This window comes from Gastrolobium bilobum, unplaced genomic scaffold, assembly GCF_033153095.1.
Source record: "Gastrolobium bilobum isolate Gb01-03AN ecotype WA unplaced genomic scaffold, APGP_CSIRO_Gbil_v1 utg12919, whole genome shotgun sequence".
NCBI lineage: Eukaryota > Viridiplantae > Streptophyta > Magnoliopsida > Fabales > Fabaceae > Gastrolobium > Gastrolobium bilobum.
The window spans coordinates 106,510-176,878 of record NW_026896054.1 but is presented as its reverse complement, the minus strand read 5'-3'; the positions used below and the strand labels follow the sequence as shown (position 1 = coordinate 176,878).

At 33.2% G+C, this 70,369-nt stretch overlaps 8 protein-coding genes, 1 long non-coding RNA gene and 1 pseudogene across 14 annotated transcripts in view; 3 read left to right on the top strand and 7 right to left on the bottom strand.

The window, feature by feature from the left end:
* The window catches only part of LOC133297496 (vacuolar protein sorting-associated protein 32 homolog 2-like), a 2,702-nt gene extending 788 nt beyond the window's left edge, over window positions 1-1,914 (bottom strand). The window contains exons 1-6 of one of the 2 annotated variants that reach the window (XM_061496659.1): window positions 1,756-1,914; window positions 1,497-1,645; window positions 721-820; window positions 521-606; window positions 338-429; window positions 91-205 (exon numbers count right to left, since the gene is read on the bottom strand). In XM_061496659.1, the coding sequence (XP_061352643.1) occupies window positions 91-205; window positions 338-429; window positions 521-606; window positions 721-820; window positions 1,497-1,568 (465 nt within the window). In that variant the 5' untranslated portion in view covers window positions 1,569-1,645; window positions 1,756-1,914. Of the gene's footprint in view, window positions 1-90; window positions 206-337; window positions 430-520; window positions 607-720; window positions 821-1,496; window positions 1,646-1,755 lie in introns of those variants that run through there. The other variant, XM_061496660.1, reaches the window with a different exon arrangement.
* A 16,287-nt stretch (window positions 1,915-18,201) lies between these two features.
* On the top strand, window positions 18,202-21,168 carry LOC133297493 (asparagine--tRNA ligase, cytoplasmic 1-like). The gene is made up of 6 exons (XM_061496656.1): window positions 18,202-18,721; window positions 19,051-19,641; window positions 19,845-20,101; window positions 20,184-20,313; window positions 20,420-20,478; window positions 20,562-21,168. Exons 1-6 carry the CDS (start codon window positions 18,254-18,256, stop codon window positions 20,743-20,745), a joined length of 1,689 nt encoding a protein of 562 aa, XP_061352640.1. The 5' UTR covers window positions 18,202-18,253; the 3' UTR covers window positions 20,746-21,168.
* Window positions 21,169-22,091: 923 nt separating this feature from the next.
* On the top strand, window positions 22,092-24,113 carry LOC133297509 (pentatricopeptide repeat-containing protein At3g14330). The gene has a single exon (XM_061496676.1). It carries the CDS (start codon window positions 22,165-22,167, stop codon window positions 24,097-24,099), a length of 1,935 nt encoding a protein of 644 aa, XP_061352660.1. The 5' UTR covers window positions 22,092-22,164; the 3' UTR covers window positions 24,100-24,113.
* A 5,429-nt stretch (window positions 24,114-29,542) lies between these two features.
* On the top strand, window positions 29,543-33,460 carry LOC133297500 (uncharacterized). Its single transcript, XR_009749648.1, has 3 exons — window positions 29,543-29,810; window positions 33,014-33,263; window positions 33,346-33,460. It is a non-coding gene; the product is annotated as an uncharacterized LOC133297500 (long non-coding RNA).
* LOC133297499 (probable caffeoyl-CoA O-methyltransferase At4g26220) lies at window positions 32,611-34,828 on the bottom strand. The gene is made up of 6 exons (XM_061496664.1): window positions 34,513-34,828; window positions 34,073-34,145; window positions 33,851-33,930; window positions 33,332-33,476; window positions 33,109-33,240; window positions 32,611-33,014 (listed from the first exon to the last, which is right to left on the bottom strand). The coding sequence occupies exons 2-6, from the start codon at window positions 34,139-34,141 to the stop codon at window positions 32,724-32,726; spliced, it is 717 nt and encodes a 238-aa protein (XP_061352648.1). The 5' UTR covers window positions 34,142-34,145; window positions 34,513-34,828; the 3' UTR covers window positions 32,611-32,723.
* A 3,244-nt stretch (window positions 34,829-38,072) lies between these two features.
* LOC133297503 (probable caffeoyl-CoA O-methyltransferase At4g26220) lies at window positions 38,073-39,749 on the bottom strand. Of its 3 annotated transcripts, none has more exons than XM_061496669.1 (5): window positions 39,637-39,749; window positions 39,231-39,303; window positions 38,855-39,091; window positions 38,631-38,762; window positions 38,073-38,549 (listed from the first exon to the last, which is right to left on the bottom strand). In XM_061496669.1, the coding sequence occupies exons 2-5, from the start codon at window positions 39,297-39,299 to the stop codon at window positions 38,259-38,261; spliced, it is 729 nt and encodes a 242-aa protein (XP_061352653.1). In that variant the 5' UTR covers window positions 39,300-39,303; window positions 39,637-39,749; the 3' UTR covers window positions 38,073-38,258. The 3 variants fall into 3 exon arrangements, with proteins under 3 accessions (XP_061352653.1, XP_061352652.1, XP_061352654.1); XM_061496668.1 differs by having other exon boundaries at window positions 39,231-39,319; window positions 39,637-39,730; XM_061496670.1 differs by having other exon boundaries at window positions 39,231-39,310; window positions 39,637-39,672.
* A 5,534-nt stretch (window positions 39,750-45,283) lies between these two features.
* On the bottom strand, window positions 45,284-50,971 carry LOC133297492 (probable caffeoyl-CoA O-methyltransferase At4g26220; annotated as a pseudogene).
* Window positions 50,972-57,352: 6,381 nt separating this feature from the next.
* On the bottom strand, window positions 57,353-62,965 carry LOC133297491 (uncharacterized). 2 transcript variants are annotated; one of them, XM_061496655.1, is made up of 7 exons: window positions 62,756-62,965; window positions 62,509-62,641; window positions 62,229-62,332; window positions 60,732-60,903; window positions 60,507-60,647; window positions 60,180-60,411; window positions 57,353-60,086 (listed from the first exon to the last, which is right to left on the bottom strand). In XM_061496655.1, the coding sequence occupies exons 1-7, from the start codon at window positions 62,785-62,787 to the stop codon at window positions 57,667-57,669; spliced, it is 3,234 nt and encodes a 1,077-aa protein (XP_061352639.1). In that variant the 5' UTR covers window positions 62,788-62,965; the 3' UTR covers window positions 57,353-57,666. The 2 variants fall into 2 exon arrangements, with proteins under 2 accessions (XP_061352639.1, XP_061352638.1); XM_061496654.1 differs by having other exon boundaries at window positions 60,507-60,903.
* Window positions 62,966-66,465: 3,500 nt separating this feature from the next.
* On the bottom strand, window positions 66,466-68,381 carry LOC133297508 (probable phospholipase A2 homolog 1). The gene is made up of 4 exons (XM_061496675.1): window positions 67,949-68,381; window positions 67,784-67,823; window positions 67,564-67,683; window positions 66,466-66,732 (listed from the first exon to the last, which is right to left on the bottom strand). Exons 1-4 carry the CDS (start codon window positions 68,027-68,029, stop codon window positions 66,551-66,553), a joined length of 423 nt encoding a protein of 140 aa, XP_061352659.1. The 5' UTR covers window positions 68,030-68,381; the 3' UTR covers window positions 66,466-66,550.
* A 1,116-nt stretch (window positions 68,382-69,497) lies between these two features.
* LOC133297494 (uncharacterized) overlaps window positions 69,498-70,369 on the bottom strand; it is a 2,847-nt gene continuing 1,975 nt past the window's right edge. For both annotated transcript variants that reach the window (XM_061496658.1, XM_061496657.1), the window contains exon 3: window positions 69,498-69,833. In XM_061496658.1, the coding sequence (XP_061352642.1) occupies window positions 69,647-69,833 (187 nt within the window). In that variant the 3' untranslated portion in view covers window positions 69,498-69,646. The remainder of the gene's footprint in view (window positions 69,834-70,369) is intronic.

Here is a 70,369-nt window from a genome sequence, read left to right as displayed (position 1 = left end):
AATTCAGAATGCTCCACGGAAATCAAAAGATACAAATATCCTGTTCGCAACCATTATAGCACAAATAAAATAAACGTTTCAAAAAGTGACCTCATCAAAATCAGCAGCTGCACCAATTGGAGCTGACAATGCTTCCTGAATCTGTTTCATGTTCTCAGTCTGTTCATTGATCTCATCCATGGTCTTGTCAACATCATCAATATTCCTGAAAAAATTGTCATAATCAACAGTTGATTATATAATATAAGCCGGAGCATGAAGTTGAGAAGTAAGAAATATAAGAAAATATGAACAGGGAAATCACTAAATCTATTATAAAAGAAATAGTGCTACATACGTTGCTTTTTGCATAGCCTTCATAGCAGATGCTCCGGTTCTTAACGCATCTACTGTTTCTGTGGTGGCTTTAGCACCTTCCAACATTATCATCTGACACAAATGACCAGCATAAGATGCAAAAGAAGCTCAATAAACTGAATCATCATCTGAATTGTTGATGTATAAAAAATTGCATTCGCACCTGGTCATGAATACGCAACTGGAAATTTCCGAGCTGCTCTATTTGCTGTTCATATAACCTCTTCCTCTTCAAACATTGTATTGCCGCTGCATTAAACAAAAACTCAAAAATGCATGTCACCATAAAAATGAAAGTGGGAGAAAAAAAGTGCACTCTGAAGATATTCTCTAGAACAAGTACCCATGGGTTATGCAACCTACCCCTTTTGTTCTTTGCCCTAGTGAATTCTTTAGCCTTCTCAACTTCCGCGGCAGCCTTTTTTTGGAGTACTTTATCCTTCTTCTCTAGCATTTCAAGCGTCTACTTGATTCAAAGAACAAAATATTCAATTAAGAAATTCTCTCTCAATGTGTAGATTTAAAAAAATTCTAACAATAAATTTTGCACAAGTCTATAGTTGCATGATGCAGCAATATTTAAATAAAAAGCATTGAAATACAAACCAAACAAAATTTAATGAGAAAAACTCAGATAATCAGTCCAGCACTAGCTACCATATCAAAGCTGTGACTCAGAAGAAATGCAAGCATATTCTGGTATTGATGTGATAAATTTGAAAATACAGAGATGTATGTTTAGCTATGAACAAGCAATTTCCATATATGCAATGGAATAAAACCTTCATAAAACATGTCTTCTGTTCTCACGTAATCTTGTTAAACCAATTAACTAAAGGTTTAATTGGGATAAGGAGCAATTGATATTCAATACTCACAGCATGCAGAAAACCCATTTTGGTTCATAGTTCATAGCTCAAGAGTACAAGGAATCCGAGTTTCCATGAGGAAAACACAGCTTATTCAGTGTCAATCATGTCAAGATAACGATTAAGAGAAAACTAGAACAACATAACTTATTCAAGTCAAACAGTTATGTTCATCACATAGCTTAGCATGAAAAAATAAAAAATAAAAAAAAATCATCGAGTGGGAAAATGAAGAATGACTATATTTATGGAAAATCAAAGGCGAATTACCTCGCTTAACTTGTCCAAAGTTGCTACAGCATTGGTTTCCTGTTTAGGTTTACCAAACATGCGGTTAAACATGATTACGATTGATTGAAACCCTTCTGTGTCACAAAGTGATAAGATCTCTCAATTCGTCAACCGATCTTCCAGAAACACTGAAAATCCAATCAAAACCGAATCATTTTAATCGCAAAACCAATGATATTGCAAAAACAAACAAACGAATAATAATAATAAAAAAATAAAAAAGCAGAGATGAACGAACCCAGTTGAAAAATTAGATTTTGGAGTGAGAGTTAGATAGAAAGATTAAGGCTTGAGATCTGGGAAGATAGAAAAAGCAAAAAATCTCAGAGACCGGTTGGTTTTGGTCTATTTAGCTTAGGCGTGTTGTTTTGGTGTTTGAGGTTCGATTGGAAATGAAGAGAGAAATAACCTCGAAGATCCTCGTTGGTCTCTTGTTCACCTCCACGTGGCGCGCACTACTTTTCTCTGTCAATTTATTTATCCAACTAGTATATTACCCGTATCCACGGAAAAAAGATGAAAATATTTGTCGTCCGCCGTAATTGGTTAATCGCACTGCAAATTTTATACTTATAAAATCTGTATTGCTATCTTATTTTTTTGCAAGAATTTGTGTCTTAGTATTTAGAATTTTATAAATTTGTATTTACAAAACTTGAAATCTGAATTAGGAATTTAATTATAAAAGAAGAATAGTGAAATTTTAATTTAATTATTAAAACGTGTTGGCATGCGGGGCGGGAAGGCCTTCTGGGCAAGCCCAGATTGCAATCTTTAAGTATCAGTATTTTATGTAAATAATTATTTTTTTAGATGGATCTGTGTCATTAGTATTTTGAATTTTATAAATTTGTATTTACAAAAATTAAAATCAGATTTAGAAATTTGATTATAAAAGAAGAAGGATGAAATTTTAATTTAATTATAAAAATATGTTGGTGGGCCTGTCACCTCTAACTATGAGCATACAATACATTTTTGTATTTATCCACACAAAAATGTTCTTATAGTCACATTTAGGTTTTTACATTTTATCTCATAGATGGGCTTTCATTTATTACAATCAGATTTAAAAAATAATAATAAATAATTATTTTTTGCAAGGATTTGTGTCTTTTGTATTTGAAATTTTACAAATTTGTATATACAAAAATTGAAAGCAGATTTAGGAATTTAATTATAAAAGAAGAATAATAAATTTTAATTCAATTATAAAAACATATTGGCGGGCCGGCCCTCCGGGCCGAGCCCAGTTTGTCACCTCTAACTGTCAGCATTTTATATCAGCATGTAATAGGTTTTTATATTTATCCACACAAAAAAAGATTTTTATAGTTATCTATCTATATTTTCTATAGTTGTCTCTAAATCGACTCTATGATATGTGTGTATTTGTGAAATATATATTAAACGAAGAGTTAATAAATATTTGAGTTGAAGATGAATATGGTAATATCAAAATACCATTCATTAGCTTAATTGAATAAGTATAAATAATTATTCCTGTTATCAAAAAAAAAAAAAAATTATTCCCAAAATTAACATATATATATAAGCATATATTGAATGCATGGTATTTAATCTCAATAATACTTCAACTCCACCAATAATAATTTGGTGAAGAATATGAAGAGTCAAGTACTCATTGGGTTGGAAACAACTATAGCATTAAAATAATGATATACATCAAAACATTGAATGATCATTCCTTTTAATTGAGTAATTAATAAGAATAAATAATTATTTTTTTGCAAGAATTTGTGTCTTTAGTATTTGAAATTTTATAAATTTATATTTGCAAAAATTGAAATTATATTTAGGTTTTTAATTATAAAAGAAGAAAGGTAAAATAGCCCTCCGAACCGAGCCTAATTTTTCACCTCTAACTGCTAGCATTTTATATATATAATTATTTTTTTTGCAAGGATTAGTGTCGTTAGTCTTTGGAATTTCACAAATTTGTATTTATAAAAATTGAAATCAGATTTAGTAATTTAATTATAAAAGAAGAAGGATAAAATTTCAATTGAATTATAAAAATATATTGGTGGGCCGGCCCTCCGGGCCGAGCCCAGTTTTCAATCTCTAACTGTCAGCATCTTTTATAAATAATTTTTTTTGCAAGAATTAGTGTCGTCAGTCTTTGGAAGAATATTGAAGACACAATATTGATTAGATCATATATGTAAATACGTCAATCTGAATAATAACTTTTAGTAAGCCGCGAAAACCTGTTAGAAAAAAAATGCATAATGTCAAACAAAAAGATATGACTTTAAAGAATAATAACTTAGGGACGTAAAATTGATTTTTCACACCTTTTAGTAAGAATATCTGGGTAGCCTCTTCCTTGTAAAAAGATAGAATTCAAAATCATCTCGTCGACTTTGCTCTACAACTGACCTGCAAAAAAAAAAACAAAAAATATTACACGTTCATCTAATAGAAGAACAACTTGAGAAAGAGAAGAGAAAAATATGTGCACAGAAGCTGATTACCAAATAAAAAGACCCAGCAACACATTTTATTTATACAGGAAATAATTTTGTTACTTTACAATATTTTTTTAATGTTTTTTTTTGTTTTATGCAGCATTAATAGGACTAACAATTACCTAAGCAAAAAGTAGTGGGTTATACAACAAAAGAAAAGTAAAGGTCTTTTTTACTTATAATCTATATATATATATATATATATATATATAAAGGAAAGTTCAATGTTGGAAACTTTGCTGATGTGTCACTTCCTACTTAATTCTGAAAATTGTGTTCACACTACATGTCATATAAAAACTTTCCTTCTTTAGTAAATTGGAAAAAGAATTTCTTTAAAAAATCGATTTTTTTTTAAATCAAAAAATAAATGACCATTTGTAGTGGCAGAAAAGGCATTGAATGTCCCACTACCCATCACATTGGAATTGGTCAGCTGATTTAATTGCTTTTTACATTGTAATTATTACTCAGCTGATTTAAAATTCGAATTTTGAAATGATTTGAAATTTTGAATTTAAAATATGGATGGTGGGAAGCGATTTGGAAAGTTTTGAATTTAAATTATTACATTGGGAAAAAACTCTTGCTACAGTGAATAGTTTTTGCCCGTGTTTTCTTTCTTCGTTCGTTTTTGTAGCTGGTGTTGTATTTTTTTTGGTTCCTTTATAAACAAATGATCTTAATTCGTTTTCATTTTTTGTATACTAATTTTCTTTTGATCGTTTTGTGTTCTGTATAATGATTCTCTTTTTTTGTTTTTTCAGGGCAGAAGGTTTCTTGCTACTGTGAATAGTTTTTGCCTGTGTTTTGTTTCTTCGTTCGTTTTTGTAGCTGATGTTGTATTTTTTTTTTTGTTCCTTTATAAACAAATGATCTTAATTCATTTTCATTTTTTCTATACTAATTTTCTTTTGATCGTTTTGTGTTCTGTATATTGATTCTTTTTTTTTTATTTTTCAGGGCGGAAGGTTTCTTGCTACTGTGAATAATTTTTGCCTATGTTTTGTTTCTTCGTTCGTTTTTGTAGCTGATGTTGTATTTTTTTTTGGTTCCTTTATAAACAAATGATTTTAATTCGTTTTCATTTTTTGTATACTAATTCTCTTTTGTATTATGTATACTTATTCTCTCTTTTTCGTTTTTTAGGGTGGAATGTTTCTTGCTACTGTGAATATGTTTTGTCCTGTATTCAACGTTTTCGATGCTGTGTAGTGCTTTCTTGTGTTTTTTTGTCTTCAACGTCTTCGATGCCTGTGAATAGTTTTTTGTCTTGCTGCTGAAAAAGAATTTGTAACCGATGGATAAATTTCTAATAGCATAACATATTAATTTCATTTTTTTTACAGAGTGTTTCTTCATTGTGTTGTGTTTGGGGCTCTTATTTTCTGTACCCAGAAAATAATTATTATTTCAACTTCTCATATTGTAGTTGTCTTGATTCATAATATCAAATTCAAATTTCTAAAGTATTTTCAGCTTTGTGTTCACACCCACAAGAGTTTGAAATGTTTCCTATTATAATACATTTTCAAATTTTTATTTTAACTTTAAATTTAAAAACTCAATTAAGATCTCACTAACTCCTGCATTGTATTTGTCAGGCCTATTAAAATCCCACTAACTTTTAAAATTCGAAATTTAAACTTAATATAGGAGTAAAAAAAGTTCAGCATTAATTAGTGGCAAACATCTATATTAATACCCCCACTACTTCTTACCAAAAAAAAAAAAAATACCCACACTACTTTTTCAAAATTCGAATTTTAAACATAATATAGGTAGAAAAAGATTTCAACATTAATTAGTGGCAGACAATTGTATTAATATCTCATTATTTTCTACATAGAAATCAGAATAATAATATTTATTGAAAAGTGTATATTAATTTAATACAAAAAATATGTTCAAAAAACCTCCTTTAGTTTGTTGAAAAGTTCATTAATGTATGTTGATTGAATAAAATTAAAACGAATACCAATTCCCTAAATTTTCAACATTTGAATTTATTGATGATTTTAATGGTCAGATAACGTATGCTACAATTAAAGTTTACAATCAAATACAAGTGAATGCATTAGTATTTCTTATCAATGGAGTTATATAATTGTGACACTCGGTACACAAATAATACAAAACGATAAGAAATTTTCATACAAGTATTTTTTTAAGAAAAATATTTAACGTAAACGTTTTAAATTTATATGTATAACCAATTCAAAAAAGTATAAAATTATAAATTAAACAAAAAAATTAATTTTTTAAAGAATATTTATAATTAATTCAAAAGAATTTAAATTTTAAATTTTAATAAAATACAAATGACATCTATCATTTTGTAAAAAATAAATTATAAAAATTTAATCACTACAAAAATATAATTTAATATATAAGAAATGAATTAAGCTTTTATTTTTTTGATGTAAGAGTGTAATTAACACAATTTTCTATGTCGTGAGTGAATAACTATAAGTTATTGCTTGGAGAATATGCACGGTTTTTTATACATATTTTCCATTACTTTTTGTGAAGGAATTTAAGTTTATTAATAATATTATTATTATGTCTATTGAGTGAGAAAAAATTTTAATATTTAAAATTCAAACTTTTAAATTTAAATTTTGAATTTGATAGGTGAAAAAATAGTTCATCATTTAATGTTTCTACAGTGTAAAAAGAGATATATATAATAAATTTAAATAATATAAAATTATAGATTAAACAATAAAATATTTAAAATTATAAAAATACATTTATAGTCGATAAAAATTATTTAAAATTTCAAATTTAAAAGAAAAAAATGAAATGGCATAATTTATACTTTACAAAAAATAAATTTAAATTTTAACATAAAAATATACATGTATAACCAATTAAAAAAATATATAAAAATCATAAATTAAGAGAGAAAAAATTATATAAAAAAATATGTATAATAAATTTAAGAAGTTTTAAATTTTAAATTTAAATAAAAAATGACGTCTTGCATTTTGTAAATTTTTTTTTTTAAAATTTAAGAACTATAAAAATGAAAATTTTTATTTAGTACATAAGAAAGAAATTAAAATTTCATTTTTTTATTACAAGAGTGTAATTAACACAAATACTTGCAAAAAATAATTATTTATATAAAATATTGACAGCTAGAGGTGGAAAATTGGGCTCGGCCCGAAGGGCCGACTCGCCAATATATTTTTATAATTCAATTAAAATTTTATCTTTCTTCTTTTATAATTAAATTACTAAATCTGATCTCAATTTTTATAAATACAAATTTGTGAAATTCCAAAGACTAACGACACTAATCTTTGCAAAAAAAATTATTTATATAAAATGCTGACAGTTAGAGGTGGAAAGTTGGGCTCGGCCCGGAGGACCTTCCCGCTAATATATTTTTATAATTCAACTGAAATATTATCCTTCTTCTTTTATAATTAAATTACTAAATCTGATTTCAATTTTTGTAAATATAAATTTGTGAAATTCCAAAGACTAACGACACAAATCTTTGCAAAAGAAATAATTATTTATTGTTATTTTATAAATCTGATTGTAGTAAATGAAAGTTTATTTCTGAGATAAAATATAAAAACCTAGACGCAACTATAAAAATCTTTTTTTGTGGATAAATATAAAAATCATTTACATGCTGATAGTTAGAGGTGGCAAAACTGGACTCGGCCCGGAGGGCCGACCCACAAAGACATGTTTATAATGAAATGAAAATTTCATCCTTCTTCTTTTATAATTAAATTCCTAAATCCGATTTTAATTTTGGTAAATACAAATTTGTAAAATTTCAAATACTAACGACACAAATCCTTGCAAATAATAATTATAGTTAGCAATGATTTGTACGCATTTTTCTTTTTATATCCCTTTCTCATGTTAACATTGTGTATTATAACGTATTATGGTGTATTATGATGTAGTTGTATGCAAAATTAATTATCCATCTGAATAGCAGATTTCTGTTTGTGGTTGATATTTGCAAAATATATAACAAAATAACAACACAGTTTTTTGTAAGTATAAAATTTGCAGTGCGATTAACCAATCACAGAGGACGACAAAATTTTTGATCTTTTTTCCCGGTGCATCGCACGGGTAATATACTAGTATACAACAAAAGAAAAGTAGTGGGACATTAAATGAGCTGTCTATCACAATTTTTTTTTCAAAAGATATCCCACCATTACAAAATAAAAAATTCAAATTCAAAACTTAAATTTAAACATAAATTCAAAATTTAAAGAAGTTAAGTTATTATTAATTTGGAAATTTCAATGCAGAAGGAAGTGAGATATTAAATGAGTTGTCTGCCACAAAAAATTGTCCACATAATTTTCCATTTAATTTATTTCCAAAATTCGAATATATTTTACAATATAAATAATTTATTTTTAAATTTTTTTTAATGTTTTTGTTTTTTAATGCAGCATTAACAGAGCTAATATTATTCATGAAAAAATAGTGCGATATACAACAAAAGAAAAGTAGAGGTATTTTTTACTCATAATATACAACAAAAGAAAAGTAGTGGGACATTAAATGAGCTGTCTGCCACAAAAAAATTTCCAAAGATTTTTCCCACCATTACAAAGTTAAAAATTCAAATTGAAAATTTAAATTCAAACATAAATTCGAAAGTTAAAAAAATTGAGTTATTATTAATTTGAAAATTCCAATGTAGAAAGGAGTGAGATATTAAATGAGTTGTGTGCCACAAAAAATTATGGACATAATTTTCCATTTAATTTATTTCCAAAATTCGAATTTATTTTACAAAATAATAATTTTTCATTTTACAAATTTTACAAAAAAATTTAATGTTTTTGTTTTTTTTAATGTAGCATTAACAGAGCTAACAATTATCCATGAAAAAAATAGTGGAATATAAAATAAAAGAAAAGTAGAGGTCTTTTTTACTTGTAATATACAACAAAAGAAAAGTAGGGGGACATTAAATGAGTTGTTTGCCACAAAAAGTTTTCCAAAAGTTTTTCCACAATTACAAAGCTAAAAATTCAAATTCAAAATTTAAATTTAAACATAAATTCAAAATTTAAAAGAGTTGAGTTATTATTAATTTAGAAATTCCAATGTAGAAAACAGTGGGATATTAAATGAGTTGTCTGCCACCAAAATTTGTTCACATATTTTTCCATTTAATTTATTTTCAAATTTCGAATTTATTTTATAATATAAATAATTTTGTTATTTTACAATATTTTTTTAATGTTTTTGTTTTTTTATGCAGCATTAATAGGGCTAACAATTACCCATGTAAAAAATAGTGGGATATAAAATAAAAGAAAAGTACATGTATTTTTTAATCATAATATACAACAAAAGAAAAGTAGTGGGACATTAAATAAGCTGTCTACCACCAAAAATTTTCCAAATTTTTTTTCATCATTACAAAGTTAAAAATTCAAATTCAAAATTTAAATTTAAATTTAAATTTGAAATTTAAAAGAGTTGAGTTGTTATTATTTGAAAATTCCAATGTAAAAAGAAGTGGTGCATTGAATGAGTTGTCTGCTACCACAAATTGTTCACTTAATGTCCATTTATTTTATTTCAATTTGTAGATTACATTTTATATTTTTTAATTTCAACTATTTACTAAAGAAGGAAAGTTTTCAAATGACATATTTTCCAATAAATATTGTAAATATACTTAACAATTCTCATGTAGAAAGTAATGAGTTATTAATACAACTGTCTACCACTAAAAAATGTTGAACTATTTTCCCACTTATATCAATTTAAAATTCGAATTTCAAAATAGTAGAAGGATATAAATAAAAATATTTGTTACTAATTAATGCTGAACTCTTTTTCCACATATATCAAGTTTAAATGTCGAAATTTAAAAAATAATGAGATTTTAAACATAAAAAAATGATATTAATCATAAAAAAATGATTAAATATTTTAAAAAAAATTACTTGTACGAAAACATTTTAATCAAAGAATGCAGCCTTTTAATTATATTGGACGATTTCCTAAACCATTATTCTTCAAATTACGCAACGTTCATTAAACCTAAGATGTAATTAATTCTGACGTTGAGTAAACAGTAGCTTCAATGCAGCGTTTTGATGACAGATGGTCCCTAATACACCGTCGTTCCAAATTCAAATTTAAATTCCCAAAATTACAATGTAGAAAGAAACAGAAAGAAATAACATGTTAAGATTTGTTGACATATAAATTTGCTTAGAAGTAGGATTTTATAATCGATATTTCCAAAACAATATGCTATCAATTGTTAGGATGTGTTTTTTGAAATATTCAATGAGTCAGATTATAATTTTTCTTTAGTAAGTCATTGTTTGAGTAAAATTAAACTTTTAAAATACGAACCAAAATATAATCAAAGATTGGATTAATAAATTGATTATTAACATTTATTGTACAACATATAACACCGCAATTATCGCTTTTAATATTTATTAACGTCGTTATTGATACTGGAAGATATAATTGATTTTTCAGCTGCAGGAGTAATAGTGTTTTTTTTTTCGTATACTTTTAGTTACAGCACGACTTAGACGGTCGTATTTATTTTCGCTAGAAGTTCTGAATCAAGGTTAAAAAAATAGTTTTCCATGCCACACATCAACATAGCAGAAATCCATTGCAAAAAACAGCTTTCATGAATATACCAAATTAGTAGGAAATGTACATCACTAATAAAATAAATTGGATGATCTCAATAGATCAAAACATCATGACACGATTTGAAGTGGGGTAGTCCATTGCAAAAAACACCGTTTATGAATATAACAAATTAGTCGTCACTTCAACAAAACACATTATGTGATGAGCATAGTTATAATAACAATAACAATCCTTTAAACATCTCGTCTCCAAGAAACGAAAAATCCTCCTCAAGACATAGTAGCCAATTCTACGAGGTAGTCTCATATGCTTCTGCATCAAATTTATTAAAAAAAAAACAGTGATGAACATTTCAACTTTGCGCAAGCAAATGAAATGGTATAAACATTATGGTAACATTGAAAAAAAAATTGATGGCAAGAAAATAGAAACACAAATATAAATCAGAAAATACGTAACTCTTTTTCAAGCTTTATTTTTTTTTACAGTTCGAACAGCTGTAAAATTAAATTCTCCAGCAATGGAATTATAAGAATTAATCACCGGTGTCAACATAGTCAGGGAAATATCACCAACGTCAACACTATCACAGGTCTGACTCTCAATATCCTATAGTATTGTAAAAAAACAAAACAAAATGGTACGCCAAGTGAATATCAATTTTTTTGTTCATAACATAAATTTTAATTCAAATAATGGGTTACCGCAGCTTTTTCTGGTTCCGAAGATACAATTTTGTTTTCGCGAGCATTATCGAAATTTGCTTCCTCCTGTGATATACAATAACAAACAACAGTCAAGTAAAAATGAATAAGAAAATTGGACATCCAACAGAAATAAATACGCAGCCTACATTTGGATCAATAAGAGACTTAATGAACATTGAGATAATTTCTTCACTAATACAAATTTTAGAAACTTGATATTTTGGCTCACTGTATGAATTCAGATCCTTTTGCTTCAAAATACATCATAAACAACGTTGACTTCTCATTCAGAACATTTAGTTTGGAAATTGATCCAAATCTGCACCCTATGAAAAAATAAAAAAGTAAAAAAGAAGAAATAAACAGGATACAAAATGTTATCACAATCCAGCGCTAACAGTGTTCAATAAACGACAAAAAAAAATGTTAAGAATTTCACAGGAATGATGATACAGAGCTTGACAAAATTAATTTTTTTAAATCTACAATTTTAAATACCTCAGGTTTTCAAGCTCCAACACAACCATTTTCGTCTTCCTACCAGACACCACACGTTCACAAACTTCACCAATTCCTGAGATTAAACCAATGACGTCTACAAAAAAAAAGAGGGCAGCAAAGAGTTCGTAAAAAAATGCAAAAATTAAAAAATGAAAAACAGTCAGGAAAAACCTTTGACAGTAGCGTGGATCCTACCACCCTACAAAAGAACACAGCCAACTCACAAAAGATGGAAGATTTAAAAAATGCAAAGATGGAAGATTTAAAAAACGCAGACAACTACCTGTTCATCCAATAAAACCATTTCAACATTGTCGTCAAAATCTCTACGTTGAAAGTTAGGAACTTTCCAAGCCCGAACCACCTTCACCTTAATCCTCCAGTCTTCATTGGCAGGATTGACATCCTTCAGAAAATCATATTTTGAAAACATGTTGGTAAGACGATCGAAGAGAGAACGAAGAAGCTGATTCCTTGAGGCTGTATATTTTAGCAACTGATATGCGTCAGAGGCAAAAAAAGGAAAAATGAACAGGAGCAACAAAATCGCCCCCAAGCAATCGCATAGAATAATGAAAAGCAGATGTATTTTTTAAAATGTTTAGCAATTCCAATGGAGAAAGTAGCTCAACATTAAATTAGTTGTCAGATTTCAAAAATCAAATTTAAATTTTCAACTCCAAAATTCAAATTTGAATAAGCTGTCTGTCTGCCACTACAACTTATAACAAATCTTTACCATTGATTTGAGTTATGAAATCTTGTTCATCAATTTTCATTGAAAATTAGATTTTCTTTTATATTTTTTTTATTCACTGATTTACCAAAGAAGGAAAGTTTTTAAAATTTTGTAGTGTGAACGCAAAGCTGAAAGTGAAGGAGGAAGTGACACGTCAGTGGACTTGCCAAAGAATAGGTTTGTCTTAGAATATAAGATTGTTGCGCCAAAAATTTATTACAAGTAAACGCTTGTTTAGCCTTCTTAAGACAAGACAATCTAATTTATCAATCAAATTAACTTGATGTAATAAAAGTATTAAAAATGTATATTAATTTATTATTTTAATAAAAATTTCATTAATAATAGGGTAATACTTTTCTTATGTTGTATAAGAGAAGTATTATCTCCTAGGGGTGTTCGCGGGCTGGATTGGATCGGTTTTGGATGCAAAAATCATCTGATCCAATCCTTTCGGTTTGATCATATAATCATCCATTCGATTTGAATTTTTTTTCAAATCCGATCCGATCCAATCCAATTTTTTCGGTTTGGATTGGATCGATTTTCGGTTTTTTGAAAATCCTAAAATTTGTTTCATGGTTATTGTGCAAATAACATCTTTTATATAATAGGCTTTGTAATTTTATTTTTTTTAAATACAAAAGCATCAATAAAAGATAATATAGTTTTTTTTTGGCAATGAGATATGAAGCTCTACACAGTTGAATTTTTGTTGATGAGATGTGATTAGATTTTTTCTTGGGTTTAGTTGATGGGTCTTGGGTTTAGAAATTTTTGGATTATGATTGGGGAAAGATCCAAGTAGGTAGAAGAAAATTAATATATTGGATCGGTTTGGATTTGATCGGTCAACCCATCCGAAAATCGATCCAATCTGTAAGGACCCGCACCGTTAATTAAGGAATTTAATTAATAAATTATGAGAAAATAAGAAATGATTCCATAATTGACCCTAATAATTATTATGAGGCTTTAATAATTATAGTAAGTGAGTAATAATGCTGAAAGTCGTTTTTCGAAAGAAAAGTGCAGATACCGGTTCTGCTAGTCGGTATAAAGTAGTACCGAAAAAGTGTCCCGAAAAATTAAGGTAAGTGCATGATAATTACTAGAATGATATGTAGGACTTGTAAAACGAGTTTCAAGTCCAAATAATGAGAAATGATGCTAGAAACCAGTACTGGCTTGGAAAAGCGCGTACCGAAAAATTGCTCAGAAAAATATGATAAATCTTAGAAAATTGTGTAGTTTCAGATTTCAAAGTTTGGGATTAAAATGCTAAGCGTAGAAATTAAAGTTAATACTGTGTGTTTAAGTGCTTTTGGGCTATAAATACCCTTATTAAGGGCACATTGCCCTAGATACCAGATTTTTGCTACGTGAGTTGTGTTGGTGGCTGACCAGAAACACAGCCTTTGGGTTTTCTCCTTCCTTTTCTTCCTTGATTCTTCACTTTTTCTCTTGTAAACACATTGGGTGAGTGTGAACAATCCTTGTGAGTGAGAAAGAGACTTCATTTCTGAGTTTGGCTTCTGTCTTGAGAGGGTGAGCTTGCTGTTTTCACGTTTTGGGAAGGAGGGAGCTTTCCTTAGGTGTTTTGAAGCTTCAAGGAGCTTCCTTGTTGTGTAAAAGAACCACCTTTGTGCACTATTTTCGTGTACAGTGAGAACAGGACCTTGGAGCTGTTGTGTGAGCTCCAAGAGCACCCTTTTTCTGAGTTTGAGCTTTGGTAAGCTTCATCACCTTTGATCTTGAGTCTTTAAGTTTAAAAATGAAAGCTTGATGCATGTTAAGGCTTAAAGATGATAACTTGTTGTTGGGTAATGTTGAACACACCTAGAAATGCATGTTTAGGTGCTTTAAATCGTTAAAAACCCAACCTTGGAAGGATATCTTCACGAAATGCATTTTCTGCATTCTGTCGTGAAATATCCGGATATGTGCCCGATGAATATCCGGATATGGGTTTTGAGTATCCGGATATTAGATATCCGGATATGGGATTCTGGATATCTGGATATTGAATATCCGGATATGGTCCCGAGGAATATCCGGATATTCTGGGATTTCGCAGAACAGTAGCTGTGTTGTGTGTACAGTAGGCTATTAGGGGTTTGTGGACCCTAGTTTGATGAAGTTGAACTTTTGTATTTAATGGACTAAGCCAGAATCATGGGATTAAGGGCTTGCGGCTTTGTTAGAAGCTTTAAGACTTGAAAACGCAATGAAAAGGCGTTGTCTTTAATTTGTATGCATGTGGTACATGTTTATTGATTTATATTTGGTCCATATCAGATTGTGATCTGCTGTGATTGGACTTTGAGCTTGTGGCATTGGATAGCTGGCTTAGAGGTAAGCTTTCGTGTCCTCGGTTTAGCCATGTTGTGGTTCCACCATGTCCCATGTGGGTATGGTTTATGCATGCTGAGTACATGCTTTTGGATATTTGATATGTTGATTGAACTTTACATGTAATGGCTTTTAATATGCATGTGTTGTTTCATCTTGACGGGAAGCCTGAGTATGTAGCGCCATACAAGACGGTATACCGGGGTGAATGCAAGTGGTACTTGCACGGTGTGTAGGTGATAGACGTATACCTGCATTGTCTCTGGCCAGTAGATTAGTATTGACACACATGACATGATTATCTGCTGCATTGCATTGTTTTAGAAATGATAAATGATAAACTGCTTTTGAACTTATATTGCACATGTAAGTGAGCTTGGGGTGGAAGATCCTTGAGGACTCACTGACTTACTGAGATTTCTAGATTAGAGATTTTACCCCACGTTTGGGGAATGCTTATTTCAGGATCAGGTAGTATGGGCACTGATGCAGGCGGCAGGAGGCCGGAGCTTAGCTGATTATGTTGTTTCTGCTTATTTGTTAGCATGACTGGATATTGATGTTGATTATGTTTTATGCCTTTTATCATTATGTTGTTGTTGAGACTGATGTTGGGCATGTTGCCTTATTTGAGTGAGCATGGGGATTGTCCATGACACTCTCTGTTAGTACTTTTTAGATTGGAGTTGTATAAACTGTTAGATGGTCCGGTCTACATTGTTGTAGTTCCGTGACTAGAGCCACACTTATTTTATCTATGTTATGAGGTATTTCAGTTAGCTGTTTTATTGCAATCACATACAGGCGATATTTTCTTAATTGATTATTAAACAGGTTGGTAATGTTAATGGCATCATAATTGAAAAGAAAAAGTAATTCCGCATTTTAATTAAGCGCAGCATAATACGATATTATGATAACATTACCGGATATATACGGGGTGTTACAAAATCCAATTAAAATTTGCGGTTTTTTTCCGGTTCTCGGTTTTTCGGTTTTTGGTATATTCGGTTATCAGTTTTTCGGTTTCGTCACCGCGGTTTGAATCAGTTTGAGTCGATTGATGAACACCCCTATTATCTCTTACTCAAATAATAATTAGGAGAGAAAAAAAAAGTTGGAGGTGAGAAATAAATTCTTGTGAGAGTCACTTGAAAAATGTGAGTATCAGAGATAACATTTCTCTTATGTAACATAAGAAAAGTATTACCCTTAATAATATTACTATAATATAATAAAAATTATTTTAATATTATTTTCTATTGTTAAAAAATTAAATTGTTATTAAAACACGTATTAAGCCTTTCTTAGAAGTTATATGTTTCTAGGCTTGTTTGGTTAACAGAGTAAAATAAGGGCGAACAAAATAAGAGAATTGAATTAGAATGAAAAATAATATCCATATTTACAAAAAAATAAATAAATAATAATATCCACGATAAGTCTCTTGTTTAAAGCATACTTAATAAGTAACATATTAATATTAAATAAACCTATCTGAATCCAATAGGGTCATGTTGTAACATAAATAAATAAGAATATCTTTAATAATATGTTTTTAAGTAATTTTTCAAATTAATTTTATATCACTTTTTTCTTTTAACTTATTTATATATTAGATTCTGTTTTATTTTTTAAAATAAAACATATTTTAAACAACTTACATAATATCTAAAATAGTATTTTTATTAAATAAATTACTAAAAATAATTAATTGTCGATGTATAAATTTTTTGAATGATACTAATGAAAAAAAATTTAATTTATAATCATGTGCAAATAAAATAATTTTTTTTTTTGGTAAGCTGTGCAAATAAAATAATTTAATTTGGAGGTGATGATGTTTTCTGTTCTCACATAAAAATATATGAAGCTATTTGAGAGAAGAAGGGAGAAAGAGGAAAAAAAATTAATCACCCACTTTCATGTGAGTACAAAAAAATACAACTATCTAAAAAAACATTAATTCCTTTTAGGGAAGTTGCAAGTTGTACATGACAATTTTGAGAAGATTTTAATTTATTAAAATTTCTTTAAAATAATTTATTAAAGATTTTAATGTTTCTACTTTTATGGTAAATTTTTTTTATCTGTCACGCTTACATAAAAGTGAATGAATTCTATTGTAAAGAGAAAAAGAAGATATTAGTAGGATTCACTCACTTTTACATGAGTATGACATGGAAATTTTTTCCTTTATTAATACCGGAATAAGATAAAACTAGTTAACAAATTAAATTAAATTTCTAAAAAATTAAATAGAAGAAAATATAATAAGTTATCATATCGACCAAAGTGGCCTCAATATCAAAAGCAACAGAACTATTAACAAATTGAGATTCTGAATCCGGATAAAAGCTAGGTTAAATAAGCAAGCTATTGTTTACCAAAAAAAAAAAAAAAAGGGAAGCTATCACTGAGCATTGAAACCCTGTCTTAAATTTTGAAGAGTACAACGTATTGTAAACAGAGAAACCAGAAGAGAGAGAGAAAAGAGAAAGGAAAGTAGTTCTATGTTATTACTGAACATTTCAGAAAATGAGTTTATACAAAAAGCAACTGAAGCACTTAAAAAATAAATAATTACAAAATTATTACTATTAATTTACGTCACTATATCATTTTTTTTTTCTCACACCGAAAGGATCCATTTCCCAATTCATCAAAAGTACATTGGTCAAACAGATTGATCCGTGGTCAGACCTGTTTCGATACTTCTAAACAAACGTATAATTATGTTTTTAAGACGGTTTAAAACATCTTTAATTTTAAAAATTATTTGTGGTAGGTTTAAGTTTTTAAAGTTAAACCAGTTATATATTTTTTGTTATTAAGTTCGAATCATATTCTAAGTAATTAATAATTGATTTAATGTTAAATAATATCTTAAATTTTATAATTATTTTGAGAATAAATAATAAATAATAAAATATTCTGATTTAAACGAACAATTATCCTACGAGTAACATACTAAAACAATTTATAATTTATTTCGGCTAATTTAAATTAATGGAAAAAATGTGTGTTATTTTAAAGGATCTAAAATTGTATCATTTTAAAAGAAAGAAAAAATAACTAAAAAAATAGAAGAGAATTAACAAAAAAATAAAAATAAAAGTATAAGTGCACCTCTTTATGAAATTAAAAAAATAAAAAGATATAAATTAAATATTTTAAAGGATAAACACTTTTTTTCTATATTAATTGGTAGAAATTTAAAATTAGGGTTATTTGGTCTTGTTAAACTGAGAGGTGAGAGTGAGAGTGTGCCGCTAAAGCTACAGTTTGGGGAAGAAGCAAGCATTTCCGACACCAATGGCAGAACCTACAACGGACCAATTGGCGGAAACTTCAGGTGAGATTGCGAAAGCGGAGTTCTCGGATCGTGTCCCGATCCGATGGATAATTTCTCGGCCGGACGGTGGGGCGGGGCTGGCGGGGAAGACGGCGAGGGTAGGCGGTTGGGTCAAGACCGGAAGGAAGGCCGACAAGGACGCATTCGCATTTTTGGAGCTCAACGACGGTTCCTGTCCCGGTAACCTCCAGGTCATCGTTGAAGCTTCCCTCGGTGACCTTTCCCAAGTTGTCCCCACCGGAACCTGCATCGTCGTCGACGGCCACCTGAAACTCCCTCCTTCCGGCACCAAGCAGAAGATAGAGCTCCGCGCCGATAAGCTCATCCACGTTGGTCCCGTCGATCCCGGCAAGTACCCCTTGCCGAAGATGAGACTCACCCTCGAGTTCTTGCGAGACTTCGTTCACCTTCGTTGTCGAACCAACACGGTAAATTAAATCCAATACTCAATACATACTCATTCATTCTCACTAATCATGCTTCTTGATTATTGTTATTAACAGCTGTTATGAACTCTGAATTTCACTGACATATAGGCTCTGTACTGTACTGTAGTATAACAGAGAGGTAACAGAAAGCTAACAACTAACTGTAGTATAACAGAGAGGTAACAGAAAGCTAACAACTAACTGTAGTATAACAGAAAGGTAACTCACACACACACACACACGTAACTAACTATGCAACTAAATCAGAAGCAACAGCAGACTCATTATTACTAATATGTAATAACGGCGGCATCTGAATAATATTGCAGATATCTGCAGTTACTCGAATCAGAGATGCACTTGCTTATGCGACGAAAACATTTTTCCACAAGCACGGGTTTCTTGAAGTGCCCACGCCGATTATCACCACGAGTGATTGTGAGGGTGCTGGTGAGATGTTTCAAGTCACAACTTTGATTAATGAAGTGGAGAAATTGGAGAAGGAGCTGATACAGAACCCTCCTCCGACGGAAGCTGACGTAGAAGCTGCCAGGCTTGTTGTTAAGGAGAAAGGGGAGATTGTTTCCCAATTGAAGTCTGCTAAAGCGAGTAAGCAGGAAATTAGTGCTTCTGTGGATGAACTTAAAAAAGCAAAGGAGAATCTCTCCAAGGTGGAGGAGAGATCTCAAGTTAAACCCGGCATTCCTCACAAGGATGGAAAGGTGGACTATGCCCGAGATTTCTTTGCCCGTCCAGCGTTTCTCACTGTTTCGGGCCAACTTCAAGTTGAGTCCTATGCTTGTGCTCTTGGTAGTGTGTATACCTTTGGCCCAACATTTCGCGCGGAGAATTCTCACACTTCAAGGCATTTGGCGGAATTTTGGATGGTAGAACCAGAAATTGCCTTTGCTGACTTGAAGGTATATGAATATTTAACTCGTTCTCAAATCTCAATAGTTTCATGTTTGTCGCTATATTGGTATATTTATCTGTTCAATGTCAATTCAAATGTTTAATTTTAAACTTACCTTGAACTGCATACTTCATCTAGTCCTATGTAGGTTGCTTTTGCATTTCTTGTGGCAGAAGATAATGAAGTTCACTGTTTTGCATTATTGTGTAGGATGACATGAACTGCGCTGAGGCATACGTGAAATTTATGTGTCAGTGGTTGCTTGACAATTGCTTAGAAGATATGGAGTTTATGGCTGATAAGTTTGATAAAGGTTGCATTGATCGTTTGAAAATGGTTGCTTCCACTCCCTTTATTCGAGTTTCGTATACAGAGGCAGTGGAAATTCTAGAGGAGGCCGTGAAGAATGGTAAGAAATTTGACAATGAAGTGAAATGGGGGATTGACTTGGCATCTGAGCATGAAAGGTATTTTTTCAGTTTGTGTTTTCAAGTTCTTGTTCGTATTGACTTGGGGAAAATGATGTCTAGGGGTCATTGTGTTATGCAGATACCTTACAGAGGTAAAGTTTCAGAAGCCTGTAATTGTCTATAACTATCCAAAAGAAATCAAAGCATTCTACATGCGGCTCAATGATGATTCTAAAACAGTGGCTGCTATGGATGTCCTTGTGCCAAAGGTTTGTATCCTGTATATTTGATGTTGTTGCCTGGTTACTGATTATATATCTAGTTACCCAACTGGCCTTTTTTGTTGGCAAAATAAAAGTGTGTAAATAATTTCAGGTTGGAGAGTTGATTGGTGGAAGCCAAAGAGAAGAGCGTTATGATGTCATTCAGCAAAGGTTCGTAATATGTCTGTTTATAATATATGGCATATAAATGTGATCTCTTTCCTCTGCCAATTTATATTATTTTTATATTGCAGAATAAAGGAGATGGGTCTGCCTCTTGAGCCATATGAGTGGTACCTTGATCTGAGGCGGTATGGAACTGTGAAACATGCTGGATTTGGTCTTGGCTTTGAACGGATGATTCTTTTTGCCACTGGCCTGGAAAATATTAGAGACGTGATTCCCTTCCCTCGTTATCCTGGCAGAGCAGATCTATGATCGTGATTACCGATCTGCAAGTGGCTATTACAATTTATTCCAGAAGTAGTTGAGTCAAAAATTAGAAGGAAAAGTATTTGTCTTTTCAAACGGACACAAAGTTATGTCCTTTCATTTCTTATAGCTATGTACTCTGGGAACTATATAGTTATAATATTAAAGTTTTTCTTTTTCTTTCCATATCTAAAAAGTGTCTGGAGAGAGAGAGAAAAAAAAAACTTTAATATTATAACTATGTATTTCCCGGTACATAATTATAAAGGGGTGAAATGACATAACTTTGTGTCCTTTAAAAGAACATTCACTATATCCAAAATCATAGTATAAAAATTTATCTTGTAGTTTGGTTTTTAACCCAGAGTTACGTTCATGGTTATTCTTTCCCTACCTACATCCTATTGAAAGAATACTGAGTTTTATAAATTTAATCAAATTATTATTTTGAATTCTGTATTGCTTTTCATTCAATTGTAGAGGTGTACTGTTGATTTTAGGTGTATTGTTTGAGTTGTTGCAGAATCCCTATAATTAAGGTAGTGTAGTTTCATGAAATGCTGGATTTTGTGAATTTTTAATAATTAACTTCATCTACCTAGCAAAAAGTATGAACGTTTGATACAGTGAAAATATACCAAATTGGTGAGCCGTAATGGCAATGAACTTCGGCAGTCTTCAAACAAAATTTGGTATTATTATAAAGGAGAGGGTTATACTTACAAAATTTGTTTATAAATTCTTACTAATTTAATTATATATTTTGGAGAATACACATTCAAGTATTTGCATTATTTAGAATATATAATTGAATTTGTAAACAAAAAATTATAATTTGACCCTATTATACAATATAAAATATCATTAAGAAGCATTCCAAATTGAAGGGGTATAAGTATAACCATCATATAACACAACTGAAGTGAGCACAAGGAGAGAGACTTTTTTAATGTGCTTCAGGAGCACACTTTTATTTGATGGTCCTTTATAAAAAAGAGAAATTTTCTTTCCATTTATACTCTTCCTTTTAAATCTTCTTCCAATCTTTTTTTCTTTCTAATTTTGGAAATGGACCACAAGGTCCCGCTCATACCAAATGAGCTGCTCATACCAAATGAGCTCCACAAGGAGGAGTACAATATGGAAAAAGGAGTATTATTTTTGCAATTGTGGTAGAAATAATACTTTTGCCACAAATAATACTTCTGTTATAGACAAAAAAAAATAAAAGTATTCCCTCTCATCAAAACATTCTCTTTGATCTCGTATTGTGTCTGTTGTATTCCTGCCACAAGTATTATTCATAAATAATACTCCAAGAAACGGTAATTGGAGTTTCTCTACACAGTTGACACCTTCATTGGAGTTACTGAACTAACCTTAAAAAAAAAAACACAACCACGATTCCTTTCTTTCCGCTGCATCATGTTCCCCGCCATTTCTCTTCCAACCAACATAACTGTCAAAACGAACATAACTGTCACTTCCACACCCAGAGCCACAAACACTCACAAACACCAAACAAAACCTTTCAATTCAACCCTAAAATCTCTCTGCAAATTGGGCAAATTGAACGAGGCGCTTCGCCTCATCGAATCCTCAAAGCTCACATCCAATGAAGAAGATATATCTCTCCTCCTCCATGCCTGCATTTGCAGAAGGTCATTGGAACATGGCCAAAAACTCTACCTTCACTTGCTTCGCTCTCAAGACACAATCTTGGAGAACCCCATGTTGAAGAGCAAGCTCATCACGCTGTACTCTGTTTGTGGCAGAGTCGATGAGGCTCGCCGTGTGTTCCAAGACGGAATTGGCGATGAGAACCTACCAGAATCGGTGTGGGTAGCTATGGCTATTGGCTATTCGAGAAATGGGTTTTTCAAGGAAGCATTGCTTCTTTACCGTGAGATGTTGTCACGGTGTGTTCAGCCCGGCAATTTCGCTTTCTCCATGGCCCTCAAGGCCTGTTCTGATTTGGCTGATGCATTGGTAGGCAGAGCAATCCATGCCCAAATCGTGAAGCATGATGAAGAAACTGATCAAGTTGTGAACAATGCGCTTTTGAGGTTCTATGTGGAGTGTGGGTGCTTTGATGATGTCCTAAGGGTGTTTGGGGTAATGCCTCAACGAAATGTGGTGTCTTGGAACACTTTAATTGCGGGTTTTGCTGGTCAAGATAGAGTGTTTGAGACACTTGATGCTTTTAGGGTTATGCAGGGAGAGGAAATAGGGTTCAGTTGGATTACCCTTACAACATTGTTGCCAATCTGTGCTCAACTCACTGCACTTCATACTGGGAAGGAGATACATGGACAGATTTTGAAGTCCAGGAATAAAGCTGATGTACCTTTACTTAACTCACTGATGGACATGTATGCCAAATGTGGAGCAATTGGTTATTGTAAAAAAGTATTTGACAGAATGCACAGCAAGGATTTGACATCATGGAATACAATGCTGGCTGGATATTCAATCAATGGGCAAATAGAAGAAGCGATTGCTTTGTTTGATGAAATGATAAGATCTGACATTAGACCAGATGGTATTACCTTTGTTGCCTTACTGTCAGGTTGTAGCCATTCAGGGCTAACTAGTGAGGGGCAAAGATTGTTTAATGTGATGGAAGATTATGAGGTGAATCCATCTTTAGAGCATTATGCTTGTTTGGTAGACATATTAGGCAGGTCGGGGAAACTTGATGAGGCATTAAATGTGGCAGAAAATATTCCAATGAAACCAAGTGGCAGCATTTGGGGATCATTGCTTAACTCGTGCCGGCTTTATGGTCATGTTTTTCTTGCAGAAACAGTTGCGGAGCGGTTGTTTGAAATCGAACCTAACAATCCAGGAAATTATGTGATGCTTTCAAACATATATGCAAATGCTGGGATGTGGGAAGGTGTTAAGAGAGTTAGGGAAATGATGGCCATAAGGGGCATTAAGAAAGATGCTGGATGTAGCTGGATACAGATAAAGCATAGAATTCATACATTTGTTGCCGGAGGGAGCTATGATTTTCGTAGTTCTGCTGAGTATTTGAAAATTTGGAATGAGTTGTCAAATGCCATTAAGGACTCAGGATATATCCCTAACACAGATGTCGTTCTTCATGATATAAATGAAGAGATGAAGATAATATGGGTTTGTGGGCACAGTGAACGGCTTGCAGCTGTATTTGCACTCATCCACACTGCTGCTGGAATGCCAATCAGGATTACTAAGAATCTTCGGGTTTGTGTCGATTGTCACTCATGGATGAAGGCTGTTTCAAGAATTACTAAGAGACTAATTGTATTAAGAGATACGAATCGGTTCCACCATTTTGAAAAAGGTACTTGTTCTTGTAAGGACCATTGGTGACAAAGGTCATCATGTATTATCATTATTCATTGTCACTAACTCTAGATTTTATCAACTACTGATGTTTTGCAAGTTACTGTTTTAGTTTAGTCACAAACATTGCTCAAGAATTTTGCCTGACATTGTTAATTTTTGCGTAAACTCAAGCTGTAGACACAACAAGCAATTCCCAGTACCCGTCGGCAACTCAAAAGCTAGTTATAGAGAGAATGGATCCTATCACGTGTAGAAGTTAAATTTTTAACTTTCTTCTGATCCTAGTCTTATAACTGCCAATTGACACAAGTGAAATACTACTTCATTTGTTCAGTTGATTTCATTCAAACGGTTTCCGATGTTTTCCCTTCACACTGTAAAAACCAAATACAAAAGAAAATCCCTAAAACCATTCCCAATCCGACAACCAAAATAAAATGAGGGCGTTTAACGTGGTTAGTGGTTACACACCATGGTTCTTAATAGGATCATAATATCAAATTTCCCGAATCAAGAAAAATTTGTTAATGCCGATGGACTATGATAAGGGTGTTAGACTTAATGTTACATATCATAATGAACGTTGAACTTACAAAATCTAAGATTCTTGACAATTTATAAAAGCTAAGATTCTCAAACCAGCACTGTCCTGAAATCTATCATAAAAATTTATTTCGGATTTTGTACCAGATTACATTTTGACATAGTATCTACTCAACATTAAAAGAGTTATGAGAAATACAACAAATTGAACTTAAGAAGCAAATATGATATATCAAGTTTTTTAGTTTGCTTAAAAATCATATTCAGAATTTATTTTAGACATAATTTAAATAGCATGGATGACCCTTGCTCCTCCTTCTCCATTTCCTTCCATGTAAGAACCAACACTAATATACACCTATAATAAGAATACAAGTACACACCAAGAGACTTATTGAAGAGTCCATCAAAGACACTTAAGCTTGATACTATAAAGCTTGTGTCATAGTAAAAAACTGCATTGTACAAAACCATTAGAGAAGCGATTTAACTGTCTTTGAAAAACTTGAACACATTATTGAGGCAACACAGTTAACCGTTATTTGGATGCGGTTACAAGTTATTTGGAAACGGTTAATATAACCGCCTCATAATTTATTTTCGAGGCTGTAACAGCCCCAAACCCTGTAGCAGGATATTGTCTGCTTTGCCCCGCGCACAAGCACCGTCGAGTTCACGGTTTTACGTTTTGGGTTACCCCAAAAGGCCTCCTACAAGGAAAGGTATCCACACCCTTATAAAAGGCATGCTTCGTTCTCCTCTCCAACCGATGTGGGACATTACATCCTCCCCCACTGGGAATACAGCGTCCCCGCTGTACACAACAGTCCAGGGCCAGGCTCTGATACCAACTGTAACAGCCCCAAACCCTGTATCAGTATATTGTCCGCTTTGCCCCGCGCACAAGCACCGTCGAGCTCACGGTTTTACGTTTTGGGTTACCCCAAAAGGCCTCCTACAAGGAAAGGTATCCACACCCTTATAAAAGGCATGCTTCGTTCTCCTCTCCAACCAATGTGGGACATTACAGAGGCGGTTAAAATAATCGCTTCAGAGTGTCGTTTAGAGGCGGTTATTCCAGCGGTTCATGAAAACCGCCCTAGATTGCCTTGCAACGGTGGTAACATCAATGGTTCATTAATTGCCTACTGAAGCAATTAGAGGCAGTTTGAACTGCCTCGATATGCTAATACAACCGCCTATGAAAGCTAATTTTCTTGTAGTGATATTAGATAATGCAATATAGATTCAAGTGATAAACCAACAACATCATTCATTATCTCATAACATTATTTTAAACTTCTCTTTGAAATTGGCTTCAAGAAAGAAAAAAAAAAAGGTTACATCTAGAAGGAGCCCCTTAGCCTATAGGTAATTCTACCCATCTACTCATGTTCCCAATATTTTCTAAGGAATGAGGGTGAAGGCTTTTCTAACATCCTAAGCCTTTCTTCATAATTATCTTGACAACTTCATGATGCATCTTTTAACATACTACGAGGGTATATTTAGGCTAGTGTCCTTGCTTTCTTGTTTTTACTTTGTGGTCGTGGATGTTTATTATGTACAGAGTACGTTAATGTCCTATTGACCGTAGTTTCAATTTCTCGAACCTTCTTCTCAATTTCGCTTACGAACTGTATCACTTGTTGGTAATCATAAAGAAACCAACCACTTTGAGGGATTTTCTTTTCTAACATTATTCTTACCCATCCTAGACTTTCGTCCTTTGGAAGTTCCCTAATAAGGTATATAGTCCAGTAGTCATGGCTAATTTTGCATGGTCCGCATTCTCTATTAATGGTTTAAATAAGGATCCACAAGCGTAAGGCATTCTTCTCCGGTGACACTCGTTCATCTCATTTGTACATTGATGGCTCAATCCTAATCACCTCCCTAACATTTCTCACTACATTTTCCATTTGCTAGAACAAAATTTACAAGTCAATAGTAATTGTAATAATCTCTTGTAAATGTTCTTATCCATATCACCAGAAAATTATCAACATCAAAATTTCAAAACTAAAGCACATCAAAAGAACAAGAAGAAACCCCTTCACTATCCAACTTTCATGATTTTTTATTTTAATTTTAATTTTTTAATTTTTTAATTTTTTTGCCTTATTGTTTCACTTATTTAAATTATTTATGTACTTGTTTATTTATTTAACTTTGGGATCTTTGATCCCTTGAGTAAGTATTAAGAGCAACCAAAGACAAATTAAGGGCTCTGATACCACTTTGTAACACCTTCAAATTTCTAATATTTTTTTAAAAATTCTTATAATAACATAATTACCAAAAATCATATGCAATCATTTAATGTTGTCCAATTCACTTAATTTTTTTTTTCTAGTTCTGTCTAGGCTAAGATTAATGGGACGCAACAAAGCCTCCTCTATTTTATTTTAAGAGTAAACACCATTTTTGGTCCATGGCAATATCTACGAAATCCTTTTTAGTCCCTGTCAATAAAAAAAGATCAAATTGGTCCCTAAAATTATGAAAAAAGGACCACATTAGTCTTTATGTCAACTCCTCCATCACCTACGTGGCCCTTTTTGCATACTGTTAGGAACCAATTTGATCCTTTTTTATTGTCAGGGACTAAAAAGGATTTCGTAAATATTGTCATGGACCAAAAAGAAGTGTTTACTCTTATTTTTTTAAAAAAAACACAAAGGATTGGTACAGTTTTAAACTTTTAACCAATTTTTAATGATAAAAAAATAAAATTAAATAAGGTAGGGATGCTTTTGTCGCATACTAATTTTATTTCCTCCAAATTTTTCATTTCAATTTGGCACATGATGTGTGTATATATTAACCGTGAATTTCGTTTACGCTAAACAACATCATCTGTATATATTTTTTGTATTGATGCAAGTAAATAGTTTATCTTTGGCTTTCTAAGTGTAAAATAGGAATTACACTGATGGTTTTTCTTACCATCTTACACAATTATGATTTATTGCTAATGGTGTTTACGGCATCACATTGACTACCTTTCAAATCTGTGTCTCTAAGTTATCTCTCAATACACTGGGAAAAAGTTTGTCTTATATTGACACTATTATGCCCTCTACACTCATAATCAGCTATAACTGTCTTAGCAGGTAATGTCCTGATGCTATTAATTAACAGCTTCTAGAACTTCATTTTTTGTTGACTTTGAACATATACAAATGTTATTACAAATTTTATTTCTAGTAATCATTGAATAAAGAAAGATAATCCATCTTCAGAGAAATTAGTTTTGTCCATAAAACATGTAATTTAGCTCAAAATTTAATATATGATTACTTGTTTATATAGCAATGGTCCCAGTAGAAAGTAGCGGAAGCCACCAGCAGTAGAGGAACACCAGCCGCAGATGTTGCAAGTAGCCTACAAAAGTATGGTAAAAGGGTTTCAAGGTGGTAGCATGACTACCTAAAACATCTCAAGTACATAAATGCCGTGAAACTCATCCAAAAGTGAAAAGTTGTTTCTATGACAAACTAATAATAAATTTATTCAAGAAGATAAATTTCATAGAATAGGGTATGAAGTGATACCTGAAACAAGCCTAAACAATTTTAACGTGAAGAAGAGATGGTTGGGTGATATATAATATGACAAGAACACGAGATGCAATAGTTATTAAAATCATAGAGCGAGCACTGTTATAAAATGATATAATATACTCAACTTTGCAAATTCCTGAGAATCGCCCAAGTAATCGCAATTCATTTTCGTCAAAGTTTATAATCTGAACCATTTAACTACCATAGTTAAATGCAATTTAATTAAACTAAAGCACGATACCATTTTTGGCATGAACGGTGTCTTCCGAACCTTGCATTATGTAGATGTTACGTTTGCATACAATCTCATGCTTTTTTTTTTTTTGGATTACATCCGGGTATCCCCACAGCCGATAGCCATGAGACTAATTCCTCACACCGGGTCAGCGCACAAAGCGGTAAAGAGCTGGCCACGAAATGCTTTCCATTCACAAGAGTTGGGGTTCGAACCTCCAACCACTTGCTTAAGGGACGAGATGCTGAACCATCACGCCCACCCACGTGGTTCAATCTCATGCTTTTAGTCAACACCATGGAAATGAGATATAGTTCACAAAGTTCTTTACTTAGTTTACAAGGGCTACTCAATCCAAAAAGTTCAAGAGAGTGAATTATATTTTAGCCTTAAAAAATTAATGACTTAAAAATTTATAAGATACTAATATAACACCTCGCATTTCTAAGTTATATATTAATATATTAAACATGAATTAAAGGGAAGGATTAGTGAAAATCTTGAAAATCAAGTCAAAATACAAAGGAAGGGTAAAACGGTAATTAGCTAAACACACAACCCTAGGAAGGTAAAATTGAGTAGGAGGTCTTAAATGATAAAAATAAGCCTGGAAATGGATTCAGAACGAAAAATTGAGTGGTTAGGAATGTTTCAGAAAATTCTGTGAATAGTATTTTTACCGGGTAAAAGTACCGCGGTACAGTTGCACCGTAAAGCGTGCCGATTGAATTTTGAGCTTTAGGTTTTGGATATAATTTATAAATGGTGTATAGGACTAGGAAATATAATTTCAGATGAAATTTGATGGAAATTAGTGAGTTTGGGGAAGCGTGCCTACAGCGCGTGTAACAGCTTAAAACTGCGGTTTCTCCGAACGGCAGGAAAACTCAGGATTCATCTGATCAAGGGTAATTAAAGGACAATGGTTAATGTTAAAAATTAGAGTTTCTAAATAGGTTATGAATTTTTGGACGTTTAGTGGAATCGGAGGAAAATTCGAATTAGTTTGAAATCGCGTGAGGTGGCGGTGTGGCCCACCTCACTTAAACCACTTAAGCCACATGTGTGTGTAACTATTCATCATCACTTTCTTTCTTCTTCTCTCTCCTAAGGGCTGAGTTCTCCTTGGAAAAAAGGGGAAGTTTCTTCAAAAAATTCAATTGCTTCTAACTTTCTCTATACACCACCAAATCAACCAAAGTTTGTGAGCAAATTTGATGGAAACCATCACCCGAACCCATTCCACCGATTAGTTTTCCTTGAAAACCTCTCATTTGTGAGAAATTAGACAAACTCAGCCACAAATTCTGAGGAGAAAATTGGGGTTTTTGTAGTTGTTGCTTAAGCCTTGCTTAGGGATCAATTGGAGGAGCCTTGTGACTTAATTGTGGGTGAGTTTTAGCGCCTCTCATGGTTGATTTGTTGAGTTTGATTTCATGAAAACCTAGGGCTTGTATGCTTGATTTATGGAGTTAGAGAGCTCAAATTGAAATTGTGTATTAGATAAATATGTCTTAGAATGATGTGTTGGAGCTATAAATGCAATAAAATTTATTGAGAAAATGTGCTCATAACTTAAGAAATTTTGATGAGAAATCCAACACTTTGTGATTTTGAATTGTTTTAGAATTGTGTAATTGAGTTGTTGTATAGTTGTATGATGTAATAATAGGATTGTATGAGGTATGGAATAGTTGAATTGAATTGAAAAAACCTTTGGTGTGAGGCTATGTGCAATTCGACCTTATGTAGAATCATAGGGAAGTGATGTTGTAAAAATTATTTGGATTAATTAGAAGGGTTGTGTGATGGCTGGAAGCTTTGAAAATCAATGGAAAAATATTGAATGGTGTTGGATTGTGTATTGAACCTAGAAGGAAATAAATGGGAAAAATGATGTTAGGATGGTGTAAAATGAAAAGTGACACCTAAAATGACATTTTGGTAGCTTAAGAGTGCTTAAGAAAAATAGAAAGAAAATAAAGAAAAATATTGTGTTTTAACACTAATATGGCTTCCCATTTATAATACCAAGTTTGGGGGACGAGTGCTTCGTTGTTACTTCTCAAGCGATGAGACATTGGCTCAAGCATTGGTAGATATCTAGATATTTATGATAGAAGACCTTGGTTTGTTGTTTCCTTGTAACATATCAGCTCGTAGAAGGCCACTTTGGTCATCACTTGCTAGTTGACATGCCTGCATCAATCATGTTTATGGGATAATAAGCATTTATGTCCAATCACCCAAAGTTCGAATGTAAAACATGTTAGTATATGGATGTCCTAAATACAATCTTTTGATTAGATTAGGACATATGTGGACCTTTTTATATTATGACAAATAAATAATAAACACTCTTTATCCTGTTTCATATTTTGTCTCAATATTATTGTTAATATATTATATGAGTAATTGGATAAACTCCTTGGAATAAAATAGGTATCTCTTGAGTATCTGTGATGAGATCATGATCATGAGGATTTAAGGATACCAGATGTTTATTCCTAATTTTATGTTCTTAGTCTAGAGACACTGAGAATGGGGATCAATAATCTCGGGTAAGACTAGCACATCTTATCTACTTGTATTCGGATACAAGGTAAAGACCTCATGAGCTACAGATATGGAGATGTTTTAGCTAAAGTCGTGGGTGGACCTATAAGGGTATAGCTCGCACTGAACAGACCCACAAAGAGACTCTATGAGGAAATCTTACAAAAGTATCATTAGAGCAATCTCTTAATATCTGGGTATGTCTTTCCTTAGACCATAAGTTGTCACCTAGACTGTGTTTTATAAGGCATGTTTTGATTGTATACCTCGTCTGCCTGAAACATGGAGACTCATAGGTATACTTTTGGGCATGTCCTGAAAGAGCACAAGCCTAGGGTGATAAGCTGAAGGAATTCATTAAATCTCTGTAAGGGATTAGGTTATCTGTAAATCGGAGAAATCGGGATGACATTTACAGGACTCAGGAATCTATGCATAGTAAAAGAGATCATGAGATGATCTGCCTTTAGAGTCAGTAAATTGAAGATTTCCTATTTCGAATTAAAGCTTACCCTAAACCACAAGGGTTGATACATTTCCTCACCCTAGGTTTAAAGGGAAGGTAACCGAGACGAAAGGAAATACATATAGTAACCAAATATATGTAATAGGATGATAATGTCATTAACCTAACTAGCTCTGGGGCAACAAAGCATTGCTTGCTAGTGCTCTGTGTTGTCATTAAATGGGTTGTGGGCTTGTTGGGCCCAAGCCCATTTATGTCAGTGGCTGTGTTGGGCCTAATGAGTCACACACTAACACCTTATTGTCTTGATGAATATAACATTAAATGTATTGGGCCTAATAAAGGTTGTTAGCCCAAGAAGAAGTTTGGAAGCCCACCTAAGAAGGAAAGGGCGCATGGTACATGTAATGGGCTTGGATGATCTAAGACATTATTAATTAATTTAATTAGTTAAATTAATTATTACATATTTAAATTTAGAATTTAAATTTTGAATTTAAATGTTTGAACGTTTGAATTTAAATGTATGAATTCGAATTTAAATGGTCCAAGAATGGTTGTAATGATATTTATAGATGTAATGATAATTTTTTCTTTGGGACTGTGGTTTCTCTAACTTTTGAGGCGAGGATGGTTGTAATATTTAGAGCAAATAAGACTATAAAATTTATCAACTTACTGATCATTTATGATGGTATTATTAATATTTTTTTTAACTACTGGCTGTATTTCATGATGAAGAAAAGTTGAAATGTTACAAGTAATTCCTTTCACTGAATTATAGCTGTTTGTTACTATTGCATTGCAAAGTCTAGTTGAAATAACACTTGCTTTTGCTGTTTACTATTATTTCTAAATTGGAATGAGATAAGCATGATAAAAGGGTAACATGGTGCTATAATACCTCTGTTCTTCGGTAAGGTTCATAAGTGTATAATAGGCAACATCGCCTTATATTTAAGCATGTTCAAAAATGAAAAATGATCCTTGGCCATATTTTTATAAGTTATTGGATAATCCAACAATCAACTTGTTCCTTGTTAGAGTTTGAGCAACAAATCCAACATTTTCCATATTAACATAATGGCTGCTAGCCTTATGTTAATTACTCCACTTCCATTGAAATGCTAAACGAAACTTTTATTGGAATTTAACATCAAACCAAAAACTTATTACGAACACAAAATGCAATTTTATTCAAGTAGGAAGCAGCTACAGCAAATATATAATAGCAGTACATGAAACATATGACACTGATAATCAAACAACTTCATAAGAAAGCTCAGGCAATGCGCCTGCAAATACTGAGTCCATCCCCTACGGAAGTAAGAGCAAATTCAACACGAGAATCTTCTGTGATTCTTTTGTTAAATTCAATTACTGCCTGCGTCCCTGATCTGCTGTGTGGTGGAACTTCCTCTTCAGGCCAAGCAACACGTCCACCCCAGAGAACATTGTCATATATAAGTAACCCACCAACCTTGACCAGTTTTATAATCCTCTCATGGTAGTTCACATAGTTCTCTTTGTCAGCATCAATGAAGGCGAACTCATAAGTTCCTAAGTTTGCAGGCTGAGGAAAAACATGACAAGAAGAGAAAAGAAACACTGTCAGAATGTGAAGTGGGAACAGATATATCTCAGACACACAGAAGAAACATGCTTACATCTTCTAGTAGTTTATCAAGAATTGGTAGAGCTGGGGACTCTATGAAATCAATCTTGTGCTCTACACCAGCCTTTTTGATGACTGGCAATCCAACTTCATAAGCTTTTCTGTCAATATCTATGGCTGTAATCTGCAACAGCAATGGATTTTCAGGTAAGCAATTACTCCAGTATTGAATTAGACATGTTGGGATATCTATGAAAATTGAAGTATATGCAAACCTTTCCATCATCAGGAATGTTGAGAGCAGTGAGGAGAAGTGAGTACCCAGTAAACACTCCCACTTCTATTGTCTTTTTGGGATTCAACAGCTTCAGAAGTAAGGTGATTAGTTGACCCGCATCAGGTAACGTAGCTATGAAGCCCCTGAATCAATATGAAAACCAGGTTGAAACTTGAAACCTTTCTACTTTTGTTATAAGATGTTGAGTAAATACCTTTTTTGTGCAAATTTCATCATGCCCGCTTTAGTCTCTGGCAAATAAAAAGGCTTCGTGGTTCTTAATAAATTTAAAATGAACCCATTTAGTTAAAATTGTAGTCCCTCACAAATTCAAAAAAAACCCATATTAGTTCTTCTAAAGGACTAAAATGGGTCTATTTTGAATTTTCCAGTGACTACGAATAACTTTTTTATTTGCTAAGGACTAAAGTGGGCATCACAAAATTTGCTGAGGATCGAAAAGGGTATTTAGTCTAAAATGTTTATAAGTTACAATTACAACAGACAGAATAATTACCAAGGGTGATTGTGAGTGGCATCCCTCAGCTCTTTGAGAGGCTTTGGTTCTCGAGGGTAAATAGCAGTTTCCAGTATATACTGCCACATCAATGTTGAGTTAGATACCAACACATGTTGACACGAGTGATGAATGATTTTTATACATATATTTGTGTGTGTGAACACCATAAATGAAAACAATGAAAAATTTCAAGATAAGTTTGTTTGTACACATGCATACCTCATTTAATTGCTCACTCTGCAATATGACTGGATTGCGGTAAATTGATGGATCTTTGACGTGTTCCATTTCTCTGCAATCCACCAAAATTATAAGGCTCTGAGAGAAAGATCTTAGATGTTAACAAGTCCTGTGCTTTCTACCCTACAAGTTCATGTTAAGATGTTTGCATGCAGTATGCTACTGCTTGTTCCCACACAACTAATGAACTGACAAAAATAATAATATTATAGTGCATCTAAAGTGTAGCCGGCTATGATTCCCTTTTGTTCTGAGATACAGACTTAGAAAATAGAAATTATTGATGTTTTTGGCCTTGAAAGAGACTTTATAATATATAATGTATTTATGGTTTTTCTAGTATTGGACCTGGAAGAGTTGCTACATATTATAAGGCATATGCTTAGTACAAAAGTGTACGTGTATATATATAGGCATACCTGAATTGAAATTTTCAGTGATAACTTGAAAGAGTTCAGAATAGATATGCAGTTCAAAACAACAGGATCTTGGAGAAGTATGTGCTAGAAGCTGAACTTGAACACCGCATTGGTTGGGGAAATTTCAGTGCTCTTAATATAGTTGTATGAGAGGGTTGGCCACTCTATTTCCAAGTCTTCAGTCAAAGGTTTTTTTTTGTTGGATGTCAAAGGAGGCGGCTCTCAAAACCGGCATTATATATTGTTACAAGGGAAAAGTGTTTATTCTTTTGAATGACATAACTTATATCTTTTTACTCTTACAAAGAAGTGGAACTCACACCGTTATTTTTTTTTTTTATTAACTTTCTCCTTCTTTATCTATCTCTTTTTCTCTTTTAAAATGACACAACTTTATATCCTTTAAAATGACACACATTTTTCTCTTATTATAAATATAAAGAAAATTTCTTGGACAGGGATCTATATGCGTAATAATTGGACATATATTTATTTATTCAACGCAAATTATTTCCAACTCGTAACGAACTATTATAATAGTTTTCATACGCTACTAAAAGTGGGTCAATGATGAGGGATTTAATAATTTACATAAAATTAGAGGTTGAAATTGAAACCTCTCACCATCATTTGTATAATAATAATACAAAAATTCTTATGAGGTCATTGTCTCACACTAGTTAATTTGGTTTTATGACAAAATGACATTAATGAGTCGCATCTGTCATCTTTTCTTTTTAGATCTGAATAATGTTTTCACATTTCTCACCAAGAAAACAGATTAGTATTTTGTATAAAATGAGTTGTTTAAATCAACATTTATTTTATGATCTTTTGATGTTAACTTTTATTGAATTATTCAAAACTGATAAATTGTAAATAATGTGTATGAACCGATCGAGGAGATCGTATTTGTATAAATATAAATAGACTTTTCTCTGAATTATGAAGTATTTATTTGAATTAGTTTATTAAAAAATGACAACTTTTTTTTTAAAAAAAAATAAACATTTTATCAAAAAATAAACTCCAAAGTCCAAACATACACACGGAACCAAATCAGTGGTTTTTTGTACCCAAAAAAAAATCAGTGGTTTTAAAGTTCTAACTCTAATCTGAAACAAAAGCTCATAAAAGTCCACGAATTCATGCTTTATTGGACTTGACATCTCGAACAGGGAGGCAAATCTACGTAGAAGTGTTTCAACTTTTAATTTTAGGTGGGTTAGAGTTACGGGTGTAAACGAGTTACGACGAATTACAGGGATCTATAGCGCAGTTTATATTAAATTAGATTTAGTTTATTATAAATAGTAAAATAGAACATGCTTAAATTTATTTAAAAAACATGTTATAGGCTTTTTTTATATATGTCAGACTTATAAACCTACAGGATAGCCTATATCATATTATTTATTTTAAATAAAATTATTATTTTAATAATTTTGAATAATGAAGTAATATTATTGTAGTTATTTTTTAATAATTTTTATTAGGCTTAAACAAGCTATCAGACTTAGGCCAAAGCTTTTATTTTTTAAATATAGGTCAGGTCAAACTTATAATTTAGAACTCAGATCCAATATTTTTTACACATGCCTAACCTATTTAAAACAAAACTTAACTTATTTATATCTTTCCTTAGAGCTCACCAATTGCATTCGTGGAAGCCAACCGACATAACTGGCGTGAATTTAGTTCTTGGGCTGGTTTAATGGGTACCCCATGTAATTGGACCAATTTCCCCATGAAATGTTCACAATTCGGGGAAGCAATGAATAGCATAAATTGGCGTTTGCACTTTTGGCCAGGATGAAACTTGTCATCACAATTATAACAAAGCACTTTGTCGTGGCAGTTTTGAAGTTCTTCAAAGTGTGATTGATATTCACGAATTGATGCATTTGCATGAGTTTAATCAAATCTCATTTTGGATCATCATATTGAGAGGGGGCGAAGCGCAGCTCCACGGCTTGCAATAACAGAGGCCAAGTGATAATCTGACCATTCGCATGCATCCATTAATATCAGCTCAACAGAAAAGTGAGAATAATGTGACTAAGTTATATGTACTATTTCATCTTCTAATGTTACAAGAAAAGCTTTTACAGTTAATAACATTAAACTTAAATAAATGTAATGAATGAAAAAAATCAGGATTTTAGAGTTTTAGGGACTAAATTGGTAAATAATATATTTTTCAAGGACCAAAATAATGTTTTACTTTATGTTCAAATACAAAAAATTTATTCATAAAAATTACTCCTCAGCGTGCACAAGTATAGGTTGCATTGAGTATAGGTCATGGGTTCGAATCCAGAAAACAGCCTCTTTGAAATTATGTAAGGGTAAAGCTGCGTACAAAAATTTCCTTCACCTCATACTTGTTAGTCGGGTTTAATGGAGAGTAGTTTTTTTTTTGTTACTTTATTATCACAGCATACCATTTAAAATTAAATTAAATTTATAAACTAGATCCTAATAATTTTACACTAAAAAAATTCAACAATCTTTCTATTTTTATCATTATTATTTAAGAAATGAGAATAACATTCCATCAAATGAATTTTTTTAAAAATTAAACCAATAAAAGTTAAATTTAAACATTTCAGCCTAAATAAATAACTTTATATTTTCCTAGAAATGATTAATAGAATATATTATTTTTTTGGTATTTAATAGAATATATTATTTAGAATTAGAGGGAAAAGATTGGATTGAGAAGAAGAAAAGAGAGAAGTAGCATAAACAATGAACTAAAACTGTAATAACATTATTTTAGTTACCTGTTTGCTGTGCATGAACTAATAAACTGTCGCAGAATCTGTGCTTATTTCATCGTTCTGTGAAAATTTCACTATTGTGAGAAACGATTTTGTCATTTCTTCCAACAATGAGCAAAGAAACTATTGGATTCTTTTGTGATACAATAAATTAAATTAAATAGCAACGTAGTAGAACAAAAACAGTGGCTTAACAAGGCTCAACAGGATCATAAGATCAATTTTCTCGAATCAATAAAAAATTGTTAATGCGGATGGCCAAGTCCATGCATGCCTCTTATCATAGAGTCTGTACCTTGCCAGATTTCTGTACCTTGCTTAATAAGCAAGTCTTTAACTTCTGATGGCATCACACATGAGTCATTCTTGTAAAACCATGTTTAATTAGTCAAATGCAATCTTCTTGAAGAGAAAGATCTCAAGCTAATAAAAATTACAGAGAAGAATCAGAGAATTAATTATGGCAGTGTGGCATATCCTCACATAAATATCAAATTTATGTAATACCAAATCGTAACCGTTGATTTCCGTTCATTTAAGGTTAAGTTTATTTGTGAACCGAAATCAATAATTAAGATTTGGTATAAGATATGATCCTATCCCATAAACCTATCAATGGGGTGGTGCTAATTCCTAGCCCCCCGAGAAGGAGGACATGGTAGTTTTTGCAGTCTTATGCTGGAGCTACATAAGGTCCATCAATCAAGAGCCTTGGCATTCTGTAAATTATGAATTTGAGCTTCACTAGGATCAGAAATAAACCTTCATGTATAGGTGAACACATCATGAATTTCAAAACGTAAATCGTTTCAATGTATCAAAAACCACTGATCAAAGAAGGAAAAGTCAAAAGTTCCTTCATTTGTTGGTTACAATAAAGAAACACATAGAAACACTGGATACTAAAATGCTCACAATACTGAAACATATGACACCGATAATCAAACAACTTTAGGAGAAAACTCAGGCAATGCGCCTGCAAATACTGAGTCCATCCCCTACGGAAGTAAAAGCAAATTCAACACGAGAATCTTGTGTTATTCTTTTGTTAAATTCAATAATTGCTTGCGTCGCTGATCTGGCATGTAGTGGAACTTCCTCTTCAGGCCAAGCAACACGTCCACCCCAGAGAACATTGTCATATACAAGTAACCCACCAACCTTGACCAGTTTTATAAGCCTCTCATGGTAGTTCACATAGTTCTCTTTGTCAGCATCAATGTAGGCAAACTCATAAGTTCCTTCGTTTGCAGGCTGAGGAAAAACATAACAATAAGGAAAAAGAAACACTGTCAGAATGTGAACTTTGAAGTGGGAACAGATAAACATGCTTACATCTTCTAGTAGTTTATCAAGAATTGGTAGAGCTGGGGACTCTATGAAATCAATCTTGTGCTCTACAGCAGCCTTTTTGATGACTGGTAATCCAACTTCATAAGCTTTTCTGTCAATATCTATGGCTGTGATCTGCAACATCAATGAATTTTCAGCTAAGCAATTACCCCCAGTATTGAATTAGACATGGTGGGATATCTATGGAAATTGAAGTATAAGCAAACCTTTCCATCATCAGGAATGTTGAGAGCAGTGAGGAGAAGTGAGTACCCAGTAAACACTCCCACTTCAATTGTCTTTTTGGGATTCAACAGCTTCAAAAGTATGGTGATTAGTTGACCCGCATCAGGTGAAGTAGCTATGAAGCTCCTGAATGAATATGAAGGATGATTCTGAGTAGCATCCCTCAGCTCCTTGAGAGGCTTTGGTTCTCGAGGGTAAATAGCAGTTTCCAGTATATACTGCCATGTCAACATTGAGTTAGATACCAACACATGTTGACATGAGTGATGCATTTGTGTGTGTGTGTGCGTGTGTGTGTGTGAACACCATGAATGAAAACAATTAAAAATTTCAAGATAAGATTGTTTGTACACAAACCTTGATTAATTCCTCACTCTGCAATAAGACTGGAGTGCGGTAACTTGATGGATCTTTAATGTTTTCCATTTCTCTGCAATCTACCAAAACTATAAGGCTTTGAGAGAAAGACCCTAGATGTTATCAAGTCATGTGCATTCTACACTACAAGTTCATGTTAAGATGTTTGTATGGTACTGCTTTTTCCCACACAATAAGATTATAGTGCATCTAAATTGTAGTTGGCTATGATTCCCTTTTGTTCTGAGATACAGACTTAGAAAATAGAAATTATTGATGATGTTGGCCTTGAAAGAAACTTTATAATGTTAAATGTATTTATGGTTTTTCTAGCATTGGACCTGGAAGAGTTGCTACATATTATTAGGCATGATCAACACAAAAGAAAACGTGTATGTAGGCATACCTGAATTGAAATTTTCAGTGATAACTTCAAAGAGTTCAGAATAGATATGCAGTTCACAAGTCCAGGATGATGGAGAAGTGATGGTAATTTTTAAAATAGTGGAAGAAGTAAATGGATGCAGTGGTGAGAGGATACCTTTTGATTTATGCGGCTAGTATCATTTTGGAGGAGACAAATTGTAAGAGAGAAAAAAATGGCTTTTAACCATTGGATAAAGAAAAAATCCGGTATTTGAATGTTACCAGAAACAGAGACGTGGTGGGTAGGTTTTGTTGACCGTGGAAAAGTGAAGAATACGATATAGTTGATGAGATTCTCGTGTCACATAATGTATCATTTTTTATACTATGGACACTACTTAGTGCAATTGACACTAACCCAAGATCCCGTATATGCTATAATATGATATCATCATGTGTTAATTTTAAAATGACACTGACACAAGATACCGAATATGCTATAACATGATATCATCACGTGTTAATTTTAAAAAGAGTAAATATCATTTTTAGTCTTCTGAAGATTTCACGATGCTCGTTTTAGTCCCTAGCAAATAAAACGGCTATTCGTGGACCCTAAAAAATTTAAAATAGACTCATTTAGTTGAAATTGTGGTCCCTCACAAATTCAAAAAAGATCTACATTAGTTTCTCAAAAGGACTAAAATGGATCTATTTTAAATTTCTTAGGGACCACGAATAGCTTTTTATTTGCTAGAGACTAAAACGGGCATCCTAAAATTTGTTGAGGATCAAAAAGGATATTTACTCTTTTAAAAATTTGCCCTATTTTGATAGGTAAAATTACATTTTAATATTAAATAATATTTTTAATATGTATAATATAATTTATATTTATTTTATTTCATTGTTTTGTTATTGTTGCTAATTAGTTACTAGACTTACCTTTGAATTTATTTGAATAAGTTTTGACCGTTTCCATAAGCCTAACAAAGTGGGTAGAGATAGTTTTAGGGAGATCCTATTTTTATGCATTGTAAAGTTATTTGACTTTCATGTGTAATTGTCTATTTAACTGAAGCTTTGAAGAATAAAATGTTACTCTTGAAATTATTAGTTTGGTATTGTGCAAGAGGTCAAGCTTCCTCGATAAATTTTTCTTTCTTTTGCTGTACCATCTCTTTGTTACAAAAATAGTCAAGATAGAAAAGAAAACACAAGACAAGACCTTGTACGTACCAGCTTAAATATGGTGTTTATATAAACTTTGGTTTCTCATATCTCTTGAGCTAACTTTTGGGATGAAATTTCTTAAGGTTCGTTTCAATTGGTATCAAAGTCTTCTATTGTATCTCCCAGTTGCAATAGTAAACCGTAGGTGGTAACGCTGTCTCGTTGTAGTGCTTACCTAGGATTAACGAAAGACCAGCACAAAGCCATCTTGTTGTGGAATGTTACAATCTGATTGCAAGATATAAAACTTGAGTTTCACATTAATTATATAAGTGACTAATATAGAATTAATATAAACTTTAGATTCTCTTACCTTTTGAGCTAGTGAGGTTATGTTGCGTATGCCTATTTGTTTGGTTTACTTCGTACTTATTTAATTTCATGACAAAATAAGGTGGTAAGGATATAACTCGTAACCAATTCCCAATAGCATTATAAAAAACCAATTCAAAACAAGCTCTTTACCATGGTTCTTTCTTTACAACGACTTCAACTGCGGCGTCAATTATCCGCAGCTTCTCGGTTCCATGCTTACCACTGGTTCTTAAGGTTCGTTTCAATTGGTATCAAAGTCTTCTATTGTATCTCCCAGTTGCAATAGTAAACCGTAGGCGGTAACGTTGTGTCGTTGTAGTGCTTACCCAGGATTAGTGAAAGACCAGCACAAAGCCATCTTGTTGTGGAATGTTACAATCTGATTGCAAGATATAAAACTTGAGTCTCACATTAATTATATAAGTGACTAATATAGAATTTATATAAACTTTAGACTCTCTTACCTTTTGAGCTAGTGAAGTTCTATTGTGCATGCCTATTTGTTTGGTTTACTTCGTACTTATTTAATTTCATGACAAAATAAGGTTGTAAGGATATTACTCGTAACCAATTCCAAATAGCATTATAAAAAACCAATTCAAAACAAGCTTTTTAACATGGTTCTTTCTTTACAACGACTTCAACTGCGGCGTCAATTATCCACAGCTTCTCGGTTCCATGCTTTCCACTGGTTTCAGGCTTCTCGCTGATGTCATCTAAGTCTTTACTTCTGTAAAGAAACTTGGGATACACCACCACAAAAGCTAGCTCAAAGGGTGAGAGTGCCCAAAGCCTTATAAACTCCACATTAGTTGCTCATACAACCACTGTGGGACTATATATCTCAAAAACTTATATGGTTCATTTTTCTCCAGTCCATCTCTTTAATTTTTGTCATTTTCTCCCTTTTGCTCATAAAGTTCTCATCTGTGCATTTTTTGGTATATGGGTTTGAAGCTAGATTGGAGTCTGGCTGATGAACCCTTAACCGAGGATTGCAGTGACGACGACAGGCATTTGGATTACCGAAAATATGTCACGTGTAAATTGTTTCTGGTGTTTCACTTCTAATCTCATCTCTTCTGGTGTTAGAGATACTGTTCGGTAACTTGTTTAGCATCACATGGTGAGTTTCCTTGAAAAAAACCACACCAACTTGTTTTCCTATTTTTCAAAAGATTTAATTTTTAGCTTTTGAGTAGTAACTTATGTTTACCTGCATTAAGGATGAAAAATATAATTTTTAGACTTGGTTTGTTGTATGAGATCGCAGTTCCTGGGAAGAAGTGAACCGGGTATTTAGTTGGTGTATAACTGTATAGCATCACCTGTACTGGTTACTGGTTCGTGCAATATCCCTTTGTTAGATATATATATATATATTTGAACTTCCTGGTTTCTTTTGTGAAACAATGATAAGAGTTTATACTTATTCAATTGAAAAGTAAGTGGCTAAAGCAAGTGTTTTTTAAATATTAAATTCTAGTCATAGTTATTAATTTTGATGCATCTATTCTACAGGTTGATGTAGTTGTTACAACTACAGGTGGCATTGAAAAAGATCTTATGAAGTGCCTGGCACCAACTTATAAATATGATTTCTCTCTGCCTGGAGCCTATTTGCACTCAAAAAGATTGAATCGAATTGTTAATTTATTGGTCCCTAATGACTACTATTGCAAATTCGAGGATTGGATTATTCCTATTTTTTATCAGATGTTGCGGGAACAAAATAATGAGGTATGCTATTTTGAGTGCATTATAAAATTTATATGACTCAGTTCTTGCGGATGCCTGGAGTCACATTCATTGGTTGTGATAAATTTTGCAGAATACATTTACCCAGTCTCAAAAAATATTTCCATCTTGTCTTTCTGTTTTCCTTGTTCAATGCTAATATTTTCTGTATTTGCGTTCCTTTTATTATATGTCAAGTTTGTGCTAACCAATATAAACTGAAAGATTAATTTTTATACAACTGAGTGACAAATCTTTTATGAAGCAGGTTCTTTTGGTTTGATGTTAAATTCCTAGAATATTTTCATTTACCACTTCAATGGCCTTTGATGTGCAAAACACTTCATGTTAAAATTTTACATTGTAGCTAATTTTTTGTGAGTTATATTGTTATAAGAAAAAACAAGCAATATGAAGTCTTCAAAAGCAGCATTATCTTGTTAATGATTTTATTTTGGCTGGGATAGTTAATGTTAACAAAGGGACTAATAGCCCATCATAAGCACTCATGTTCTTGAAAAAATTTCCCAGACCCACTCGGCAGCTCTACCAGTTCCGGAAGAACTCTTAGTAGATGTAAGCTTGTTTCTGTGCTTGCTCTTCCTAGAACATATTATCAATTCAAGTTACCCTTTGTTATTGTGAGCATTTTAGTAGCAGGTGTTTATTGCTTTGTTGCAAACAACAAATGAAGGAACTTTTGACTTTTCCTTCTTTGATTGGTGGTATTTGATACATTGAAATGATTTACGTTTTGAAATTTATAATGGTTCACCTACATGTGGCACACACTTTGATTTGTTTTAGTCCTGTGCCATTTTGTTTTCAAATCAAAATTTTCCACTGCTGGTGATGTTAAGTGCAACCATCATTAGTATAATTAAGTTGTGCTGATATTTCAAATAGCTACAGTGCAAACATTAACATCTTACTGGCAGACCCATTTCACTCTATTTTATTTTTCATATATCCCTGAAGAGATAAATTGTTTGTTTTTAGATTGTATTTAAAGTCATTTGTGACGCAATAAAAATGTCTATTCTATGGGGTTTGGGATTGTTTTGACTAGTATTCTTTTTTTTTTGACTATTATTCTAATAAGTAAGGATATTAGTCCACAATTTGATTCTCGGACTTCCAATGTATAAACTCATCTTAACCTTTCAACAAAGAAGTTACCATTGGATCATTCAATAACTTATAAAAATATGTCCAAGGATCATTTTTCATTTTTATCATGCTTAAATATAAGGTGATGTTGCCTATTTTAGACTCACATAATGAGTCTGATCTTTTTCATGAACCCTGCCCTTCTCTTTATTGCTTTCGTATCATGTGGGAGCCATGTTCTTCGTTAAAAAATGAAAAATGATCCTGTACCATATTTTTATAAGTTATTGGATAATCCAATGATAACTTTTTAGTTGAAAGGTTAAGATGAGATTATACCTCGGAAGTCAGAACCAAATTCTGGACAAATTAATATCCTTTATTAAAATACTAGTCAAAACAATCCCAAACTCCATAGAGTAGACATTTTCATTGCATCACAAATGACTTTAAATATGATCTAGTAACTCACAATTTATCTCTTCAGATAGGTATATATGAAAAATAAAACCAGAGTGGAATGGTCTGCCGGTATGATGTAAATATCAACACAACTTAATATGACATTATGACTAATGATGGTTGCACTTTGAATGAAATCACCAGCAGTGGCAAATTTTGATTTGAAAAACAAAATGGCCCAGGACTAAAACAAATCAAAGTGTGTGCCACATGTAGGTGATCACACATCATAAATTTCAAAACGAAAATCGTTTCACTGTATTGAAAACCACCAATCAAAGAGGGAAAAGTTACATGTTCCTTCGATTTTGTCGTTGCAACAAAGCAATACAGAGAAACTCTGGCTACTAAAATGCTCACAATAACAAAGGCTAACTTGAATGGAGAACACATTCTAGGAAGAGCTAGCAGAGAAACAAGCTTACATCTAGTAAGATTTCTTCCGGATTTGGTAGAGCTGCCGAGTGAGCCTGGCAAATTTTTTCAAGAACGTGAGTGCTTTATGATGGGCTATTACTCCCTATGTTAACATTAATTGTCACAGCCAAAATAGAATTATTAACAAGATAATGCTGCTTTACCGTTGATGACTTCATATTGCTTGTTTTTTCTTATAACTTATGAAAAACTAGCCACAATGTAAAATTTTGGCATGAGGCAAAGGCCGTTGAAGTGGTAAATGAAACTTTTCTAGGAATTTAACATCAGACCGAAAACTTATTACGAACACAAAATGAAATTTTATTCAGGAAGGCAGCAGCTTCAACAAATATATAATAGCAGTACATGAAACATATGACACTGATAATCGAACAACTTTAGGAGAAAACTTAGGCAATGCGCCTGCAAATACTGAGTTCGTCCCCTACGGAAGCAAGAGCAAATTCAACACGAGAATCTTCTGTGATTCTTTTGTTAATTTCAATTGCTGTCTGCCTCCCTGATTTGCTGTGTGGTGGAACTTCCTCTTCAGGCCAAGCAACATATCCACCCTAGAGAACATTGTCATATACAAGTAACCCACCAACCTTGACCAGTTTTATAAGCCTCTCATGATAGTTCACATAGTTCTCTTTGTCAGCATCAATGAAGGCAAACTCAAAAGTTCCTTCGTTTGCAGGCTGAGGTAAAACATATCAAGAAGGAAAAAAGAAACACTGTCAAAATGTGAAGTGGAAACAGATCTCATACCCACAGAAGAGACATGCTTACATCTTCTAGTAGTTTATCCAGAATTGGTAAAGCAGGAGACTCTATGAAATCAATCTTGTGCTCTACACCAGCCTTTTTGATGACGGGTAATCCAACCTCATAAGCTTTTCTTTCAATATCTATGGCTGTAATCTGCAACATCAATGAATTTTCAGGTATGCCATTACCCCACTATTGAATTAGACATGTTGGGATATCCATGGATATTGAAGTATATGCAAACCTTTCCATCATCAGGAATGTGTTAGGAGAAGAGTAAAACAAAGGATTTTTACTAAGGCAGAAGTCGTCACTTTTACATTCAAACAATAGATTTTTAAATTACAAAACTTGTAACTCTACAATAAAGACACTTAACATCACAATAAACTCACATAATTTTAGAAACTTAAAAACATAAAACTGACATTTAACGTTTGCTGAATTAAACCCATTAAAAACTAAATTGATTGCCGAATTAAACCCATTAAAAATTAAACTGACACATAACTCCACATTTAACGTTTATTCAACAAAACTCCCCCGTAAACTTAAATGCTTCTGCCATCCTTCATGCCGATCAATTTCTTGTAGTTGTCAAGGATTACCGTCGGTAGTGGTTTCGTGAAGATATCCGCGACTTGCTCTTGACTGGTCACGTGTGTTAGCTCCACATTTCCTTCCTTTACTTGATCCCGGATGAAGTGAAATCGGACGTCAATATGCTTGCTTCTTTCATGATTTACCGGGTTCTTGGCTAGCTCTATAGCCGACTTATTGTCAATTCGGATCACAGTTTGGCCGACTTGTTTTTCCTCCAGCTTGCTTAGCAAATTCCTGAGCCACATTGCATGACAAACACACCAAGATGCAACTACATATTCAGCTTCACATGTCGACAGTGTCACAATAGGTTGCTTCTTCGAAATCCAAGTGAATGCCGTGTTGCCCATGAAAAACACATAACCAGCCGTGCTCTTTCGATCATCTACGTCTCCACACCAATCACTGTCAGAATATCCAATCAACTTGTATTTTGCCGAGCTCGAGTAGTGTAACCCGTGTGAAACTGTACCTTGTACATACCTCAGAATTCTCTTTACCGCCTTCCAATGTGTGTATCTTGGCTCCTCCATGAACCGACTTACTATGCCGACACTCAACGAGATATCCGGCCTCGTGCACGTGAGATAGCGTAGGCTTCCCACCAAACTTCTGTACTTGCTTGCATCAACACGGTCTCCTCCATCAAACTTAGAAAGTTTTGAACCGGGTTCCATTGGTGTTGAAACCGGGTTGCAATCTTCCATCTTGTACTTTTTCAAAATCTTTTTTGCATAAGCCTCCTGTGACACGAAAATTCCCTTCTCATTTTGTTTTACTTCCAAACCGAGAAAGAACTTCATAAAACCGAGATCTGTCATTTCGAACTCTCTTGTCATTGTGCTCTTGAACTCTTGTATCATCTTGGCATTGTTTCCCATAAAAATGAGGTCGTCAACATAAAGAGCCACAATTAACAAGTCTCCTCCATTTTTCTTGACATAAACAACATGTTCATATGGACATTGTTCAAGTCCATTCTCCTTGAAATATTTGTCAATACGAGCATTCCATGCTCGTGGTGCTTGCTTCAACCCGTAAAGTGCTTTCTTCAATCTCAGCACCTTCTTCTCTTCTCCTGCCTTCATGTAGCCCGACGGTTGTTCCACATAAACTTCTTCTTCAAGAACACCATTCAGGAATGCCGACTTTACATCCATTTGATGTATTGGCCATCTGTATTGAGCAGCCTGTGAGATGAGTAGCCGAATTGTCTCCATCCTTATAACAGGGGCAAACACCTCGTCATAGTCAATTCCAGCCTCTTGCTTATAACCTTTTGCAGCTAGCCGAGCTTTATATCGTTCTATCTCCCCTTGAGCATTCATCTTCTTCTTGAACACTCACTTCACTCCAATGGGCCGACTTCCTTTTGGTAGCTCGGCTAACTCCCATGTGTTATTTCGGTCAATGGCTTCTATCTCCTCATCCATGGCGTCTTGCCATTTCTTATCTCGGATGGCTTCTTCAAAGCTTATATTTTCAGAATCTGCAAGAAGACAAACAAAATGTACCTCACTTGTTGACTCATATATGTCTTGTATGCTCCGCATCCTGGGTTGTCGTACCTCGTCTTCATCATCAGAAGCTTCAGGACTTGCCGGGTTGATAATTTGTGTTGTGATTCCGTCTTCAAAGTTTATCTCAGATGAATTGCTCCAGTCCCACTCATTTGCTTCATTGAGCTTTACATCTCTGCTCACTATGACTTTCTTGTTGACGGGGTCAAACAGCTTATACCCCTTTGTTTTTTCATCATATCCAATAAAAACATATTTCTTGCTTTTATCCTCGAGCTTGGTTCTGAGCTGGTCCGGTATGTGTGCATAGGCCACACTACCAAAAACTCTGAGATGAGCCACTGAAGGCTTTTGACCGCTCCATGCTTCCTGTGGTGTTTTGTCATCCAAGCTTGAATGTGGACATCGGTTCTGCACATACACAGCACACTGCATAGCTTCCGCCCAAAACTCCTTCGGCATCCTTTTGTTCTTCAGCATTGACCGAACCATGTCAAGAATAGTCCGGTTCTTCCTTTCAGCCACGCCATTCTGTTGTGGTGAGTATGGTGCTGTTAGAAACCTCCTTATCCCCTATTCCTCACAGAACGACATAAACGATGTTGAGGTATGTTCCCCACCTCTGTCAGACCACACCGATTTGATATAGCTTCCTGTTGCTTTCTCAATCATCACCTTGAACTTTTTGAACACATCAAACACCTCGGACTTCTCCTTCAGAAAGTAAACCCAAGTTTTCCGTGAGAAATCATCAATAAAGAAAATAAAATACTTCTTACCGCTGAAGGAACCCGGATTGATGGGTCCACACAAGTCGGTATGTATTAGTTCCAGAGGTTGCTTAGCCCGGAATCTTGCCATCTTCTGAAACGTGGTCCTGGCATGCTTGCCAAGTACACAACTCTCACAAAACTTTCCTTCAAAGTTTATGTCAGGTAACCCGTCCACCATCTTTTTCTCTGCCAACTTGGTTAGACCACCATAATGTAGGTGACCAAACCGGAGATGCCAAAGTGACGCCTTATCTTCTACCTCGGCTTGTAAACATTCAACCTGTACACATTTCAAATTCAGTTTATACATACGATTCTTACCCATTTGAACTCGGAATATCATTCGACCTTGCTCATCTTTCAAATACAATACCCGGTCTTTCATAATAACCGAGTAACCTTTCTCCATCAGTTGACCCATGCTTAAAATATTGCTTTTTAGGTCGGGTACATAGTACACATCTCGAATTGAGCCAATTAACTCGTCCTTTTGTAGGAAACAGATCGTACCTCGGCCTTTTACCTCAACCTTTGAGGCATCCCCGAACGAAACATGTCCGGTTTACACTTTTATCATCTCCTTGAAGAAGTGTTTATGTCTGCACATGTGGTTGCTCGCACCCGTGTCAAGATACCACTCCATGTCATCGTCAGGACTTCCTTCACTGTGTGTCATTAACAAGACACCATCCTTCATCTCGCCTTCTGTGGCTAGGTTGGACGTCTCCTCCACCTTTTTCTCCTCTCTGCATTCTCTTGCGAAATGTCCGACTTTGCCACAGTTGTAACACTTGTCCGAGTTACAATCTTTCGCATAGTGACCAAACTTTCCACATTTGTGACACTCGATGTTTGAATAATGTGACCGACCTCCTCGTCGACCTCGTCCTCGTCCTCTCCAGTTTTGTTGATTTGACTGTCCTACCTCATCACCATACACTTCTTAACTTCGGCCTCGACCTCTACCACCACGGCTAGTACCTCGTCCACTGCGGCCACGTCCTCTACCTCGGAAACTTTGAGAATAGAGCATCTTCTCATCTTTAATTGTTGCTTTGGTCTGAAGTACCTACTCAAGAGTTTCCTCCTTCGTCTTCTTTCTTTGTTCATGCGCTTCAAGGGAACCCGCCAACTCGTCAATGGTGAGTGTAGATAGATCCTTGGACTCCTCTATCGCACAAACCACGTTTTCGAACTGGTCTGTCAAAGATCTCAAGATTTTCTCCACCACTCTGGTGTCAGGTATATCTTCTCCATTCCGTTTCAACTGGTTCACAATTCCTTGAACCCGGGCAACGAACCCGGATACTCCTTCCGTGTCCTTCATCTTCATTCCCTCCAACTCGGCACGAAGGGTTTGAAGCCGGACTTGTTTAACCCGGTTAGCTCCTCTATAGACATTTGCCAAGATGTCCCAGGCTGCCTTTGAGGTCTCACAATTTGCTATCTTCTCGAACCCGAATTCGTCTACAGCTCGGAAGAGCATGAATAACGACAGCTTGTCTTTTGCACGCGTCTCTTTCAACGCTTTAGTTTGAGCCGCCGAATAGCCTCCAGTATCCTGTGGTTCTACATAACCTGCTTGAACATTCTCCCAAGCGTCCTGGGATCCGAGAAGAGCCTTCATCTGGATGCTCCAATTCTCGTAGTTCTCCTTCGTCAACTTAGGTAGTGCCATATCACTCCCCCTTTTCCATAGCTCTGATACCAATTTGTTAGGAGAAGAGTAAAACAAAGGATTTTTACTAAGGCAGAAGTCGTCACTTTTACATTCAAACAATAGATTTTTAAATTACAAAACTTGTAACTCTACAATAAAGACACTTAACATCACAATAAACTCACATAATTTCAAAAACTTAAAAACATAAAACTGACATTTAACATTTGCTGAATTAAACCCATTAAAAACTAAATTGATTGCTGAATTAAACCCATTAAAAATTAAACTGACACATAACTCCATATTTAACGTTTATTCAACAGAATGTTGAGAGCAGTGAGGAGAAGTGAGTACCCAGTAAACACTCCCACTTCTATTGTCTTTTTGGGGTTCAACAGCTTCAGAAGTAAGGTGATTAGTTGACCCGCATCAGGTGACGTAGCTAAGAAGCCCCTGAATGAATATGAAGGGTGATTCTGAGTGGCATCCCTCAGCTCTTTGAGAGGCTTTGGTTCTCGAGGGTAAATAGCAGTTTCTAGTATATACTGCCACACAATGTTGAGTTAGATACCAACACATGTTGACATGAGTGATGAATGATTTTTATACATATATTTGTGTGTGTGTGTGTGTTTGTGTGAACACCATGAATGAAAACAATGAAAAATTTCAAGATATGTTTGTTTGTAACTATACCTCGTTTAATTCCTCACTATGCAATATGACTGGCCAATTACGGTAAATTGATGGATCTTTGATGAATTCCATTTCTCTGCAATTCACCAACACTATAATCTATAAGGTTTTGAGAGAAAAACCCTAGATGTTAACAAGTCCTGTGCATTCTACCCTACAAGTTCATGTTAAGATGTTTGTATAGAACTGCTTCTTCCCACACAACTTATGAACTGAAAAAAAAACAATAATATTATAGTGCATCTAAAGTGTAGCCGGCTATGATTCCCTTTTGTTCTGAGATACAGACTTAGAAAATAGAAATTATTGAAATTGTTGACCTTGAAAAAGAGACTTTATAATATAACATGTATTTATGGTTTTTCTAGCATTGGACCTGGAAGAGCTGCTACATATTATTAGGCATGATTAGTACAAAAGTGTACGTGTATATAGGCATACCTGAATTGAAATTTTCGGTGATAACTTCAAAAAGTTCAGAATAGATATGCTTTGGTTGGGGAAATTTCAGTGCTCTTAATATAGTTGCATGAGAGAAATATGATTCATATTCTCTATAAAGGACAGGAAATGCTACATATCATAGCCACTCTATTTCCTTTTAGACAAAGGTTTTTTTTTTTTGTTAGACTTGACCGGTCGCGCCCAAATCCTTGACTTAACAAGATTTGATGTTGCTTTATTCTTTTGGGCAATTTTGGCTTCGTCATGAATATCCAATAACAGTGACGCTGGAAACTTCTCTTCTGGTTGGGCGCATACGCGACCTCCTTAATTTCTCGTGGAATGTTCAAATTTGAAAAATCCCCAGGATGGATAATCACACTGCTGACTTGTTGGCAAAATGTGGACAACATCAGCAGAACCAAGAGATGTTGACATTTAAGGATTCGAAAAATGCATTGTCTCATGTGTTATTTAACATAATCTTAATCATTAATAATTAAATCAACAATAATAATTGTGTAAATTTTTACCCTTATATTTTTTTTTCTTTCTTTATTACTATTGATTCACTATAGTTAGGATTCTTTCACATTACTGCAGATAACTTATTTGCAGTAACTGCATAAAAAGCGAACCCTTTAAATAACTATGTTAGAATTCATAATATATTTTTTTCCTAATTAATTTATGTAATTATGATAAATATTTTGATAATTTGATATGTTAAAATTTTTTGGCACCACCTAAACTTTTCGTCTGGCTCCGCCACCGTGGGTGATATTTCAGCATGTGTTTAGAGAAGGAAATTCGGTAGCAGACTGGCTTACTAAGCAAGTTCATTTCCAGGATTGGAATCTGCAAGTGTTTTATAGTCCTCCATCAGATTATACTTTGCTGGTCTACAATGACCAGAAGGGAGTTGCTACTCCCAGAATTTGTTAGTTTTTGTTTTTTTGTCTGTTTAATGTTTCTGTGTATCTCCAAAAAAAAAATCGATTATTTTAAATGCAGTTCGGTTCAGTTCAATTTTTTAATTATTTTGTACGTCCTTAATCAGTGCCGTTAATTGCAATGTAACTAATGAATTTTACTTAATCTTATTTTGTTTTCTTTTTCAAACATTTGACATTTTACTCGATTTTATATATGTTTATGTCAGTATAGTTCATTATTTCATTATTTAATTAAGGGATTCAAAATTTAGAATACTACACTTGCACCCTTTGTATGAGTTTGTGTCCCGGATTCAAAGGCTTTGAACGAGACTGGCGTATAAAAGTCATTCATGGCTATAGAGAAGCTACTAGAAGATCAAGATTGGGACCTGCGTGAGTTTTCTACCATTCCAACTGGATGTGCCCGCTTAGTGCAGGAGGATGCCATCCCAAGGATGATAATCTCCAAAATAAAAATAAAAATAGAATACTACGTAACCCAAAAAAATACAATAGATTGCACCTTGTTGTTGGGTAGTAATTTTCGAAAGAAAGAGTTATCGTTCTCAGGGAACGGTTTGTTTAGTTTTCCTTTTTTAATTTCAATTTCTAATTTCTTGAAATTAAGTAATCAATCTTTTAAAACTAAGAAAATTCTAAATGAAACAAGGTATTTATCAGACTTGTATTAAACAAAATTTTACAGAGGAATATCTAATCACAAATGTAACAATTATAAGGTTCTGGAATTCTTGAATCATGGATGAAGGAAAAATTTCGCATTCCTGCATTTTATAACGGCTACGGCACTTTAAGATCAGAATTAGAACTACTATGGCTATTTTAGCTAAAACTTCCCAGTTCCAGATTTTAATCTTTAGAAGGATCTTTTCCCAAAGTCTTCTAAATCTTTTAAAAATTGTATCAAAGACCTCCTTGGGTTATCCCTAACCTCAAGGGTTCAATTAACAAGGGACATATCCTGATTTCCCAATCACAATTATGCAAAAATATTCCAAGATCCATTCCCATGGTGTTCTTGGACTTAAATCAAAATCTTGCTAATCAAATGAAACTAAAGCAAGCCATCACAGTATTCAGAAAAATAAAAGATCACCCAATCATCGTGAATCCCAGAAAGGAAAAGATCAGAAACCCATATTCAAAAATATTACAAATCTAAAAGTAAAGAAACAAGCTTTACAAACATTCATTAAAGAAAACTCAAGTCAAGTTACAAACCGGTTCTTCAAGAGTGAAGGTTCCTAAACTAGAGCTAGGAAGAAAGCGTGCAGAAGTGTGAAAACAGTAGCTCGTATGCAGATCCGCGGTTCCTTTCCTTGAAGGTGCGTTGTCAATGCACTTCGAGTACAAGAATTGAAGAATTAGCATCCAGCTTTCAAGGAATTTCTCAACACTCAGATTCAAAGAACGAAATTACAAAGATTCAAACTAAAAACTGTAACTAAAGAACGGTGTCTGACCCTAATGACTCAGACTCCTATTTAACTAAAAACTAAAAAGCTGCCTCAAAATGCATTGCTGTCCATCCATCTCTTTGTTCATCCAATGGTTCAGATTCGATCTTGCTTTCAAAGAATTGATCTTGCTTTCAAACTGCAGTAAAAATAATAAAAGAGAATAGTAAATCATCAAATTACCTCTTTCTCTCTCTTTTTTACCTTTGGGCTGATTGGCACTCATTTGGCCCCTTACCATGCACTAATATCCAGCCTTCACCTCAAATATTATAAAGACTAAGCCATTAAAAATAGTCGTAATTTATAGCTAACACTTGTCAACTTTGTTTAAGTGTAATTGATAAAATTTGAAGTAGGTTACAAAATACAAATGAATTAAGTGAGACTATAAAAATTATAAAAAAAAAAAAAAAAAAAAAACATAAACTTATAGTTTTAAAGTTTTGGGTTTAAGGTTTTATATAGTTTCAAGTTTCAACTATATAAAATAAAGGGATAAATATGAATCATGTTATAGGTATAAAATTAATGTCATGCAACTACTAAAGACAAGGCAAAGTCATTGAATGGTGTGCCTCTTCAACTTTTTTTATTATTATTTATTTTATCTTTTCTTTGTAGGAAAAAAAAAATTAATATTGTTGCATGATGAATCCAAAGCCCTTAAAATAAAACCTTGTCCTACAGAGGAAATATAAGGGTTCACTGTATTTTGAGGGAGCTATGGTTCAGCAACACCACTATATAAGGTGGGTGGTAACTGGGAATCTGGCAGAGCAGCTTGCAAAGAGCTGATATCAAGGAATTGCAATTGACACTGCACACATATTACAGGCAATAGGAAACTGAAGAACAAGTTACTATCTCTCTGTATCCCGTGTACCACGGGCGACGAAAATTTATATTATTATTATGAAAAGGTAATGCCAGTTTTAATTGGATGATCACGCTAAGAATATAAAAATACCTATTAAAAATAACCTAATAAATTTACAGAATTTTTTGCCAATTTTTTGGTTGGAATGTCAATTTTTTGTTTCCGATAACAGTGGTCCACTGCACCCTCTATTTCAATGAAGAATTAGCCTTAAGACCCTATATTTTATTTGTAAGATCAATTTTTTATTGTTTACCTTCGTGCCTTCTGGTGTTATAATTACACTTTCTTTAATTTCGTTAGAATCTTATTTTCTCCCTTAATTGTTATTTAGCAGAAGACACAGTAAATTAATTAGTATGTTCTTTATTTTTAGCATTTGGTCCCAACTAATAATTGATAACTATTATTGAGCTTTTTTCTTTGCCAACAAAGTCAAAACTTAAATACTCTTCTCTTGAGTTTTGACATGACAATCTGTTCAAATTTTAAATGATTATAAAAAGAAAATTAGATAATCAATCAATATAAAATCAAATTCTAGACAAATTTGACAGGTAGAGTGAATATGCATACTAGCTGAACTCTTCTTTGTATACAACGAAAAAACCAACTTTCTACATTGATTGGGGAGGGTAGCAGACCAAGAACAAAACTGCCATATATATTGGCAGGTTGAATCTGATAAATAATAGTTATCTCTAATTGGGTGCAATGAACGGGTGAAACATTTTTCTTATAAATAACATTGCTTGTCTTTCTCTTTTTAAAAGCACTTTCAAAATTTTTCTTTTTTAGACCATGTTACACATAATATAGTAGAACATATTTTTATATTTTAGAGGAAGGCGGGAGCCCATCCTAACCCCCCATGTAGATCCGCCCCTGGGGAGAGGTGAAGTTGACGTAACCGTAACAAAGAGACCTCCCCGTCGCGAAGGAATAAATATTTGGTGCTACTATTGCATCTAGATTCAGTGCATCCCACCAATGGGAGCATTACACATCAGAGGAGAGAAAAAAATTTAGCATAGAAAAGAGAATTTTGACTGACATGTAATGCTCCCAATGATGGAATGCACTGAATCTTTGGTGCAACAGTAGTAATAAAAATTTATTCGTCGCAAGGTCCTTGTAGACATGAATGGAAGTGATGCTCTTGAACGAAATTTTTGGCTATTTTCATATTGGCTTCATATTTTTTTCAACCTTGAATTTTTTCCCCCTTAATTTTACTTCTGCCACAATTTAATCGACTAGTGTAATCGGTTAACTTGCGTGGACAAAAGTTAAGGTTTTTTTTAATGTTTAATCGATTACGCTCATATTGTAATCGATTAAATTTTCGGTCAACGGCCAAATAGGAGCAATTGATGGAATATTTTAGGTCATGAAAAAATTGGTTATTTTTTAATTAATGAGAGACAAAAGGGTCAAAAAGTCCAAATATTGCTATCATTCCTAAATGTATAAGTTTAATTATCACCTGGATTCATCTATGTCCAGATATTCATTACAATTCTTACAGCAGAGTGCTTATCCATGTTAAAAGAACCAAATTCAAAAACTAATTAAATTGAATAAATTATGAGTTCATATAACGTTTTTATCATTTGATTCTGCAAAGTTTGATATAGTTTTAACTATTTGATCATTTATGTGCTGTATGTTAAAGGAAGTCTTTATTTATTTAATGTCAACATGTGAAATATTTTTTTTATAGAAAAGTCTATTTTCAATTTTATTTTATTTATTTATAGATAAATTACCTGTATTTTTCATGGGAGACAATCTTGTTCATGATAGGTCCAGGATTAAGGCTTTAAACTTCTCTCAGAAATAATATTGGAAAAGATCAAACACATGCTCTCATCTCACTTGCTCATCTCTCATGCATCAACTGAGCTACCATCATTTGATAATTTATTTAAGTTCATTATAAGATCTTTAATTTAACATTTTTAAGAAACATTATTTCAAATTATTTAATTTCACTTGAAACCATTTAATACAAGGTTTTCAAAAAGTTTAGGGAAAAAAAAAACATTTGCGACTGGTCTGTCAAACAATAAAATGTTACTTTATCTTATGAAATTTACTTATTTTATACTAGTTTCTTAAAACTTTTATTTATTTTGCTTTTGTTCTCAAATTCTTTAAACCCAATGTCAAGTTTTTAAATATTAATTTATTAAGTTACTGCTTTAGTCAATTTGGTCCATTTTTAAGAATAGTTCTGTTTGATAATGTGACAATAAAATGAATTATGATTTCTAACATAGCTGAGATGACAACATTTTGATAATACAAACTTGATTTGTATTTAAGTTAACATCTCAACTTCTCACGTAGAAAGTGGATTTAAGCAAATTCTTCAATGGAGTGGTGTTTGGTTTAAATTTTATTCTCAATTTATTTGACATTTTTTCATTTAATAATTATAAAAATTCTATTCGTTTTTCCCTTCTTCCCAAAAAAAAAAAATAGAATGTTCAGAACAAATAGAATAAAATAGTAAAAGCAATATAATATAATTTTTACCATTTCCTTAACAACATCTTAGAATTGGGTAGGAATGTAAAGATAAAATAACATTTTTATAATTAAATAAAGTTATATAAACTAATAATAAATAAATAAATCCAAACGCCACCTTACTCTAGGTTCAAATGCCACGTAAGTTGACTTAATGAAATGGCCTCAACCGTAAACATTTACTTCTGAAATAATCCTGCCAACATATAACTAAAGTGATAAATAAAGTGTACAAATGAATATATACAACACGAAATATTCATCTATTTGTAGCAGTCCTGAAATAAGGATGTACCAAAAATGAGATAGTAAAACCTATACCTCGACTCAAAAAAATAAAAAAAAATAAATAAATCATGTAGCATCTTTATTCCTCATGTAATTTGAATATTAAATCACGCATCTATATGTAACAATACAGCCTGTAAAAGAAAGATAAGCCACTAAGACTAATTACGAGAAGCCATGTTGTTATGCACAAGCAAGTGAAATTTATTGACGACCCTTTTTGAGAGACATGAAGTGTGCAGCAAAGGAATCATAGTCAGGTAACTTTGGATGAACGTGACCAGCCGTCTGCTTAGATGGAGTATCTACATCAGAATTTGAAGATTTTGAAGCCTCTTGGCCCACTTCACTATCTTGTATCACTGTTTCAGGAAGAGAACTTGAAGGTTGCACCCTTGCAGATGATTTCCTAATTTCCTCATTCAAGGATCTATTTGGTTCTGAAATTGGCTTAGATGCTTCCTTTTCTGCTGATCCAGGATTAGAACCTGCCCAATTTTCAGAGCTCTTCATTGTGGATGAGGCCTGTTGATTCTTACTCTCAAAAGAAACCCCTGAAGATTTCCATCCAAGTCCTGCACCACGAGTCACAGGAGCATCCTTCGAACTCAAACCCGTACCAGTTTTTGAAGAAGCTGATGTCCTTCGAGATATTCCACCAACAGGACGGGCCAGAATAGCTGAATTTTGTTTAGGATGTCCATCCTCAGAATCACTATTATCAGAATCAAAGTATGTAACTGATTTCTTTTTTGCTTCACTTTGCTTTTTCTGAATGCGAGGTTCATGAGTACTAGTAACAATCTCCTCTGAGCTTGCAACCAGATCATAACTATCAGAATCAGAAGCTCTGTTGTTTGCTCTCAAGCCAACATTTCTATTTCCTCTGCTCACTTCCCTCGTGTATTTGTCCTGAACAGGAGCATCAGAAGTGATTGAAGTCCTCACCGAAGGCAAAGATGTTTCATTCTGGACTGAAATGTCCCCCAATGAAGATGAAACCTCATCCAATGTATTCTTAATATAAGGTGGTCGCCTATAACCTTTATTACGAAAACCACCCTTCAAAGTTCCATAGTTTAATTCCTTACCACTTTCTATACGAGATTCCTCCAAAGCTTCAGTATCATTCAAAGTATCAGGTGACTGCGGTGCATGGATGTTTGCCTTCAGATCCAAACCTAATATAGAGTTTCTTCCTTTTGAAGATGACCGACTGCTTGGCGAATCATCATAGCCAAAATTCTTTTCTGACACAGTATTGTCGTCTACCTTTCTCTCAGAATGTTCTTCCACGATATTTGAACCAACTGGAGATGGTGACAACCAAGACTTTGTGTCAGTACCCACATTTTTATCATTTCTTGATGAGGACCCCAGAGCCCCATGGTTTGCAATCTGATCAAGGACAGAATTCCCATAATTAAAGGTCCCAGAAACATCAGACTTAACCAAATCCAACTCACTATCTGAACCTTGGTCATCCGAATCATCAAAAGTGACACCCAATGAGTCTTCTTTTTCAGAAGAAACTGCAGACTTATTCAATCTTTCAGAAACCACAGAAAAATGAGACTGTGTACTGGAACTTGTCTCTTTCTTGTCAATGTTTTGTCCATGGTTCCAAGAATTTTTATTTTCGAATGTATCAACTTGTGATTTGCCACCAGGAGAAGAGACAAACAAACCAGATCCCTCAGCCTTGTATTTTTTATCAACATCAAATTTATAATCATCCTCCTCTGATCCAGAATCATCAAATAAAACAGAAGTGTCATTATAAGAACTTGTTTCCACAGTGTTTCTCTGAGTGTTTACTTCATCAGTAACAAAAAGGTCTTCCGCAGCTTTGTTCCCCATCTTCCAATCATTCGAGGTCAAATTATCATTGTGATCATCATTTGGAGTAATGAGATGAGACGAAGAAGCTCTTCTAGATTGTCTGTTTGTCCATGCATCTCCAAAGTGATAATTGTTTTCGGAATTCAAATCACCATCACCATGCAGTTCGGTCACGAAATCTTCTTCAGTTCTGCTTGCTTGCTTTTTCATGCTCACTTCATGCAAGTAACTATTCTCTTGCTCAAATGAGTTATTATGCTGATATATATCAGCCATTTGGGAACTCTTGGTAAGTGGTTTCTCATCACCAAAAGAACTACCCGACATCAATGAAGCTGACTGGGCATGTTTACCCCCATTCTCATGACTATTCCTGTAATATTCATTGGGCGTTCCTACCAGGTTATGCTGTTCTCTGGCACTAATTTGTTCATTGTGCATCCCAGGCCTGCCTCTATGGAAAGTGCTATAAACAGAACCTGTAGAAAGATGCTTTTCATCATGAAAAGCATATTCTTGAGGTACTTCATCTGTTAACCCGCCGCCAGAAGAACTATGTGATCCACTTGAATACTGCCTCGTCATGTTTTCACGGTTTGAAAGTTCAGCAAGTTCAGCAGCTGCTCTTGCAGCCATGCTTGCACGTTCTGCAGATTCTGCAGCTGCCTGCGCAGCAGAGGCAGCATCCTTGAATTCCATTTTCCTATTCTGCCTACCCATAGGAAAATCACTCCTGTTTTCAGAATATGGATCTCTAAAATCCATTTCTTGACTTCCAGTTCCTGTAAAAAAAAATTCTAAATATTAAGCTAACACACAGAACAGAAGGACAGAAGCCCAGAAATCCATTTGCAAGTACTGTCTATAAAAATTACCTGAAGATCTGATTTCTGGATTAGACATGCCTGCTGTTGTTGACTGTTTTCCACCGGCCTTTCTAGCAGAACCACTTGCATTCTGCTCATATGAATTTGTAGATGCATCATGCATTGGTTTAAGTTGCACGGAAGCATGTAAATTAGGAGGACCCTTTTCATCATGAACAGGTGGAACATGGACTTGAGAAGGTTCCACGGAAGTAGCCTTCTCAAATGTACTTGGCCCAACCTAAACATATAAGTAATGTCAAAATTAATATAACACAAAAAACGTATATTTTATATTAATAGAAACTAAAGAAAATCCATATGAACAAAGCCTACCAACAAATCTTGAGAAAACTTCGCATCATTTTCTCCAAATGATTTGGGTTCCCATTTGATATTATGCTCCTCGGCAATTGCAGCCAGTATTTTTATCTTGGTCGGACCGTCGGGTGCTTTGGCAGACAATTTCTCAACCAACTGAAAAGACAACATTAAATTAGAAGAAAAAAAAGTGAGCTTTGACATGCTCCTATCCAACTTCAAGCAGGTAGAGAAACTTGCCAAGCGATTCACACCACAGTCAGGGCGTAATTCAACAGCAGCTGAGACAAATTCTTTTCCATACTTAGACGTGAAAAGCTTCCTGACATCCATGAGCTCAGGTATGTCTGAACATCTTGGAGATGCAAATATTACACTTGAGACTGCTTCCTTCAAATCGATGGGGCAATTTCTGAAAAAGTTTAAAAAAGAAAATGATAATGAGATCACTGCAATCAGAATGCACAATCATAATCCACAAACTCATAGATTGCAAGATCAATAGTTTCAAAAAGAAAAACCATCATGCAGAAATCCCTTCAGACACACACAAGGTCAAAGCAGAAGACAAAATAAAGATATAAGTGTTGGCATCACAAATATTTATGTGAATGACTGAAATAAAACACCAATTTAAACATGATTTTAACAACAAAGCTGAAAATTCAGTAAGTCACGGCTGTCATGCCTCAAATCATTAGGAATAAAGCTAAAAGGTGTCACTAGCATGTTACATAATCAGTTGAGGAAGGTTTTGATCCAGGGGCTTTGCTATTGAACCGAATTCACGATTTAATATTCTCCCATAATATCTTAATGCAAATAAAAACTCATTGATAAATGGTATATATCTTGGTATAAAGCCTATAGTTTTCACATGGGATCAGAATTACCAGGACTGAGATACTAGATACCGAGATGTTAAATTGGCTCAAGGGTCAAGGCCAGCCCCTTGTTTATTTAACATAATTTGCTACATCTCTAATCGAGCCCTAATCTGACTACTGACTAGAACCACCTCAATTAAACAAGTATCTTTTACTCTTCAAAGTATAATAGAATTAGATTCTCCTAAAGTGATCACACAGTTTGTTGACAAATCCTAAAAAAATTAATCACATAAGCAAATTCAGTGGTACTGCCCAAATTACAGAATATAAACTTCCAGGCAAATCAATTTCAACATCCACATCAATAACACCTTTATCCCAAACTTGGGATCGGTGCTAAATGAACCCAAATGAAAGGTACAGAAAGTTTGAGAAAAGGATAAAAATAAGATTTAAGTATATATATATATATATATATATATATATATATATATATATGTGTGTGTGTGTGTATATATATATATATGGGTGCGATTTTTTTGCAGACGCTTTACGTGCAGCAGGGACAAATTTTCTATATATATATATAGGTTAAAACATTTAATTTGAAGAATCATAATCTTACAAAAGATGAAAGAATTAAATATAAGAAATCATAACTATACACCTGTCATTGCTGCACGTACAGCAATTTTAGATATGATTTTACCTATATATATAACATTATCCATAAAAAAAGCAGTAAACAATTAAAAGGATTCCAGGCAGATCAATTTACAAAAGGAAAAAAGAAAAGATGATATTCCCCCTAAAATAATAAATAGACAACAAACACACTTGGAAAAAATAATATAGGCAAAATTAAAACGTGCTAAAAATTAATATCTCTGAGTTTCAATTCAAATACTTTTGTGATTCAATCATGGGCAAGCGTGCTGCGATAAGTTCACAGTATATCTCAACAAGATCATAAGCTGCCATGGTCTTCTCTTCCCTTACAACATGTTCAACCTGAACACACACAAAAAAAAGACAAAGAAAACAATTAGTTTATCATTCATCATTTCTTTCTTATCAACTGTGACATAACACCTAAGAAAAACAACAAAAAGTAAATTAATGAAAAGGTGTTTTTTTTTTTTTTTTTTTTTTAATTTATGATTTGATTTAAGGTTAATTTTTGTTACCCGGATTCTAGCAGTCTGGTCCTGACCAGACTGAAGCAATTGAGCCAACTCCCTCTTGTGTTGCTTCACCTGAGCTTCTCTCTTATTCTTCAAAAGTTTTATCCGTGAAACGGCGAGCTTCAATGCCGTTTTGCTGCAGCAAACAAAACAAAACAAAAACAAAAACAAATTCAAATCAACAAAATCCTATCCTCTAACTATTGCTTCGAATCAAAACCTTACGAAGTGAAATCGATTGAAGTCGTACCACTTCGCTGGCTTGAAGCTTTTATGCAACATGCTTGAAGGGATTGTGGGGACTCTAATCAGTAATCAGTGATCTTTTAAAATCAAAGCACTAAAGAAGTTTTGGTTTGTGCTTTGTTACAAAGAAGGAGAAGAAAAAGAGAATTGGATCTTGCAAGCGAAGGAAGAGGGAATACGAAACGAGTATAATATTATGGAATTGAACTTTCGTCCAAACGCGACAAACGCTTAGGAATGGAAGAAACCTTTTTTTTTTTTTTAAATTTCTACGCAAACGAGTAAATTGCGTATGGGAAGGTGCATGGAAATAACTCATGGACCTCACCTCACATTTCCCTCCCCTCAATTTATTTTGAGATTTAATTTTTAATATAAGAGAAGGGTATTGTAACAACTAATTAGTATTATTATCAATCAATTTCATCGTTAGCTTGATATGTTGATCCAACGATTATATTTATTTTCATTTTGTATGGTTATGATTCTTCAAATTTAATACTTTATATTTATTTTCATCTTTGTATGGTTATGATTTTTCATATTTAATGTTTTCACATTAAATAGGAGGAAACATAACCATACAACGATGAAAATAAGTATAATCGTTGGATCAACATAATCGATCTAATGGTGAAATTGATTGGTAATAATATTAATAGTAACACTAATTGGTTGTTACGATATCCTATCATTTTAATATATATGAGATAATTTTATTTTATTTTACATAAAAATTATAAAATTTGTATTTTTCTAGTGATCTATTTATATGGTCTCACTCCACGTACTTTTATATTATATCCTTTATTTATTTTTCTTCTTTCTTTCGATTTATTTATTATTTTTACTAGTTTATTTTTGGGCTAATACATATCTTAGCTCTTGAGTCTTGATATGTTAATTTAATAATACACATGTCTGCCGTTACTGCCTGACAAGTGACAACAATCTGTTAGATTTTCAACAGTTTTTCCTTTTTGTGTGACAGGTAAGACAGTTGATCTTTTTACTTTGTTCTAGAAATTCAATTGGCAAAATATGAAATAATTACAAAATTCAATGTTCAATATGTATAATTACTTTTATAGAATTTGTCTTATGTAAATTTTTTTTATTTTTTTTTGGTAAATATGTCCTACGTAAACTTAATTTTCGTAATTGTGCTAACTAATAACGAGTAAAAATAATCAAATGGTAGTAGCTCAATTGACGTATGGGAGCTAAACAGGTGGAGGTGAGAACATGTGTTCGAATCTCCTCAGTACCACCTTTGGGAGAGATTTAAAGTCTTAATCTTGGACCCGCCCAGAATCAGATAGTTGCAAAGCAATGAACAGATTAGAATATTTAAAAAAAAAAAATTAATGAGTAAAAATTAAAGAACAAAAATCATTGACAATTGATCTTCTTCTTCTTTTTTGTAAGCATTGACAATTGACAATTGATCTTTATTTAGTAGATAAAATTATATAAAGGGAATGCCAAAAGAAATAGATAAAATTATATGGATATTTTTTTAAAAATTATTACATTCACAATGTCAAACACAAAAAAGTTAGACCAAATAGAAAACTGAAATTAAAAAAAAAAAATGCACGGTCTCAAATATGATTATCGAAATAAATAAGAAATGTTTAACCACCCTCAACAGAAATCTGAAACATTATTTTATATGGTCTTAATTTACTCTAAAAATATAATTAAAAACATAAAATTATGAAAATGTCATTGGAATAAAAAAAATCTAAATACTTATCATAACACGATATGCACATCAATTATAAGGGATAAATTATATTTACGAATATTTTTATTTACAAATTAAATTATGTACTTCGGAAAATATATTTTTAAGTGAGTATACTCCTCGAAATATACAGTGTAACTTATAAGAGTTCCTAAAAAAAATATAAACATAACCCTCCCCCAATTATAAATAGACTTGTGTAAAAAAAATTTATATGATAATGCATAAGTTTAAAAATTAACAATTTTTGAATTTTGTAAACATGTAAAATAATTTTGATAATATTACTTCCATCTATGTATTTAAAGTTTGCCGTCAGATTAGTTGGATGATCTGATCTAACTTCCGCCAGTCTTCCTTGTCACAGAAAGCGAAATCATGTCACAAGTTCTTCGAATCATTATTGCAAGTCATTGCCTCCCCAATCCCCAAGATAGAGAAATAAAGTATTGTGTTATTCCGTCAATTTTACACTAGTTTTCTATAAATGAATAGTTGGAATGTGGCAATACTGCAATAGAGAGTCATGAATGTGAAATAACGACAGCCTCATGTAACCACAAGATGCCATGTTGTGTTAGGTGGTTATATTTGCCACCTTTTTAACCTTATCATATTTATTGCCTTGATTGGTCATCGGATCAATTTTAAATCACGCTGGGTTGATCTGGAATCCGGTGAACCGATCATCTTATCGATTCGGGTCAAGTATCAAAATTCGGACAAAATCAGCAAAACTCGGTCAAAACTGATAACCTGATCGGGTCATGCATCTTTTTAACAAAAAAAAAAAACCAAGAAATCAAAACTGTTTCATCTTATCAAAAAAAAAATGTTAAACTCATTTTAAAAACTTTTTGTAATTTTAGTTGCTAGTATACTCTTCTACAATGACCTCAAATTTTAGTTTTCAATACTGAAGCAATTTGCGGAATAATAAATTAGAGAATATGACATATGTCATTTTAATGTAGTTCAATTTGAAAAATATGAGTTCAATGTCATTGAGATGTATGTTTATGGAAATTCTGAGTTGCAATTTAAATAAACATAATAATAGCATGCATTTTTATTTATTTATACTTTATGATTTTTAGCTTATTTAGTGAACCTTGTTTAATTCATTTTAGATATGGAGAATATAATTGAATTTATATGTTCATATTTATTTTTATTTTTATATATTTATATCTATCTGGGTCAACCGGTCCCACGACCAGTGACCCAGTGACTCAGTATCCCGACTAGGTCGATGCCCAAGTCGGGTTTAACAACACTGGTTATTTAAAATTAATCCAACAATAATCAATTAGGTAATAAAAATGGTAAGTCTAAAATGCTAGTAAGTATAACCTATATTTAGTGTCTATTTGAATCTTATTTTTTAAGCTAAAAACTACGTATAAGCAGAAGTTGGGCCAAACAGGTTTTGAAAAAAACTCTTATAATGAAAAACTTTTTTTTATAATGAAAAAAAAAGCTAAAAGCCCTTTAAGCTCTTATAAACTTTTCTTGAATTGTATATTTTTTTTTTAAAAAGAGCTATAGAAATAAAGAGAAAGTTTTCTTGAAATATGTGTTTTTAAGTAATTTTTAAACTAAAATTTTTAAATAATTATCAAATAACTTTTAGTTTTTTTTTAAACTTTTTTTTTAGCTTTAACTTATAAGTAGTTTCTAGCTTAAAAAAGAGGATCCAAATAGGCTCTTAATTTTATATAGTTCCCCTTTAAATAAGTTTGTGGAAAATGTTTTGCTTTAATCAAGTTTTAAGCTGGTCACGTTGAAATAAGTTCGAACGAAATGTTTTGCTTTAACTATTTCATCGCTCTGTGAAAACGATTTTTCTATTTTCTTCCTACAATGATAGAACCTTGAGCAAAGAAACTATTGGATTCTTTTGTGATACAATGAATTAAATCAAATAGCAACATATTAGAAGAAAAACAGTAGCTTAACCAGGCTCAACAGGATCATAAGATCAATTTTCCCGAATCAAGAGAAATTTGTTAATGCGGATGGACTATAATAAGGGGGTTAGACTTAATATTATAGATCATGATGAACATTGTCACCTAATTGGCTGAGCAAGATGGCCAAGTCCATGCCTCTTATCATAGTAGGCGCAGCTGTACCGTAGGGACACTCCTTGGAAAATCCAACCTTGCCAGATTTCTGTACCTTGGTTAGGCAAGTCTTTAACTTCTGATGGCATTTCACATGAGTCATTCCTGTAAAACCATGTTTAATTAGTCAAATGCAATCTTCTTGAAGAGAAAGGTCTCAAGCTAACAGAAAATCATAGAGGAGAATGGCATTTCCGCATATAGCAAAATAGCAAATTTCTGAGTCTCTGACAATAGAATACCCATTCCAACAGGCTTTCAAGAGTTCAAATACACACCAAGAATTGGAATTCCCATTTGAACAATTTACAGAATTGATTCAACAAAAACACCACCCTAAGAAATTTAGTTAGAAGGCTCATATTCCTGATAATACAAACAGAAAAAGGCAATTTTGGAAAGACATAAACACTGTTTACATGTGTGCAACAAACTCTCAAGAATTCAATAACATAAACCAAACAAGGATCACACCACCAATTTGGACCATTGTGCAAAATGTACACTTGAATTATTTTTCAGCAGCTGTAAAATGTCTGGATTCGAATCCGAGAATCAGTCTCTTTGCAATTATGCAAAGGTAAGGCTGCGTACAAGGATTTCCTCCACCCCACACTCGTTAGTCGAATTTAATGGGGAGTGGTTTTTGGCGAACCGAAACAGTGATAAAATTGTTCATTCATGACTGAAAGGTCATGGGTTCGAATTCAGGAAACAGCTTCTTTACATGATAAAAGGTAAGGCTGCGTACAAAGATTTCTTCCATCCCACACTCAATAGTCAAGTTTAACGGTAAGTGGTTTAGCTCTAAAATGTGCTGAGACACATAAAAAAAACCTTAATGGTAACATTGATCAGATGACAGATATATCATATGTGTGAATGAATGCATTGTACTTGAATGATAAAGAGAAAGAAGGAAAAAAAGAGAAATACCGAATTTGCCAACACAGTCATCATGAGCCATGCAACAAGCATCAAGATCATCACATGGTTTCTGGCCAGGGCAACCTGAATAACCCACCCCGCAATACTTGCCGTATTTGATTCCGATCGCTGTAGTAATTATTATTAATCTTTGTGTCAACATTATTAAAACAAATATCATAAAATGGAATAACAGAATATCAATTAAGGGAATTGAATTGAATCTTACTGTCGCATTGTTCTGCAATACATTTCTTGCTACACGTGGCCTGTCCCCAACAATAATCATAAAAAAAGGTCAACGCTTTTCATATGCTCCGAATCCAATTACATAAATCCTATGTAGGTGTAGGTACGATGTTAATTTATGAATGAAAGAGAAGAGAGGAGTTACCTCGGCGGAGACGACGGCGGAGAGGAGAAGAGAAAGGATGGCGAATGCGGCGGTGGCGCGTGATATAATGTGGCCAACCATTTTTGTGGGAATAAAAGAAGAAAGAGTCGTGATTGGTTCACATTCAAGTCTCCTCTCCCAACCTTTTTATTCTAACGCTTTTTTTTTTATACAAAATTCTAACGCTTTTGTTTCGTTTCGTTTGGTTTTTCCCAAATTACCAAACCACCCTTCAGATATATTTAGCTACCACATGCATCCCTCCATTCTTTATCTTCTACAATTACCAAAAGCCGTTTTCTCTTCGTTAAATTTAGGCTCAACTCAGAGTCATAAAACTATAATTCTCTTTTTTTGGTATCATGAACAGAAAATTCAGCAATTCATACAGTTTTTTAATGAACATTTATTTATCATTTAATATTTATTTATCCAATTGACCTCTTAAATTAACTAATATAATTGCTTAACAAAAAAAAAAAAATTTATTTACGGATCGTCAGATATAGAATAATTTTTATTTTCACTTATTTATATTTATGGTGGTGAAGTTTATATCAGCTACAATTGTCTTACAGCTAATGAACTATAATACTATTTTCGTATATATTTATTTGTCCATTATAATAGAATCTTTACATAACAGAGTAATGCTACAACTCCGAAAATAAGTTAAAGTAAATAGGAGTGTTTATTTATTCGATAACGATAATATTCTAACAAAATTATGCACAATTAAATAGAGTTGCTGAGTACATTTGTGTGAAACCGTGTTCATAACATTAAAGTTGAAAATATCAAACTTGTGCAAATAAACATTATTAAAAAATCTGTTCTGGAATGCACAATTAAACGTAGTATAAAAGAAAAAAGGATATATATTATTTAGAAATACTTATTTAAAATAAAATTGTCAGAGCAGGTGATTTCGCATCAAAAAGAACATAGATGATTTTGGAAATCCAAAATCATCACGATCCCTCAGGGGCTACTTTTCCTTGCGCGAGTGAGCGAAACTCCGCAGAACCTTTCAAGACAAAGGCCTCGAAAAGTTTTAAGCCATGTCAAAAAGCCACCTTCATGATGAAGTAAACCACATTGCTCTGCCTATCAAATGTTTGCTTTATATAATGCAGCAGTTTTCATTTCAATTATATCATATAATATGAAAATTATACGTCCTAGTAAAATACTATCACTTCATGATACAGTTCTCTCAGCTTAAAAAACTAATGATAACAATCATCAAGTCACATGCTTTTAGATACGCAAGTTCGCCGGCATGTGGCTTAACCCAAATTCAACATCAAGCCTGAAAAATTACGAAAAATATGAACAGAATTTAACTTCATTTCAGAGCTGAGGTTAAAAAGGTTATCCCAAATATTTTTTCAAAAATAAAATAAAATTATTGTAGTAGTATCATCATTCTCGAGTACCACTAACTTTCAACATGATATGAGAACAATGCATGGTCCATCCCGCCTCAAATAAAAGGGGGTTATTGAGGCTTATCAAAGTTAACCACTAGTTTCGCAGCTTTTTTCCCAAAAACAAAAATCCAAAATAACAAAAATTGGGGTGTGGAATGAATGCCCCATAATTCACTCAACGTATAAATGACCAGAGCAGCTGGCTTAGGAGCATAAAACCCCCCTGCTAAAACATACACTTCCAAGTTGTTATTTGTGGTTATTTTCAGACATAATAACCTGTGAAAGTGAATCCCCTTCCAACAATCTCACCAGCACAATACCAGGCAAAGCATTCCAAGCCAAACAAAGCAGCAATACCTGCGTGTTCCACCTTTAGGTCTTGCCTGTTCTTCCATAAATTCTTGACATAATCAAGCTCCTTCCAGAAGGACTCATAACGACCAGGAATACTGAAAAAAATTGGAAGAGTTATGCATAGTAGCAAAACACTAATATAACGTAAAGAATTTTACATATAACAACCTCGATTTGCTATAAGAAAAAACACAAAACCACTTGGTAAGTGACGACATTCAAGAACAAGCACAAAAGTTTTCAAAATTCACAGCCTCTCGCTTAGCTATTCATAAAAGATGGGAGCTAAGGCACATAATAATTTGAAATGCAAGTCTGATTTGAAGATCCTGGTAGAAACTTAGAAACACACTGTTATTAAGCATATTCAAACATATGTTAATAGATAAGCATAAAATAATGTAGTGTAGGCTGTGGGCCACATTTACATCAATTAACAATCAAGCTCTAGACTAAAAAGACAGGTGATTATCAAGCATCACAAGCACATTATGAGCAGCATCTAATTCATATCACACAATCAATATTATATGTATATATATAGGGTTCGATTTTTCTGCAGCCACTTTACGTGCAACAGTGACAAATTTTCCATATATATAGGTTAAAGCATTTAATGTGAGGAATTATA

Excerpts from the sequence above, each read along its gene's own strand:
- LOC133297493 (XM_061496656.1), top strand. The coding sequence starts at position 18,254 with ATGGCAGAACCTACAACGGACCAATTGGCGGAAACTTCAGGTGAGATT. Across the intron at positions 19,642-19,844 it reads TTGCCTTTGCTGACTTGAAG|GATGACATGAACTGCGCTGA; the intron begins GTATATGAATAT and ends ATTATTGTGTAG. Across the intron at positions 20,479-20,561 it reads TATGATGTCATTCAGCAAAG|AATAAAGGAGATGGGTCTGC; the intron begins GTTCGTAATATG and ends TTTATATTGCAG.
- LOC133297509 (XM_061496676.1), top strand. The coding sequence starts at position 22,165 with ATGTTCCCCGCCATTTCTCTTCCAACCAACATAACTGTCAAAACGAAC.
- LOC133297499 (XM_061496664.1), bottom strand. The coding sequence starts at position 34,141 with ATGGAACACGTCAAAGATCCATCAATTTACCGCAATCCAGTCATATTG. Across the intron at positions 33,477-33,850 it reads GCCACTCACAATCACCCTTG|GGGCTTCATAGCTACGTTAC; the intron begins GTAATTATTCTG and ends ATATTGATTCAG. Across the intron at positions 33,015-33,108 it reads TTGATAAACTACTAGAAGAT|CCTGCAAACTTAGGAACTTA; the intron begins GTAAGCATGTTT and ends GTTTTTCCTCAG.
- LOC133297503 (XM_061496669.1), bottom strand. The coding sequence starts at position 39,299 with ATGGAAAACATTAAAGATCCATCAAGTTACCGCACTCCAGTCTTATTG. Across the intron at positions 39,092-39,230 it reads AGAGTGAGGAATTAATCAAG|TATATACTGGAAACTGCTAT; the intron begins GTTTGTGTACAA and ends TTGACATGGCAG. Across the intron at positions 38,763-38,854 it reads ACATTCCTGATGATGGAAAG|ATCACAGCCATAGATATTGA; the intron begins GTTTGCTTATAC and ends TTGATGTTGCAG.
- LOC133297491 (XM_061496654.1), bottom strand. The coding sequence starts at position 62,787 with ATGTTGCATAAAAGCTTCAAGCCAGCGAAGTG. Across the intron at positions 62,333-62,508 it reads ACCAGACTGCTAGAATCCGG|GTTGAACATGTTGTAAGGGA; the intron begins GTAACAAAAATT and ends GTGTGTGTTCAG. Across the intron at positions 60,412-60,506 it reads AGTTTTCTCAAGATTTGTTG|GTTGGGCCAAGTACATTTGA; the intron begins GTAGGCTTTGTT and ends TTATATGTTTAG.
- LOC133297508 (XM_061496675.1), bottom strand. The coding sequence starts at position 68,029 with ATGGTTGGCCACATTATATCACGCGCCACCGCCGCATTCGCCATCCTT. Across the intron at positions 67,824-67,948 it reads CCGCCGTCGTCTCCGCCGAG|GCCACGTGTAGCAAGAAATG; the intron begins GTAACTCCTCTC and ends TGTTGGGGACAG. Across the intron at positions 66,733-67,563 it reads TGACTGTGTTGGCAAATTCG|GAATGACTCATGTGAAATGC; the intron begins GTATTTCTCTTT and ends ATGGTTTTACAG.